The 72,089-nt window shown below is 33.7% G+C and overlaps 3 protein-coding genes and 1 non-coding gene across 13 annotated transcripts; all 4 read left to right on the top strand.

Annotated features, from left to right (window-relative positions):
* The first annotated feature begins 15,001 nt into the window (after positions 1-15,001).
* On the top strand, positions 15,002-18,858 carry LOC110815406 (basic helix-loop-helix (bHLH) DNA-binding superfamily protein). The gene is made up of 7 exons (XM_022043236.2): positions 15,002-15,469; positions 16,474-17,239; positions 17,652-17,783; positions 17,915-17,980; positions 18,096-18,161; positions 18,305-18,343; positions 18,453-18,858. Exons 1-7 carry the CDS (start codon positions 15,150-15,152, stop codon positions 18,615-18,617), a joined length of 1,554 nt encoding a protein of 517 aa, XP_021898928.2. The 5' UTR covers positions 15,002-15,149; the 3' UTR covers positions 18,618-18,858.
* Positions 18,859-20,128: 1,270 nt separating this feature from the next.
* ETL1 (SNF2 domain-containing protein / helicase domain-containing protein) lies at positions 20,129-38,809 on the top strand. 3 transcript variants are annotated; one of them, XM_088213983.1, is made up of 13 exons: positions 20,129-20,963; positions 22,259-22,376; positions 23,079-23,117; positions 24,047-24,087; positions 24,172-24,422; positions 24,498-24,678; positions 31,566-31,751; positions 31,847-32,020; positions 32,407-32,565; positions 36,727-36,804; positions 36,925-37,061; positions 37,616-37,753; positions 38,020-38,809. In XM_088213983.1, the coding sequence occupies exons 1-13, from the start codon at positions 20,427-20,429 to the stop codon at positions 38,180-38,182; spliced, it is 2,202 nt and encodes a 733-aa protein (XP_088070109.1). In that variant the 5' UTR covers positions 20,129-20,426; the 3' UTR covers positions 38,183-38,809. The 3 variants fall into 3 exon arrangements, with proteins under 3 accessions (XP_088070109.1, XP_088070107.1, XP_088070108.1); XM_088213981.1 differs by having other exon boundaries at positions 37,535-37,753; XM_088213982.1 differs by lacking the exon at positions 23,079-23,117 and having other exon boundaries at positions 20,130-20,963; positions 37,535-37,753.
* Positions 38,810-44,325: 5,516 nt separating this feature from the next.
* Positions 44,326-62,615, top strand: SAR3 (SUPPRESSOR OF AUXIN RESISTANCE 3). Of its 8 annotated transcripts, none has more exons than XR_015817222.1 (8): positions 44,328-44,689; positions 45,213-45,327; positions 45,411-48,196; positions 48,548-48,671; positions 52,463-52,611; positions 53,760-53,857; positions 62,132-62,404; positions 62,508-62,615. XR_015817222.1 is itself a non-coding variant. In XM_088213976.1 (8 exons), the coding sequence occupies exons 4-8, from the start codon at positions 45,659-45,661 to the stop codon at positions 62,325-62,327; spliced, it is 3,105 nt and encodes a 1,034-aa protein (XP_088070102.1). In that variant the 5' UTR covers positions 44,328-44,689; positions 45,213-45,327; positions 45,420-45,483; positions 45,617-45,658; the 3' UTR covers positions 62,328-62,615. The 8 variants fall into 8 exon arrangements, 7 of the variants coding, with proteins under 7 accessions (XP_088070106.1, XP_088070102.1, XP_088070101.1 ...); XM_088213976.1 differs by having other exon boundaries at positions 45,420-45,483; positions 45,617-48,196; positions 62,132-62,615; XM_088213975.1 differs by having other exon boundaries at positions 45,411-45,483; positions 45,617-48,196; positions 62,132-62,615.
* Positions 62,616-63,620: 1,005 nt separating this feature from the next.
* On the top strand, positions 63,621-63,693 carry TRNAF-GAA (transfer RNA phenylalanine (anticodon GAA)). Its single transcript has one exon. It is a non-coding gene; the product is annotated as a tRNA-Phe (tRNA).
* Positions 63,694-72,089: the final 8,396 nt, after the last annotated feature.

Raw genomic sequence — 72,089 nt, 5'->3', positions numbered from 1 at the left:
AAATAATTTATAGGAATATTTCGCGTAACAAATTTTAAAATAATAAAAAGTACATTATTTACACATTTAACTTAAAATATTCAATATTTATGAGATATATCTAAACTTTAAAATAAATATTAACTAAAAGTAAAATAATTAACATTAAGTACTGTTCGATTTAAAATAAAAATTAAAAGATCTCCTAACAAGTCTTTCACTGTTCAGAAGCAGGGTTTTGAATATCCTAATTTGGAAGAAAAAACTAATAAATAGGGTGAGTTTAATGTGCTTAGTAAATATGTAAATACCAACAAATAATAAGATAATCAGCCCAAGTTGGTAGAAAATATAAAATTATTGACAGAGATGGTTCAAAATATTTTTCTCTTTAATTCAGAAAACACGTGGTATTTACACCCAAATTCATTAACCAAACCCTATAAATCAAATTATTCAATAAATATTCAAAATTCATTATTTCAGTATCACAACACAAGGTATAAATAGTTCAACAAATAGTATAATTCAATATTTAGTATCACAATTTAGGCCGTAAACAGCTCAGTAGATACTAATTCAATGTTTCATTATCATAAACATTACACATGACTTGTTATTCATTCCTATCGGTTTACATCCTATTAAAATAGTTTTATCGCACGATGTCATTTCTGCCGGTATCAACGAGAGCAGTAAGGATTCCCTCTAACTCGTGAATATGTAACAATTCAGTTCATAGTTCATAATTTACAGTACACAGTATATAGTTCACAGTTTCTATCACTTTGTCACGTCTGACTAAAGCCATATCCACGGGTAGAATTTACCAAAGTCATATGCCAAAAGACTACACACACACTCACCCATCGGCAATACCGGTTAAATAGGTTTTTTAAATATTTTAATATCTATTTATTTATTTTAACTCACTAATAAATTTTTAATTTTTATTATTTAATATATTTTATACTTATAACACGCATACTGTAACCATTCATCACTCTAACTCTTTTTTATATCTTTAATATACTTCTAATTACATAGCAACCAATATATATATATGAATTCAATTACCAAAACATAACAAAATAATCCATTAGCAATTTCAGTAGTAAATATAAATAAGAACACAATAATCAGCAGTAAAATTCTGTCGGAATCATGCGTCTAATTACCAATTATTAAACGTCACAATTTTAATATATTAGAAATATTAAACTACATTTGTAAGCGTTTACACACTTACCTAATTTTTGTCTAAATATCATTCGTGAAATTATTTCTAATGTACAAGATCAACCTATGACAGTGATATCTATATCGGGTTGGTAATGACTTGATTATCCCCTAATTTCAAACACTCGTGTCTAGACTATTCTTAATTCTAAATTAGATAAATAATTTATTAAAATTAAATACGATTAATTAACTCTAAATCTAAAATGTTAAACCATCATAGTTTTTTTTTAACACCTACTCGAACTGGCCTCCTAGGACCCACTGTGCATAACCACTAGAATTTTGTGCGCCTCCACATGCATCGCCACTGGACTGCCACATGCCGTCGCCGCCGATCGTCGTTATTAACCATCGTAGATTGGCCAAAATTCACTGCAGAGCGCTTCGCCCCCAGAGATCCGACATAAATTTAATGGAATCACGCCGTAGTGAGCCGTAGAATAGCAAAACGTGCTTCAGGCTGTCGTCAAATCACCATATTCTCTTGCGCACTGCCACACGTAACACTGGCTTCTCCTCCTCCTTTTCCTTCTTCTTCCTTTCCTCTCTCGGTTGCTGATTAGTGGTAGCCGCAACACTTTTTTTCCTACCTTCCTCTCTCTCTCTCTCTCTCTTTTTCTCTCTCTATTCCTGCACCAATCTCTTTCCCTCTCTTCGTGTTTTATAGGGAGGAGTGAGAAAAGTCCTGTATGACCCCTCTTTCTCGGCATGCAGGTCTCCCCTTCATCCTTTTCGGACAGAGGCAGAGGCATACACGCCTCTTCATTTTTCCCGAACAGAGGCAAACATGCCTCTGGGTTTTTTTCTTCTTTATTTACCCAAAATGGCGCCATTTTAGAATTTTCGAAAACGAAGTTGTTTTTGTATGTTGAAATCTCTCCCCATTAAAAAAATTTGATCATCCAAATTTATTTTATTAATATAGAATATCCTTACATAAAGTTAATTTAAATTACAAAATATTAAATAGATAGAGATACTAGTCTCAAAATTTTGTTTCTAGCGCCTAAGTGGCTTCCTCTTGAGTGTGGTTCTGCCACAAGACCTTGACTAGGGGAATCACTTTGTTTCGAAGCACTTTTCCTTCCAGTCTAAGATAGTGACAGGAACTTCTTCATAGGATAAATCATTTTGAATTGAAAGAGTCCTTTAAGGTATCACATGAGATGGATCAGGATTGTACTTTTGTAGCATCGATGCATGGAATACATTGTGAACTTGAGATAGTTCTGGGGGCAATGGTAGTCGATAGGAAATTACTCCAATTCTCTTTACAACCTCAAATGGCCCAATAAATCGATGGCTTAACTTTCCCTTCTTCGCGAATCTACTGATGTCTTTGAGAGGCATGATCTTCAAAGAAACATGATCACCTACCTCGAACTCTAGGTCCCTTCTAAGGTTATCCGCATAGTTTTTTTGTCTACTCTATTCTACCTGAATGTTCTTCATGATCATAGTAATCTTTACAGTAGTTTTGCCTACTGACTCTAGGTCAATTAACTTCCTTTCCCCAACTTCTTTCCAGCAAATTGGTGACTTACAGGGTCGACCATACAATACTTTATAGGGGGTTATACCAATGCTTGTATGGTAGCTGTTGTTATAAGAAAATTCTATCAGTGTTAAATAGTCATCCCAAGATATGTCAAAGTCTAAAATATATGATCGTAGCATATCCTCCAATTTACGAATGGTTCTCTCTAAGTATCCACTTTTCTGAGAATGAAAAACAGTGCTGAAAGATATATCTAGGATCTCTTTCAAGTATCACTGAAATCGGAATCCCATGTAGTCTTACAATCTAGCAAATATAAGTTTTATCTAACTTATTTAAAGAGTCTATCATCTTTACTGCTAGAAAGTGGGAGGACTTGATTAACCTATCCACAATCACGCAGAGTCCTGACCATACGCACACCATATAATGATAAAATAATCTATAGAAATATTTCATGCAGCAAATTTTAAAATAATAAAAAGTACATCCATTGCATTCTTAGCGCAAAATATCTAATATCTATGAGACATGTCTAAACTCTAAAATAATTACTCACTAAAAATGAAATAATTAACATTAAATATTGTTTGAATTAAAAAAAATGAAACGATCTCCTAGTAAGTCATTCATTGTTCAGTAGCGAGATTCTAAATATCCTGATATGAAAGAATAAATAATAAAGAAGGTGAGTTTAATAAGCTCGATAAGCATATAAGTACTAACAAATAATAAGATAATTTGTTCAAGTTGGAAAAAAACATAAAACTACTGACGGAGATAGTTCAAAATATTTTTCTCCTTAATTCAGAAAATACGTGGTATCTACACCCTAAGTTATTAACCAAACCCTATAAATTAGTCTATTCAGTAAATATTTAGAATTCATTATTTTAGTATCATAATTCATGACATAAAAAGTTCAATAAATAATATAATTCAGTATCATAATTTAGATAGTAAGCAATTCAGTAGATACTAATTCAGTATCGTAAATATTACACATGACTTCCTATTCATTCATATCTGTTGATATCCTATTAAATAGTTTCACCTTGCAATGTCATTTCTACTGCTATCAACGAGAGCAGTAAAGATCCACTCTAACTCATAAATACGTCATAATTCAGTATATAATTTATAGCTTACAGTACATAGTATACAGTTTATAGTTCTTATCGTTTCGCCACGTCTGACTAAAGTTGTATCCACGGATAGGGTTCACCACAGTCAAATGCTAAAAATCTATACACATACCCACTAGTCGGTGATATCGGTTAAATGGGTTTTCTAAATATTTTAATATTTATTTATTTAGTTCAACTCACTAATAAATTTTTTAATTTTTATTATTTAAAATATTCTATATCTATAACATGCATACTATAACTATTATTCACCCTAGACTTTTCAACATATACTTAATATACTCCAAATTACATAGCAACCACTATACATACGAATTAAGTTACCAAAACGTAGCAAAATAATTTATCGGCAATTTCAGTAGCAAACATAGATAATAATACAAAAACCAGTAGTATAATCTCATCAGAATCATGCGTCTAGTTACCAATTATTAAACGTCACAGTTTTAACATATCAGAAAGATTAAACTCTATTTATACGCACTCTACGGTAAATTTTGGCCAATTCGCGACGGTGCACACCATAAGGAACTGCAGAATAGCAAAATGTGCATTGGGCTGTCGCAGAATCATCTTTTTTTCCTGCGCACCGTCTTGCGCAGCATCGGCTTCTCCTCCTCTTTTTCCTTCTTCTTCCTCTCCTCTCTCGGCTGCCGATTGGCAGTAACCGCAGCCCCTCTCTTACTATCTTTCTCTCTCTCTGTAAAAGGTTGAAACCTTAAGGAAAGAGATATACATTAAAATAATAAAAGTAAATAATAATTAGGGTTTACATTCCTTACAAAGTAATTCTAGATGTCCACTAGAGTTACAAATTTTTTTTTATAAGAATTAAAATAACAGAACATAAATGAAACTAAAATCCTATGGGATTAACCTCCACTAACAACTTTGATGGAGACCGAGAGGTAACTTTTACTCCCAGCTCTTCTACTGTTCAGGATTTGGATCTTTAAATTTTTTATCTAAATTGGTTAAATAAGGAGATGAACTATACTTCCCTAGTAAAAATATCACACCAATCACTAACACGAAAAACTAAAGGTTAGTAAAAATTATAAAACAACTAATGGAGCAATTTGTTTTCCCAAAAAAATTCATTTAATATAAAATCGTTTATTTCGCACTTACCATTACAAGTTTCCAGAATCGACCTATAAGGACAATAACTCAAATAACATTATGATTTCATATACAAGTGAGGAAGAACAACAAAATTTTCTTCTTACCTGCTTACGGTTACCTCTAGAGTTCGATGGGATGTCCCCTTATGCGTAAATCCTATATCCAATTTTGTCAATTAATTGGTCGTCCCCATATATCGTCTAGTAATGGACGCCAAATATACTATCGTCTTGATATCCCGTCTGATATGAGGGTGAATTATATCTCTCAAACTCTTTCGGTATGAAACTTCTCAACCCCATCCGGCAGAGATAATACCCACAGTAGGATTCTTTATGTATCGGGTCTGTTAACTCTTTTCTAGGGTACCCAATAAGCCTTCCATACATAAATTCACACTATTAACCAATTACCAGTTATGCACCAATATCTCATATATTACAGATCAACAGTGAGTCATGCAAATAGGCGATACGTACATAAAAAAAAAAAAAAACACGATTGGGATATTTATTGCAAAACGAATCAGCAAATAAGGGCTATAGAATTAGGTGTACTAAACAACCGAGAATGCAATTAAAACAAAAAATTTAATGCATAGAACGTAATAGTAAATATTTTAAGAAGTACAGTAGAAAATAAACAGTAAACTATGGCAAATATGAACTGACCAGTTTCGACTCCATTAGTGACTTATAATTATTTTTAGAATTTTTTAATTTTTATAAAACACAGTATTATCAATTGTTAAGCTTCAATTCTCCGTAATAAGAAAAAGAGTGATGAATTCTTACTCTGGATCGGTATTCGAAGCATTGTATTTTTCACTTCATCTCCTAGCAGTTTTCGGATTTCTTGGATTTTTTATGCGAAAATTAAAATACACGTCACGTACCCAAAAATTCTACAAAAGGCCAAAATAGAAAATGTAAAATCTTTCCAGTCAATTTTAAGGTCTTGGCACGGCAGCGCTGCCTTGCTCTAGCACTGGCTCTGTCGCCCACAGTGGCGGTTCACCTCAGTTTGGCTGGTTTAGAATGGTTAGGCTTTTTTTTACCTGTTTTATAGATAAACGTACGAAAAAGTGAGTTAGGAGGCCTTGGTTGGCCGAAAAAGGCAAAAAAACCAAACCTACGAGCGCGGGGGTCTCCAGGTGCGGCAGTTTTGCCGGTCCTCCTTCGCAGTTGGGGTTCCTCTTTGACTAACCTGCATCCGAAAAGGATGATGAACACAGTGGTAAAAAAATTGCGCGAAATAAAAAACAAAAAGGAGGTCATCAAAAAGGGTTTGGGCTTATGGCCGCGGTGCTTGGCCGAGCTTTACCTGTGGTTTCTAACTTATCTGTCGACCCTTTGGCTCCAATACTAGCATGGGGAGACTTGTGATCAAATTACGAGCGGGAAAGAGGTAAAATTACCTATTTTTGTGTCAGTGGTGGCTTCAGTGTGGCAACGACGGCGATTGATTTCTTTTCCAGTCGCCCTTATTCTTCTTCTTTGGTGAGGACTAGTGCTGTTAGGGTTAGGGTTCCTTAGAATGCGATGTTTAAATACCCTTCCCGAGTTGATCTGGGTCGTCCTTGCAGAGGCACGTGACCCTCTCTCATCTGTTCAATCCTTCTTATTTAGGGAATGAATCTAGGCCACATAATCAGATTGAATCAGACCGTTTGATCGCGCCTAAAGAAAAAATATATATGAGTCGTTGGTGCGCGCGGGATGCGATCTGGACCATCAGATCGTCCAAACACGCGGATTGCCCGTGTGGCTTCCCGCATGGAGTTAATGTTAGCGTCTCTACCACACAGCGTGTTTTGGTTCGCCATGACTACTGACATGGTCGTCCCATGTGATCATATTTTTTTTTACAATTTTACCCCATATTTTTAAATTTCTTTTCAAAAACACCCTCTATTCAAATTTCACATTTTTTCTACAGTATTATTTTCAATTTCATCCCTAATTTATTTTTCTCAAAAATTTAATAAAAACTAAATTAAAATAAAATTTAATTACATATATATTCTATAAATTGGACAAAATTATCCCAAACTAAATTCTATACTTGAGTGTTACACTCTCTCTCTCTCTCTCTCTTCCTGCACCAATCTCATTGCCTCTCTTCGTGTTTTGTAGGGAGGAACGAGAGAAGTTCTGCACGAACCCTCTTCCTCGGCATGTAGGTCTCTTCTTTATCCTTTTCGACCGGTGGCAAAGGCATACATGCCTCTACCTCTTCATCTTTCCTGACCAGAGGCAAACATGCCTCTGAATTTTTTTTTCTTTCTTTATCAAAAACGACGCCATTTTGAGATTTTTCAAAATAGCATCATTTTAGAATTTTCCAAAATGATGTCATTTTGGTCTGCTATAAGGATGGGGATTGTAATTATTTTTACTTCTTAGTGTATAATGACAGATTGAGAGACTCGACGAGAATAAATTGGTGGAGAAATTAGTGTTTTATGTAGTAATCTTTTTTATATTTGGATTGTATTCATACTTTCTATTTATATAAAAGAAGAAGAATTGTTTAGGCTGATTTTTGCCTGTTTTATAGGTAAACCTGCGAAAAAATGAGTTAAGAGGCATTGGTTGGCCGAAAAAGACAAAAAAAACCAAACCTACGAGTGGGGGGGGTCTTCAGGTGCGGCGATCCTGCTTCGTGGTTGGAGTTTCTTTTCGACTAACCTGCACCTGAAAAAGACGATGAACAAGTGGTCAAAAAATCATACGAAATGGAAAACGAAAAGGGGATCATCAGAAAGGGTTTTGGGTTGTGGCTGTGGTGGCTCGGCCGAGCTTTACCTGCGGTTTCTAGCTCACCTGTCGACCCTTTGGCTCTGATACTAGCATGCGGAGACTCATGATCGAATTACGAGCGGGAATGAGGTAAAATTACTTATTTTGGCATCAGTGGTGGCTTCAGTGTAGCAGCGATGACGATTGATTTCTTTTTCAGTCGTCCTTATTCTTCTTCTTTGGTGAGGACTGGTGCGGTTAGGGTTAGGGTTCCTTAGAATGCGATGTTTAAATACCATTCCTAAGTTGATCTGGGTCGTCCTTGTGAAGGCACGTGGCCCTCTCTCATCTGTTCAATCATTATTTTTCAGGGAATGAATCTGGACCACATGATTGGATTGAATCTGACCGTTCGATCGTGCCTAAAGAAAAAAATGTATATGAGCTGTTGGTGCGTGCGGAATGCGATCTGGACCGTCGGATCATCCAAACACGCGGATTACTCGTGTGGTCTCCCACGTGGAGTTGATGTTAGCGTCTCTACCACACGGCGTGTTCTGGTTCGTCGTGATTGCTAACATGGTCGTCCCATGTGGTCATTTTTTTTTTTTTACGATTTTAGCCCCTGTTTTTAAATTTCTTTTAAAAAACACCCTCTTATTCAAATTTCACACTTTTTTCTACGTAATTATTTTAAATTTTGTCCCTAATTTATTTTTCTCAAAAATTTAATAAAAACTAAATTAAAATAAAATTTAATTTTATATATATTCTATAAATTTGACAAAATTATCCCGGATCAAATTCCAGACCTGAGTGTTACACACACACACACTCTCTCTCTCTCTCTCTCTCTCTCTCTCTCTCTCTCTCTTCCTGCACCAATCTCATTGCCTCTCTTTGTGTTTTGTAGGGAGGAACGAGAGAAGTTCTGCATGGCCTCTCTTCCTCGGCATGTAGGTCTCTTCTTTATCCTTTTCAGCCGGTGGCAAATGCATGCATGCCTCTACCTCTTCATCTTTCCTGACCAGAGGCAAACATGCCTCTGATTTTTTTTTTTTGTTTCTTTCTTTATAAAAAACGACGCCATTTTGAGATTTTTCAAAACAGCACCATTTTAGAATTTTTCAAAACGACGTTATTTTGGTATGTTATAGGGATGTGGATTGTAATCATTTCTACTTCTTAGTGTATAATGATAGATCGAGAGACTCGACGAGAATAAAATGGTAGAAAAATTTTGTGTTTTATATAGTAATCTTTTTTATATCTGAATTGTATTCATACTTTCTATTTGTATAAAAGAAGAAGAATAGTCTAATATCACTCATCCGACGTTAATTGATACTTAAAGAAGTTTTACCTGGAATGAAAAAAAAAAAAAATTTCATGATGGTTTAATTATTGAACAATTTCAAAATGACATGATAAGCACCAAAATAAACGATATTAACTGGCTAAAAGCACTCATTCGAGTAAGAGCTTTTACAACCAGTTGACCCAAATGAGAATCCAAAATTGCATGAGCAATCGATCTTACATATAAAGGATCTTGTACCCATGCCTCAAAATTTCCTTGCCAAGCCATAGTTTTTCAGCTTATGTTGAGTTTACGAGGTTACACAACCTAAACTTGACCAAATCATTTGTCTATTCTAATATATATACAATTATATTTATATTAAGAGAAAATTTAAAATAAATTTATCAAAATATATAATAGTATATGTTAATTTTATTTATCAATATAGATATAATTATATTTATTAAATAATATATTATATTTATAAATATAATGTATTTTATATTATATTAAAATATAAATCTAATGTATTATTTATAAATAATATTTTTTGCATAGTAATTTGATTTTAAGAAGGATTATTTTGATTTTTGAATACCCTTTAAAGAGCAATTAGTGTTTGAATTTGTTGTAGTAAATAAAATTTTGCTAGTAATTAGAAGACAAAACCGACAATTCCAATACTTTAAAACCAACACTTTTCGGAGTCATGATTATTTTTAAGTACCCGTACTATACTCCCCGTAGACCAAAGTAAAAGCCGCCTAGCCTATCACATGAATTTGTCCTCCCACCTAATCCATCATTTTCCAAAATTAATCATTAAATAATATGAATTTAAATATTCTAATCACCCATTTACTCGTTATTGCTTAAAATAAAAATAAAAATAAAAATAATTAGAGATGGGTGTTTTTAGAATCAAATTTATTAATTCGTATTAATAATATGTGGGTGGAAATTAAAAAAGTAAAAATTAAATAACATATTTTAGAAAAAAGAGGAAAGTAAAAACACAAACTTAACAAAAAATAAATGAAAATTATTAGGTGTGTTTTCTCATAAGTAATCAAATGTTTTATGGTATTGAAGATAATTGTAGTTTGTGTTGTGAATTTTATAAATATTATTAAAATAATTGATTATTAAAAATATTTGATAAAATATTTTAAAAATTATCTATTTAATTACAACCTACAAATCAAAGCCAACATACCAACCGAAGGTATTATTATTTTATATATATATATATAAAGTTATTATTATATATATAAAGTTAGATATCATTTTCATCACGTTAAGACATATTATTAAATAAAATTAATTAATTTAATATATATCTTACAAGTTTATCAATCAATAAAAGTATACCATACTTTTTTTTTTTCGTTAAAAATATTAATATATGCATGTAGTAATAAAGCAAATTATGAAGCAAAATTAATTTATCTTACAATCAATTAATTTAACGTTAGTTGAATATATGTTTATATAATTTATTATATTGTTACTTATTGTTAATCAATTTGCACAATTTAAAAATATTTCAATAACATTCTTTACAGTAAAAGTTAATATAAATAGTATAATTTTTTTTTTGGCTATATTATGTAAATTACCAAAATAACTATTCGATGAAGATAATGACAAATTATTGTATTATATAAATTAATTATCATTTGAATATAAATATCATTAAATGACGTGTATATATATTGTTTGCTAAAACTAAATTAAATTAAAAATTAAGTAAAACTTTGGTAAATGGTTTTGCAACATGTGAGGTTGACATAAAAGTAACAAAAGAATTAGAAAGCAAAAGGAAACTTACTTCTCCATGTAGAGTAAGTAGCTAATTATGATATGAAAGTGGGGAAAAGAAACAAAAGAAGTGCCATTAATAAAAATTCAAAGTGGAACTTGATGCAGAAATGTATTGATGTTGAGAGCCACCATTTTATAACACCTACCAACTGGACCATCCTTCACCTTGACTTATTTTATATAACCATATATATATATATATATATAGAGAGAGAGAGAGAGAGAGAGGGAGACCATGGCAGCCATATCTTTTTATATTATTATTTACCAAGTATGATTAATTAATAATTTCCCACAAAGAAAGAAATATGATTGAATAATAATAATAATAATAATACATTTATTTAGAGGCCAAAGTGAGAAATATTATATTATTTCTGATGTGTCTTGAAGAAAAATGAGAGTAATGTACGACCAATTTTTTAATGCAAAGGTAACCTTTATTTTTCTTAGATTATTTAGAAAAAACCGATCATTAATTCAACAATTAATCTCAAAATTAGTAGTAAATAGAACTAATTAATATTTGTATAGGATAAGATTAATAATACGTATTGTTGTACACATGTACATAGAATGGACCTTCCCCCACTTTTCTTCTATTCCTACTTTATCTTCTTTTTCTTTTTGAAGAAGAGTTGGAGTTGTTATTAGCTTTTTGCGGGTAACAGTCTCTAAATCTAGTGTTTTTAAGATCTAACGATTTGTATTTAATTATATTATTTGTTTTAGCAATCAAATTATGTATATCTGTTTATTTTCATGAAAGATCTTGAGTTTGTATTATCCAATTATGTAATTTTACATTTCAAGTCAAATAATCGTTGTTCAACAATCCACACACTCTTAATTTAAAATTAATGAAATTACAGCAGGTCAAATCTCATCTTGTAATTTCATGTCTTCAACTTTTTTGATTTCTTACACTTCGTATGGCTGAGCAAATCCCGGTCTGATATATTTCAGTCTGTCTGGATTGTAAAATCATTATATATATAAAACTGTAAAGTGGAAAAAAACTTAAAATGAGACTTGTGCATTTCCTACTCTTCCATGGTGCATCTCTTCTCTCGCTTGTGTCCTTCGTGGTTGGTGCTGCCGTGCGTCTCCTCTGCTTCCCCCGACCGTCGTGACTGGTTGACTCTGTCGGTGTCTGCCGTCTCCTCTCTCCTCTCACTTCTCGGTTTCGGCGCTGCATGGTTATTTCCTTCTCTCTTTCCTATGCATGCGTCTCCTCTCTCTCATTCCTATTGATTTTCCTTACGTATATACATATATGTATATAGAAATCACGGGCGTACGATGTGATGATACCCATATTTAATGCAATAATTATTATTATTATTATTTTTCTTTTTGAATTTCGGTCGTGCGTCTCATTTCTTCTTCTCACACACACACACACACACATATATATAATATGGAAAAAGTCAAGGTCATGCGATGTGATGTTACCGACATTTAATGCAGTAATTAATTTCTTTTTTATCTAGTCCGGACCAATCCCATCTTTTATCTGAAAATTTGTCATAATTTAGTTTTTACTCATCTACGAACCCATCTGGTTTGATTTCAAACCTATGCTTATGCTGAATGTAGATACCATATGGCATTGTTTTTTTTTTTTAATGGAATCATATGTTGTTTAATAAAATTCCTTTTAAAAAGTATCTAAATATATTTTGGAATAAAGTTTTGAATTAAAAAGTTGAACAAATTCTTTGATTGGATAAGGTTTTATCACCCACACACATGTATATATATTAATACTTCCATTTAACAGTAGAGTTAATTATTGCTTAAACTCATGATTTAATTAGCGACGTAGGCTTTTTGAATTTTGTAGAAAAGCTTCTGGGCCCTTTGGCAATGCATAATAATTGGTGCCAAATTCACACTAATTAATTGATTATATAGTTTCCTTCATCGTGCTTTAATAACTAAAATCTAAATCATCCGAACAAATTAACAATTATATCTGTGGCTTGTAGTATCCCACACACACACACACATATATTCTTCCAAGCTTTAGTTTATATTTCAAAATCTAATGCTTTTCAATTATATATGGATTTGACAATAGAAGAACAAGTTTTATTAAATTTCTTCTTTTAAATCAATTCAGAAAAGACTGTTAGTTGGAGATATAAATCAAAATTTGATGAGAAAGAATGTCATGGTTTATGACCCAAAATAAACTTTGAAGATCAATTTAATTAATTAAGTCTAAAAATTATTAAATAATTATTTTTGTATTTTTTTTTAATTAAGTTTTGATTTTATATGTAACATTTTTTTGACAAATGCTCACTACTGAAATTTAATTTGCTAGGGTTTGTAACATATTCACGTTGAAATTTTTGAGGGGCGAGAGAGAATGAATGTATTTAGATTTTATAGCGCACGCTTGAAGCGACGGAAGTCAACTGTTTTTCCACAGACTGAATGAATAAGTTTATTGACCACAGAAATTGACATCCTGCATATTTTCATTCTTTTTTTTTTTTTTTTTTGTTTTTGTTTTTGTTTTTGTTTTTGCTGAGTGGACATCCTACCATGCAAGGGAATATATATATATATATATATATATATATATCTATATTATGTATATGGTAATTATATAATTTCAAACGAATATTATAATTTCTTTTATATACAAATTCGACCCAACAAGTGAATTCAAAAACAAATTATTGTACAAGGAAATTAGATAACATATAATCATTCTCTTTCTTGAACGTCTTTGCACATTCAAACAGTGGTAATTAAATATGTAAATACATATATATATATATATATTGTCTGATATACATATATCATGTGTTAATTGAATATCTAAGGAGGAGAAATTGACCACAAATTACTATAGTGGTTTCCATCACAACGTCACTTTAGTCAAAAGAATACGTATAAACTCTTATAACCACTATATATTTACATAAATTTCATAAAAATATTATTTGATTTTGACAGATTTAATTCTATAAGAAACCAAACACAGCAGAATGATATTGTACGAAGAGAGACGTGCACGGCGCAGTAGAAGACATGAAAGGAATTTAAAATGTGTCACGGCATGCCTGCCAGTTAAAATCCATTTTGTTTAACCAAGCTAATGCTCCTGCATTAACCTATTCCTGGTTAAGTGACAAGCTTAAAAATTCTAATTTTAATTAGTAATAATTAAAGATGTTGTTCAATAATCAAAAGCAAGAATATCATTCAATATATATATATATATACACACACACACACACACACACAGAGACACACATTTTTTCCCTCTTACGATATAATATTCGAGATTTCTTTCTTTTTTTTTTTTAAAAAATAATAATATAAGGAGATTGAGAATAAAAAATTGAATAGCTAAAGTCATTTTATTTGTTTAGATTAAAGTTATTAGCATCTCTTTTTAATCTTCAAAATTAATTAATTTGTTCTTCTAAATTGGGAGAAAATAAAATGTATCAGCAATACTTTATTTATTTAATTATAAAAATAAATTGGACAATATTATGACAATATAAATTGGACTTGTTTTTTTTTTTTTATTTCTCTAAAAATTATATATAAAATTAAAAATTCATTAAAATCAATTAGTACAGCAGTATCAAAACACTTCCATGCTATTGAAGAAATAAGCTAAGATACACTATCAAGAAATGCTCTTAGTTTCCGTTTAATTAAACCACGTAGATTTACACCTAGAAACTCAGTGTATCTCCTTTCTTTCTTTTGCTTACGACGGAGTAGTGTCACGATTATATATATATATATATATATAAAACTTTTATCCACATATATTAAAATTAGCATAATTAACGCCGAGACCCAGAGAAAGACTGTAATGTATAAAGACGATCAAATTTTACATCAGATTGGCAGTCCTGGCTAGGAGAGAGAGAGAGAGAGAGAGAGAGAGAGAGAGAGAGAGAGAGAGCTGTATATTTATATATGAATATATGTGTGTGTGTGTGTGTGTGTGGATGTCTATGTATATGTGTAAGTATAGATGTGAAATAATTGGGGCATGAAGCATATATGTAGTGGGAAAACTGAGGTTGCATATTTTATTGTCTCCCCTTATAATTGATGTAACCTACAAAGTTACGTCACCAGCAATGGATATATACCCCTCCTTAAATTCCATCCTCCACCACCACCCCCTTCATATCTAAACAAAACACCTTTACATCTTCTTCTTCTTCTTCTTCTTCTTCTTCTTCTTCTTCTTCTTCCTATTCTCGTCCAGTCCTGTACTATTATATATACATATACATATACATATGGCTGAAGAATGCACAGAGAGCTCCGTTGCTACCTCCTCCTCTACGCCGCAAAACTGGCCTTGGGATCTTCATCATCATCACAATCATGCCGCCTCCTGGACTACCGCCTGCTGGCACCAACAACAAAACCCTAATTCTAATAACTCTTCTTGTGAGGATGATGTCTCCATTTCCACCTCGTTTACTAATGCCTCCAATCACTCTGGACTCACCGTCGACTCCTCTCGCCCACTCCTTGAGTCTGCTTCTTCTAACGACTTCATGCCTGAACACCAACATGCAGCTTCTGATAATCATCTCTGGACCCATCTTTTATTGTAAGTCTTTCTTCTTCTTCTTATCTAATTATTCTGAGCGACTAGATGAGATAAGATTTAATAAAGATGGTACCTTCTTTAATGATATGCATGATTGCATGTAGTTTTTGATGCATGTTTAAGAATCTGCTTAGGAAGAAAGAAAAAAAAAAAAAGTATTCTAGAGCTGGCCAGCTACACATCATTATTTCCTATTCTTTGGATAATAGTTTTTTTTTTTGGTTGGTTTTTTCTAATTTTCATTTTCATTTCTTATCTTTCCAGCTATTCTTGGAAACAAAAATTAAAAGAAAACATTGAAGAAACGTACAAATTTATATATGAAAGACTAGGCAGCTGCAGATTTTTCTAACTTAATATATAGCCAATTTAATTATACCTAGAGATATGTTGGTGAGTATAAATAAACATATACGCACCTATAGAACACATAAATTAAATAAGAACTACACATACCCCTGGTGTTCTTTTGTTTCCAGGAGTTAATCTATTGTCTTCAGTTTTGTTTGCAGCTCGTTCTTGATCAGTGATCTTGTGATTTCATATTTATATGAGTCTTAGGAAAAGTAGGCCTTAAATACAATTTAGTTGTTCTTTGTTTTATTCATGAATATATGTATATATATATCACATATATGCTATACGTATATCTTATTTTATGTAAAAAGATATATGATCAATTTGAATAGAACGAAGAGAGATCAAAATAAAAGGATTTGCGTCCCCAAAATAATTTGTAGATCACAATCGCATACACACATCTGCAGGAGGCGAAGCTTTAATTAATCAGAAGGGCGCCTATATAGTTAGTTTAATCTATATGTGTATGCATGCATACACATGTACATACACACACGAAGGCGATCACTATGTTATATCTACTAATATAAAATATATCCACCATTAAATTGGTATCTAGGTAGGTCGGTAATTAGGATTTGATGATTAATCTGATAATAATATTTTATTTGGTTTTTTATTGAGTAACAATATTAAATCTGCAGACATGGTGGGAGTAATGGAGAATTGGGCAACAATCAAGATGTTGGGGAGAACCTGGTTGATCCATTATCATCCAAGAGCGTATCAACAGGGATTCTGGAAGCTCCATATGACTACTTAAAGAAAGTGGGAAGCAATTGGGAATTCTCAAACTTTGATCACCCAAATCAAACTGATCAAATTAGGTTTACCAAACTCTCCAACCTGGTTAGCAACTGGTCTATTGCACCACCAGACCCAGAAGAAATCAACACCACCACCCACTTTGATCCTCACACGACCTCCTGCAACATTTCTCTGGCTACTAATAAATTCTCTAACTCTTCAAACAATCACTACTCTCAACTTAAACAATCACTAATCGGCCCGTCCACTGGTTCGAATCTTCTGTTGTCTTATGCTCCTCATCATTTGAAAGTGGAAAATAATCAAGATCATAATCACATCATAAATAATATTGATCAAGCACCCACAACTGCTTATTTAAACAGAAGATCTTCGTCTTCGATTGGCGGGTATGGAAATATTGGATATCATATTGGTGTGAACAGTAATAATAATTCAGTGGTGGTAGAAGGTGTAGACAACTATGTTATGTCTCAATATGCACTGCCGTGTCTAAGTACTACAAGTACAATTGCAGATTCACCCCTACATTTTCCTCGTCGTTTAACCAAGCCATTAATTGATGCTCATGCATCCAGACCATGCACTAAGCCTCTCCATTTATCCGATTCTAAGAAGCAAGCCCTGCCTACTACTACTCCGGTAAGCTCGACTAAATTTATGTAGTTAATTTCATCAATCTCCGATTCTTTTCTTTCACAGAGAGTCTGGATTTAGAATTCGAACTCAAGTCTTCGACTCCATTAAAAGAATTAGTAACTCTTTAATTTGAACCTTGTAAATTATTAACTTTTAGTTCTTATCATAGACTAGATATTTTAATTTCTTCTTTGGAAGTAAAGTTAATTAGATGCTAAAGCTTATTTATGATGAGCTTTTTGCTCATTTAAGAAGTATAAATAGTTAGAGTGAGTATTAGTCATATAATTAAACACAAAAAAGTTTTAGTATAATATATGTATATACAGATATTTAGTTTGTTGTGAAACCATTATGTTTAGATTATTGAATTCTAAGGTGACACTAGTCTAAATAACAATCATAATATATGCAGACAAAAGCTAATGGGAGAATGCAAGGTGGAGTTCTCACAAATGAAGGGAAAAAGAAAAGATCTGAAGAAACTTCTGATGCAGCATTGAAAAAACCCAAGCATGAAAACTCTACAGTTAATTCATCCGTCAAGGTAAATATGTGTTTATAGATATATACATATATATATATATATTAAAAAAAGTTAAAAAGGTAAAAACAGAATATTCATGCTTATATATGCCTTTGTGGAGAGCATTTACCCATGAACTTAAAAAATTTCAGGCCCCAAAAGTGAAGCTCGGTGATAGAATCACTGCCCTTCAGCAAATAGTTTCACCTTTCGGAAAGGTAACTATAAATGAACCTACCAAGAATAGCCTCTAAATTTCTCACTCTTATACACATATATATATATATATATTCAGTTATTTCTAATAAAATTTCTGGGTTCAATTAATTCCAGACCGATACTGCTTCAGTACTGCTAGAAGCCATTGGATATATCAAGTTTCTACAAGAGCAAGTTCAGGTGTGTGCACATACATATATACACACACACACACACACATATATGTACATGTCTCTGCCTTCAGAAATACCAGAGCTACAGCTGGCTTATTCTCAAGGATTGTCACAACTACTGAACTTTTCTATTCCTTTGTTCTTTTGCAGCTTTTAAGCAACCCTTACATGAAGTCTAGTTCACACAAGGTATTAATTATATAATTAACGAGTAATTATAAGATGCTCCAAAACACGCATAATTAATAAATCGTAATGAATATTTAATTTATTGGTTATTTTAATGAAATATTTGCAGGATCCATGGGGCGCGTTGGATAGAAAAGATAAGGGAGAGATGAAGCTTGATCTGAGAAGCAGAGGTCTTTGTTTGGTTCCTCTATCATGTACACCTCAAATTTACCGTGAGAACGCAGGATCAGACTACTGGAGTCCAACTTATAAAGGCTTTTTGTACCGCTGAAAATTTTCCTTGTATAATTAACTTCTTAGTCTCCTACATGCATTTTCTATCTGTTAAGCCAAATTCTGCTCGAAGTTTAACCTGCTTGAGATGGGTGCAGCTTAATTACCAATATCATTATACCTATATATATGTATATGTATATGTATATATATGTACGTATGTCTATATATATGTAAAAACTTTTCAAAGATTCTGTTACTCACGGCCTCATGATTACTGGGGCAAATTCCCAAAAGTATATTTTACCTCTTTTCTGTAAGATCATCTATAGGGTAGAGGTGGCTAATGAGTCGATTTCAATTTTGAACTAGCTAGTGGATTGAATCTAAAACTCAATTATTGTCATTGAAAAGTATTGTTTGATTTGAGATTTGAACTAAATTGAGCTCTAATTTTGTCTTTTTACGAACATGCTATTCATAATTATCACATATGCATGTACATTTCAGAATAAATGAACATTAAAAAAACACTATTCATATTTCTCATCTACAACATACAACCGCTAACATTTTGAAAAGTTGGACTTAGTGGTGAGCAAGACATGGAAATTTAAGTCATCATTGTTGGTATTGAAATTGAGTTTAGACATTTAATTATTACACCGATCCTTTTATCACAAAGTTAAGAAGCATATGGCCTTGTAGGACTTCGACTCTCCATATCTTCGGGCAAATCTTCAAAAAAAAAAAAGAATATTAATTTTAATGAAATTTGTGATTGGTAACTTTACAATTAAAAAATAATCATATAATAATAATCAACGTAAAATACAGTGTCTTTCAAAATTATCAAGCAAATGATCATCGCACTATTGTCAACATTATAATTCCTCATTCACAATCTAGTTTACAAAAAATTTATTTGTCGGTCTAACTAAATGTTAGATTATTTCCAAATATCATTCAATTGACTAAGATTCAACATTTTTTAATAAGTTAAATTAGTTTTTGAAGAACAATCTTTCCTTAAAACACAGTCCTAAAATCAATTTATTTGATGTCCATATTACTTTAAATCAAAGAGTGAAACTTTAAAGACTAACAAAACTTCATCAAAGCATATTCAAATCATAGGATAAGTTAAACCAAAAAAAAAAAGAAAAAAAGAAAATACATCGCAACGTATTCTTACAATGGAATTAAATCAGTCAAAATAACTATTAGTCTCAGTTTAGCACAGAGAATTAAATGGAGGGAGCTCCTTCTCTTCGTTTGGTTTAATTTTGGGCTCAGCTGAAACTTTGGTTTGGTGCAATTGGATTTTAAAGTTTGGACTTTTTTTTTTGACAAGACACTTGGGCTGAGAATCAGACTAACGTTAGAATTTAATTTTGGGCTCACTCTTGTTTTTTGGCTTAAAGCAAAATATAAGCTTTATTTAAATTAATTAATAAAGAACAAAAATATTTGAATTCAATTTTGATTTAAAAAAACAAAAATGTATGTTTGATTTTGGTAATGAAAATTAAAATAACACTCAAAGACTAATATATATTTTCCAGAAACTACATTCAAGACACAAAAAAAAAGGATCTCCGTGCGCGCCTGGCATTTGGTTGTACCGCCTTTTTCTCAGTTAGCTCCCCGCTCACGCAGTCTCCGACTTTCGATTCCTCAAGTAGTGAAATGGCGCCTTTTCGCTTCTCTGCTTTGTAAAACTGAGACTACACCTCCTTCATCCTTTCTCTTCTCCTTAAGTCGTCCATACGGATTTTCTCCTCTCTCTCTGTCTTTCTGGTATTGTTTTCGCAAATAAACCCCAACGCTGAGAAATTCAGGCAAACCCATAAATTGATGTAGTGTAATGAAAAAAAGCCTAATAATGAAGCGAGATTTCGACGAAATCTCCGAGGAAGAGTGGTCACGTTACTCCTTCAATACTTCTCGCGTCTTCAAGAGAACGCAGCAAGCGGAGACACCTAAACCTCCTCCAATCGAAACGTTCGCTTTCACGAAATCACAGAAACGAGAAGAAAGCAGCAGCGACGATTGCTTTGAAATTCAAAATTTGGAAAATACCGACTTGGAGGACGATGATGCGGTGCTGGAAGATGAAGGGGTGGAGGAGGTGAGAGCTAATCGTGGCCGTCGATTTGTGGTGGAAGACGAAGATGACAATGAGGATGCCAGCGGCGGGGCGTTTGGTGGTGATGCCCAGGTGTATGAGGTTAAATCCAGCGAAGACGAGGAAGAACTTGACGACGAAGACGTGGTCGGAAAGGCCCTTCAGAAGTGCGCGAAGATCTCGGCTGACCTTCGGAGGGAGCTTTATGGTTCTTCTGTGGCTTCATGCGAGAGATACGCGGAAGTAGACTCTTCTTCAGTGAGGATTGTCACTCAGGTTACTAAAGTTTATTTTCTTTTTTTGACTCTTTCTTTTTGCATTATGATTTTGTTTCTTTATGTTATTGAGAATGCTGCTTGATGTTGTAAGTGTGTGGAATTACTTTAAGTTAGCTAAATTATTGAAAGCTTTGGTACCTGGGATTGCAAATCAAACGATTGAAACGTTTCCAGAAATGTAACGAGATTCTTTTTCAGCTGAGATAAGTTTTTAAGACTTCAAACTTGAAGTTTTTGTAGTAACAGTTGATATTTCTGGATTTTTCTGTCTCCTCGGTAGCAATGGTTGGTTAAACTTTTAATGTTATGATTAATTCAAAGTTTAATTCCCATCTAATTCCTAGTTTTTGATTATTCGATATAGACATCAGTTGTAATTTACGTATTTGATATATAATTGAATTTAACTCTATTCACATGTTCAATTCCACAACCATGAAATTTTATTCTCAACTACTTAGGAAGTTGATCAGGAAAATCGACATAACTTGGACTTTTATTTGGATACTGGATTGACTTAGTATTAGAATATTATTTTTTTCAGTTTCAAATATCAACTTCATTTGTACTTTGTTTTCAGTTCCTATTTCATGTAAGTGGAATTTGAACAAAATTCTACGTACTTGTTTTTTTGGAATGTCTTCTGTTGGGAAGAAAACATGGCGACCTAACTTTTTAAATCTAATTTCACTATTTACCCTTTGGATTTTGGTGCTATTTAAGCTTATAATGAAAAAGCTAAAACTTTAAGATAGTAGCGTAAACTTTTGGATTTTTTTGTACTGTTGTGCTGTTTTAATTGGCCACTTTATGTAATAAGTGATGGATTGAAAATTTGCTATAAGGTGGCATCACATTTAGGATATATCATTTTTTGCTTCTCTATTCTTTGATAATTGGACCGAAATTCCATGATGATGTGGTCTTTCAATGAAGAGATTTCTGGGATAAAAAATGTCCATGAGTAAAGGTCTTTTCTTTCGCCCTTATTTTCTTTTAAATATTGGGAAAATAATGGCATTTGTGTTTTTTATTAAAAGGTTTTAGCTAATCATTCTGAAGAGTCAATATTTCGCAGAAATATGTGAAGAGGTTGGATTGGCCATGCTTCATGCACTTTTCCGTTTCCAGTCTCTTTCAAAATGTGTGTTTTGACTCCCATAGAATTGAAAATATATTGGATCTGTGGTTCAATCACTATCATTTCTTCACTTTGGCTAATTAATCAACAGCGAGACTAGCGAAGTTTTTATCTTCCTGATAGTTTGGCATAAATGACAAAAATGTCTGCAGGATGATATTAATTCAGCATGCAGGGAAGACGATTCTGATTTTCAACCCCTTCTCAAGCCATACCAGCTGGTTGGTGTCAATTTTCTTCTTCTGCTGTACAGGAAGGGCATTGGTGGAGGTAACTATTTATTCTCTGAGGTCATCATTTCATGCATTCCATTCTTGAATTCTGTTCTATTACTCTATGACTGATTACTTCTAAGATACCGAACAAGTGTAGTTCTTTGTGCTTGTTAGTTCAGAGATAAAAAATAAATTGGCTACAAAAGTTACCTGACTTTTCAAATAGCTATTGTTCTAGTTTCTCAATGCTTGCATCTGAGCTAGTTTTTGTTTGTTGTTCCTATAATCTTTTGTTAAAGTGAAAGCACTAGGCTACAGGTGTAAATAAGGGTAAATGCAATGGTACTTCCTCAGTCGTGAGAAGCAGTAGATTATTATTTGTCCGATACATGTAAGATCACATATTGTATGCTTGTTTAACATGGTAAAGGTGTAAAACCTAATATTGTTCTCCATTTCATTGTTGAAGCACAGAAAAAAACACGTTTTTTCTTTTTTTTTTTTTTTTTTCGGGGGGAGAGTGGGTTTTGGGGAGGGCTGGGCAGGCAGTTGGGATGTTGTTAGAAGTAATATGGAATTTGAGCAGCAGGATTGTGATCTATAACATGCATCCGCAAACATGATGACAAGGATACATTTAGACTAACAAAATGAAACCTTCTCCTTGAAATTATGTTTCATTCATTTGCTTTCTTGAAGGGGTGTTTTCTAACTTTCCTATTTGATTTCTCTATACTGTATACTATCTTTGGTTGAGGGATTGAGAAGATGGGAGGAATCTGGCACTGTGCTGTAGGTGAGTTGACTTTGACTACATAATGTGCTGGAATTGGCTTTGCACTTAAGTTCATATTTCTGGTTCATGTATGAGTTGTTATAGAGCTTAGTTGAAGAGTGGTAATGGCAGTCTGCTATGGATAGAGATTGTCTTTGGAGGACCGATGGTAGTAGATTGTGGTGGGAATTGATGGTTGATCATCATAAATGTCCTGCAGTGAACGAGGAGCAACTCTCAGATGTATTGTATCTTCTAAAAAGGTTATTTTCTTTGGGGATAAATACTATGCTGAGAATTATTGGGAGCTGAAACATTCAGATCCATTTCTCAAAGTTGCAATTATAGGTTCTGTAATTTCCTAGCTATTGTGGCCTAAATATGAAAGTAGAATTAGATAGAAGAGAGAAACCTTGGGAACAACCTTTAGTATGGATGAGAAAAATTCCACTGAATCAAGCTCCTCTGATCAATTGATTGGGTCACTTTCTAAATCTCGCATTTTTGAAAAGTTTGCCATCAGGACCGAGCTGAAAGGCAAACATTTGTTTCTAACTTAGCCTAAGAAACTCCTAAGTTTATTCAGATCCAATGCACTTGGCAATGCCTAACTGCATGTCGAAAATCTAAAACCACTTAAAAAGGGAAGGTAGAGACGCCTAGTAAATACTGCAATCTAAATCTGGAAGGTAGAGACGCCTAGTAAATACTGTGATCTAAATCTGGAAGGTAGAGACGCCTAGTAAATACTGCGATCTAAATCTATGTTGTGCTTGAGGATCTATGCCATTCATAAGGTTGTTGGGCATAATAATAATTTGTCCTGATTTTATGTGTCTCTGAGGTATATTCAGCTTAGGGTAACAGTTTTGGTCTTGGGTATTTGTTGTTATGATTTTGATATAAGAATGTATGATTTGTTTGCTTGCTAACATTTTTGTTTCATGCAGCCATTCTGGCAGATGAGATGGGCCTTGGGAAGACTATTCAGGTATTAGGCTTTATTTCTTTGTCATATTGTTATTGATCTGATTTTTGATGTTGTAGCCTTACTGATGCTGCTTTTATTTAACAGGCTATTACATACTTAACATTGTTGAAACATTTGAACAACGATCTTGGTCCTCATTTAATTGTATGCCCTGCCTCTCTATTGGAAAACTGGGAAAGAGAACTTAAAAAGTGGTGTCCATCATTTTCCATTCTCCAGTATCATGGGGCTGGTCGAGCGGCCTATGCAAAAGAGTTGAGTTCTCTGGCCAAAGCTGGATTGCCACCGCCATTTAACGTGCTTCTTGTTTGCTATTCACTTTTTGAAAGGCATAGGTATCAACATTTTTTATTGGATTGATCTGCTATGCTTGCCTTTTAAGCTTAGTATTCATCATTATTGCCCTTCAGTGTGCAGCAGAAAGATGATCGTAAAGTACTGAAACGCTGGCGTTGGAGCTGTGTCTTGATGGATGAGGCCCATGCTTTGAAGGATAAAAATAGCTATAGGTGGAAAAATCTAATGTCTGTTGCTAGGAATGCAAACCAGCGCCTAATGCTCACAGGAACACCGCTCCAAAATGATTTACATGTATTATTTGCCTGTTCTTTTCTTTCTGTCTTTTTCCTATTTAATGATTATTACGATCTTTGTTTCTATTGATGCTTTCTAGTTCAGCTAGTAATCTGGATGATCGTTGAATTGACACTGTTTGGAATTGCACTAATTGATACAGAATATGAATATCCTAAAATGAACATATTTTAATAATAGGAGATGTGAAGTAAAACCAATAAAGAAACATAAATGTTTTGGCAAGTTAACTGAAAAGAATAAGAAGATTTAATTTCTTTTCTAAGTTTTGGAAAGTTTTACAATAAAAGAAAAATATGAAGAATTGTCTTCTTATTTTCTAGATTCCCTATTTGTCCTATTTTTCTAGGTTTTGTAGACTTTCTATTTTTGTTGTACTTAAGTACTTATAGATGAGGTATCCTAGCTTATTTATTAAGTGAACTATTTATGATTATTAAGATCCGAGATCTCCTAGTTTGTTTCTTATTCAAAATTCATAAGGTTTGTTTTAATCTCTTTTTGTCCTTCATTAGATAGTATCAGAGCTTAAATTCGTCTAATTATGTTTTCCTAAGTGCTCAGCAGTTCAGTTCCCAAATAGACCCTTTGGTTCATCCATATACACCCTATCTTCTTTTTCTTCATAAAACAATAAAAAAAATCCTAAATCTGAAAAGCAGGTCAGCTTTTTCGCTGGCCACTGCCTCCAACACTAGCTCAGAAGACCCTAATTGGAGAAATCCCAAATCACTTCTGCGGAAACTCGTCAACTATCCTTCTGGCTGGCAAAAAGTAACTGTATTGCTGCGACACACTTGAAAACTCTTGCTGCCGTGACCTTTGGGAGTAACACTGACACCAAACTTGACACCACTACCTCAATACGAATCCTCCGCTAGCAGATCGTTGCTGGAGGCTCGTCGGAGGTCATGACAGCTACACGTTGAAATCGTTGCTGGAGGCTCGTCGGAGGTCGTGACAGCTACACGTTGAACAATGTGATTGGCATTTGGTTTTCTAACATTATTTACCGTTTCAAATTGGTTTGACCCGATACAGTTCACCTTATCTTGGGCAGCCACCTTCAAACCTGTTTTTAGTAACTTTCAAAATGATTCTTAAGGTTCTTAGACGCGCTCTTTCAGTTTTTGAGGTTAATTAGCCTAAGTTTTTGTTCTTTATTCACTTTTGCAAGTTGATATTGGACAAAGTATATTGGGTGTCAGAGGAACATTGGATGGGTTTAAAACATGAGCAAAATTCTTTTATTTACGTTCTATCAAGCATGTGGTTCAATTACAAGCAATGATTTACATATGCTTCATGCAGAACTTTTGGTTAATATGGATATATGGAGAAAATTAAAGTCAATTGACATTCTTCAAAGTTGCAAGCTCTTATTGACCTATGATCTTTATGAAGATGCTATTTATGCTCGAGACTCTCCAAGGATATTACTTATATGATAGATGTTATCAAATGGAAATGAGTTCTTTTAGTTACATTCTATCAAGCATGTGGTTCAATTACAAACAATGATTTACATGTGCTTCATGCAAAACTTTTGGTCAATATGGATATATGGAGAAAATTAAAGTCATTTGACATTCTTCAAAGTTGCAAGTTCTCATTGACATATGATCTTTATGAAGATGCTATTTACGCTCAAGATTCTATCCAAGGATATTACTTATAAGATAGATGTTATCAAATGGAAATCCAATATTATTTTCTTATACCTAAAATAGTGAAACAAGTGCTCCACTTACAAAAGAAGAGAAGTTGTATAGACGACTTCAAGCTGTGTCCGGCCTGAATATCAACTTTGTGAAGTCTAAGTTGGTTAGATTAAGAAGTGGGAGCAATACTAGAAGACTAGCAAGAACTTTGGGCTCCAGAATTGTGAATCTACCGATCAAATATTTGTGTATGTTGTTGGGTGTTAACTATAAAGATATGAGGACATGAGAGCTTGTTGTTGCCAAATTTGAGAGAAGACTTGCAGGTGAAAAAGAAATTTACTGTTTGAAGGTGGTTGTTTAACACTCATCAGAAATACAATGATCAATCTTCCTATATAATACCTGTTCCTTCTATCAATTTTGAATAGTGTTGCCAAGGAGTTGGAAATAATATAGAGCAAATTTCTATGGGGTGATTTGCAAGAAAAAATGAAATATCATTTGGTGGCTTGGGACACCTTAAAAGACCACTAATTGAGGCGAATTAGGAGTGAGATCCGTCGCTGAGATGAATCAGGCTCTTCAAGAAAAGTGGATTTGATGATTTTTAAAGGAAAGGTGAATCTTATGGAGGAGAATTATCGATGTGAAGTTTGACACTATGAATAGAGGGAGGTATTCCATATATCGAGAAGACCATATGGGACAAGGCTGTGGAAGAGAATTTGCATAGGGAAGGAGAAATTTCAAGAGTGTCTTTAGAGCAAAATGGGAGATGGGGAGAGAGTTAGCTTTTGGTTCGATATTTGGCTTGGTGGAAGGGCTATGAGAGCGAGGTTCCCACATATTTTCGTTATAGCATGATAGGACATTTTTGTCAAAGAGGGGTTTGTCAAAGGAGAGGGCAGGAGGGAGTCATATGTCGAAGTATTGTGAAATCTTAATGATTGGGAGATAGACGAATATGATTGTGAAATCTACTGAGCGTTTTGACTTCAATTTTGCTTAGTAGAGATCAGGACCAACCTCATTGGATTCAAGTTCAAAGGGACAATTCACCATGGGGTCTTTTTACAAATATTTGACCTGGAGAGAGCCAAATGAATGAAACTTCCCATTCAGACAAATTTGGAGACTAAACTCACCCCCAAGGATAACATTTTCGCTTGGGAAGTAGCTCGTGGAAGCATCTTGACTATTGATAAGCTAATAAGAAGAGGGAAGATTATGGTAGTTGTTGTCGTCTATGTAAGAGAGCAGAGGAAACTTGTGATCACATCCTTCTTTGTTATCTTATTGCATACAACTTATGGTCTATGGCTTTGGGATTCTGGGGTACAATTGGGTCATGGCAGACACCATCAAGGAAGAAATTTGCGCTTGGAAGGATATTACGAGTTGGACCAAGTATTCGGGGCTCATTACATTGGCTATCTTTTGGATTGTCCAGAGGGAAAAGAATAGAAGAGTTTTTGAGGGAGTGGAGTAGGTGTATTGATAAAATTAGAGAGAGATAGTTCCAATCTCTTGGAGTTTTGATAATGAAACAACATTTGTATTCTATAGAGAATCTAGGTGAACTAATTGATATTCTAACTGATATGTAAAATTCTTTTTGTGCATGAGTTTTGCCCCCCTTGATACATGTAATTAAAGATAAATGTTACACTTTTTTAAAAAAAAAAGTAGAGCAGAGAAGTCAGAGGGGCAATATAATAATTCTCATCCTTATACAATTGCTTTGGAAGATATCAAAATATTCTCCAGGATTTAAGTAATAAGATTGATATGTATGAAATGAAGGTAAAAAGGCGTAGAAAAAGTCTCATATCTCAAACTTCAATAAAACAAGAAGAACAAAAAAGGATGTAAAGGTGAATGATTTGGTGTCTAAGCAAAATCTTATGGAAGTGCCACAACCTAATGATCAAGAATTAACTAATGATACCGAATATAAGCACACAAATGAGATATTTGAGATAGTAGAAGAAATTATGAATGTGGTTGTTACTCTTGCTGATTAAGTTGAGTTTTCTAATGACGGATACCTCGATTTGGCTGTAAGCAATAATGTTGTTTGAGATTGAAAATGACGGTGTTCTTGTTAAGAAGAAAGAGGCTTCCCTTGAAGATATTAATTCTTTGGCTCCAAAGGTAATGGGGAAAGTTTGGTTATGTTTCCTTTTATGGATTTTGTTATGTCTAATTGGTTCCTTGCATCTTTAGGGTCCTTGATTTTAGAAGCATTCATGTTTTGTCATTAAAATTTCAAGTTATGGAAGCATCATTTATTGAAAAGACTAGTTCCAAATTTGATATTTTTCTACTCAGACATTTAAAAATCGAGGTCGAGTTTTCTCAAAGTGGGAGAGAATGATGCAGAACAGAAAGCTCCTAAAGTGGACGTATTTCTTAATAGGAGTATGGGGCAGAATAAACATTTTGGGAAGTTAACTACAAAGAATAGGAAAAATTAATTTCCTTTTTCAACTTTTGGAAAGTTCCACAATAAAGGAAAATACGAAGATTTTTTTTCCCAATTCCTATATTTCCTATTTTTTAATTTTTTCTATTTAACTTATTTTCCTTTTTTTTAAATATTTTCTAGATTTTCTATTTTTGTTGTATTTGGTACCTATAAATAAGATACCCTATCTTAGTTTTATGTAGATTATTTATAATTTTTCCAAGATATTGCTTTTATTATTGAGATGTGAGATCTCCTAGCTCGCTTCTTAGTAAAATTTCTTAAGTTTGTTTTAAGCTTTTTTTTTGTCCAACATCGCTAATATGCAAACATATATTGATTCATATAAGGTATGGCGATCCTTTATCCCCTTTATTATTCATTATGGTGATGGAGACTTTGAATAAAATGTTGATAAAAACCAGAGAATGTAATTTATTTAGAGGCTTAAAGGTGGGAATGAAGGATAGGTTTGAAGAGGTTATTCACTTATTTTTGCATATGATGTTATGCTTTTCTGTGAGCCAGACAAGAGAGCAATGCTCAACATTGGGTGTGTATTGATTGGTTTTCAAGTGGTTTCTGGGCTGAGTATCAATCTTGCTAAATCGAAGATGATTAGATTGGGCACAACAAGAGATTCAGATAGTTTGGGCGAGTGTTTTGGGTCATATACTTGTCAGTTTACCGATCAGATACTTGGGTTTGCCTTTGAGAGCTGAATATAAAGATACGAAGTAACAGGATCCAATGGTGGAATTTGAATAGAGACTTGCTGGATTGAAGCGAGCTTCCCTTTCTAAAGGAGGAAGGCTCATACTCATCAAAAGAATGCTCACTAATTTACCCATATGTTATTTGTCTCATTTAAATATTCCAGATAAGGTGGCTAAGAAGTTGGAAGCTATTCAATGCTGATTTCTTTTGGCAGAGATAGAACGTAAAGGAAAATATCGTTTAGTGGCTTGGAATAAGTTCAAAAAGCCATTACTTAATGGTGGATTGGGCCTGAGATCTTTGGTAGAAACGAACAAAGCTATGCAGGGCAAGTGGCTGTGGAGATTCATGCAAGAGGGATATAGCATTATGGAGAAGGGTATTAGCTGCTAAGTTTGGCATGGATGAGAGTGGATGGTGTACCAAAGGAGTAATGAGACCTCATGGGAAGAGCTATGGAAAAAATTGGTGAAGGTTGAGAAAGGTTTCAGGAGTGTATCAGCTGGAAGGTAGGAAGGGGAGACAGAGTGAGACTCTGGGAGGATCAATGGTTGGATGGTGGCAGCCTTAAGGATTAGTATTCCCAGATCTATGCTATAGCCCAGAAAAAAGATGTTAAGATATATGATTTTTTGTGAATGTGGAGGGAGGTGAGAGGGTTTGGCAGGTGTTTGTGGTGAGAAACTTGAATGATTGGGAGATTGGAAATTATGAGAGACTGTTAAGCACTCTATCCCATGTATACTTGGATGGAAGCAATGATATTCATCATTGGTGCCTTGCCAAAGATGGGTCTTTTAGAGTCAAGTTTTTCTACAAGCATCTGTTCAGATATGAAAATAATACCAGATTCCTGGTCCAGCAAATTTGAAAGGTTAAGGTTTGCTCCTGTGTTTCATTTTTTGCCTGAGAGGCTAGTAGGGTTGCATTTTGACTATTGATAATTTGAGAAAAAAGGTAATATTTTGGTTAATGCCTGTTTTTTTTGTGCAAGAGGGCGGAGGAGACTTGCAGCCATGTCTTGCTTTGGACTATGGTTTTTGGGCTTTTTGTCATAAGTTGAACGATGAAAAGCAATGGTGAGAGATGAAATTTGGGCCTTGGAAGGGTGTTAGGTTTAGAAAGAAGCATTTGGATTTAATTCCACTTACAATTTTTTGGGTTGTGTGGAATGAAAAGAATAGGAGGGCTTTTGAGAGGGTGCAAGATGTGGTTGGTTTTGACATACTTAAAAACAGATGGTTCTAAACTCTTGGTTTTTGTTAAATGGTCACTCTCCTCACTTGATGGGAGAGTTAGGGGGACCTTATCAATACTTTCATTGATATGTCAATGTTTTGTACATGGGTTTGGCACCCATTTGGTACCATTATTAATACTATACGTGACACTTGATATTTCAAAAAAAAGTTATTAATAAATGTATACATATAGATATTTTGCATGTTCTTAAAAGAAAGTACTGTTGCAGGTAGTTTGGCTTTTGGCAATTCATTATGTTTGAATTGATACTTTTTTTTGGATACAGTGTTTGAATTGATTGTTAAATAGATTTTTTTAATGCAGTTAGATGTCTGAGGGAAACAAAGAATAAGGAGGTAACACTTACCAGAAAATGAATTGGTAGGGTCAGCTGTGTGAAAAATTTGTAAAATAGACTTGTAATTTTCATCATTCGATCTATGGAGAATAAATTGTTTGCCAGATAGGTAATGACATTAACCACTCTATATGACAGTGCTATGTATTTTTGGTAAGACTAGCCTAGTAGACTTCCAATATTGCAGTCACCTTCCATGGGGAGAGATGGATAGCTTTTCTGTTAAGTTTTATTTGCTTGGAGCAGGTGGTTATAAATCTTTTTGGATTGCCAACTTTTAATCAATAATTCCCACTTTTTATTTTAAAGGAGGGGACTCATTGTTAAAAAATTCTGTACATAAGAAGTAACCAGCTATCCTAAGACCTGTCGGTATACATTTGTTATACATATTTATTTTCAAATAATTGGTGATTAAATTAGATTATCACTACAGGAACTGTGGTCATTGTTAGAGTTCATGATGCCCGATATTTTTGCAACTGAAGATGTGGACTTGAAGAAGTTATTAAATACGGAAGATGGAGGGCTGGTAGGTCGCATGAAGTCCATTCTGGGACCATTCATCTTAAGGCGCTTGAAATCTGATGTAATGCAACAGCTTGCTCCAAAAATACAACGGGTACGTTAGGTTCCTTTTTCCTGTTTATCTGCTGAAATTTTTTTGCACTTTCACAAGTTATTTACATAATGTTATAAGAGGTTACTAAAATGCAGGTTGAGTATGTATATATGGAAGAGCAACAGGAAAATGCTTATAAAGAGGCCATAGAGGAATATCGTGCTGCTTCACATGCTCGAATTGCAAAGCTTTCGGGGACTAGCTTAAATGATGTTTCTAGGGTGCTTCCAAGACGCCAGATTTCAAACTATTTTGTTCAGTTTCGAAAGGTGCTACTTTTCTTTCTAAAGTTTATACAATTTTTTTTAATACTACAACTTTGTGTTTAATTCAACTTTAATTTATTTTTACTCAATTCATAAACCTAAATTATATTGTATAGAACTTACTCATAATTACATATTTGATGCATAATTAAGCAAATTTTACTAATTTCTTTGATTATATAATGACGCAATAGTAGCCTACGCGTCAAAAAGGAATTACTAGAACACTTAACTTGAATTACAAATGAAATTGACTTGGAATTAGAATGATCTTTGCATTCAAATCTTTGTTTTATTTTTATTGTCTTTCCATTCCTATCATATGGAATTGCAATTTGAACGAAACTCAACCCAATTGTATTTTGCATTTTCTTTTGTGGTTACTCTAGATTGCAAATCATCCGTTATTAGTGAGGAGGATTTACAGTGATGATGATGTTATACGGTTTGCTAAAAAGCTACATCCAGTAGGGGCATTTGGCTACGAATGTACCACTACCAAAGTAATTGAGAAACTAAAGAGTTATAGTGACTTCTCCATTCACCAGGTAATCCTTTTCCTTAATTAGTTGTCTTCTTGTCAAAAGATATGATACTCCCAAGTGGTAAAATGTGATCATTATTGCGTTTATGATGCTTGGTTTTGTGCATAGTATCTATGCTGTTGGCTTATAGTCTACGTAATGCAAAATAAGATCTTAATTTCAAATAGATTGTCTACCAAAGAAGTTCTTTTATAATCAACATTATTTTTTTATTTTTTTATCTACTCAGCATATTTAGTTAAATTTTGACCAGTTAGTTGATTCTCTCTTTAATTATTTTGACATTTTCCTTATTAGTTCTTACTAATGGCTATGTATCAAAATAATAAGGTTTTAGTCCTAATGCCTACTAAGTTATAGAATAGATGATGATGGATCAAGATTTTGTTTGCTATTGTTTTATTGTCTACTATCTCGTACTCCTTTTTCTAGTTATTTTTTTGTCTAACTTATCCCATTCACTCTACTTCTTCATTTAATTATTTACCTTAACCTCTAATTTCCTCCAACCCCCTACTTTTATTCTTCTTTTTCCAAGTAAACTTCCTCTGTTTGTACACTATTGCCATAGGTAAGTGATGTAGAACCAATGAAGAGAAATAAATGTTTCAGAAAGTTTTACATTAAAGGGAATAATAATAACTTGGGAATCGGTAGTAGAGAGATATGAACAGAGATTGGCCAGGTGGAAGAGAGCCCTTCTTTCTAGGGGAGTGAGGGGGAGACTTATACTCATTAAGAGCACCTTGAGCAACCTACCAATTTACTTTATGTTGTTATAAACCATCCCAATAAACGTGGCCAAAAAGCAAGAGGTCATTCAGTGCAGGTTTCTCTGGGGTGATATGGACGATTGCAGGAAGAATCATTTGGTAGCACAGAGTGAAGTCAAAAAACCTCTAGCCTTGGTGGTTTGGGTTTGTGGTCCTTGGTGGAAATGAATTAGACACTGCAGGGGAAATGGTTTTGGAGATTCTTGATTGGAAACGATGCCCTTTAGAGAAGAGTGATTGCAGCAAAATATGGCATGGATGAGAGAGACCTAGCTTGAGATCACATGGGAAAGGCCTCTGGAAAAAGATTGGCCTTGGGAGGGGTGACTTCCAGATGAACATTAGGTCGAAGGTTGGGAAGGGGGATATGATTAGACTTTGGGGGGGACCTGTGGTTGAACGGAGGGAGAGCCTCTTAGAGAGTAATTTCCTCAGATTTATGCCATTGTTGAACAGAGAGAGGTTAAGATTTGTAATGTAGTAGTAGAGATAGGAGGAGCACCAGAATGGCAGGCTTTAGTGCAGAGAAATTTGAATGATTGGGAGATTGGTGAATACAAGAGTTTACTTAAGGACTCTTTCCCATGTTACGTTGGATGGTAGTAATGACATTCTTCTGTGGGGCCATACTAAGCATGGGTCTTTCACAGTTAAGTTTTTTATAGATAACTTTCAAGCATGATGACATTAACTATCCTCTCTTGTACAGGCAGATTTGGAAGGCTAGGGTTCCACCCCGAGTTTCTTTTCACGCATGGGAGGTTGGCAGGGAGTGTATTTTAATTATTGATAAGCTTAGAAGGGGTAAAATCTTGGTGAATGCCTGTTATTCTGCAAGAGAGTGTAGGAGACCTGTAATCGTGTTCTGCTTTGGTGTTCAATGATCTACAAATTATGGGCTATGATCTATATAGCCTTTTAGGAATCAGCTAGGTGATGTCAAGTTTAGTGGGAGATGAAATTTGGGCATGGAAGGGTTTTGGTGGTAGGAGGAAACAAGTGGAAATAATTCTAGGTTGCATGGAAGGGGAGGAACAAACAGGTGTTTGATGGGATTTATGATGTTGATATGTTTGAATTACTTAAGAATAGATGGTTCCAGACTCTTTGGTTTTTTGCTATTGGGTTATTCTCTTCATTCTTTAGTGGAGTCTGGGAACCTTCTTGATACTCTGATTATTTTGTAAATCTGTTATAAATGGGTAGACACCCTCTTGGTGCTAATATTAATACATATACACACTTTTTATTTTTTTTAAAAATAGAGGGAATAATAAGATTTGATTTTCTTTTCTAGGAAAGTTCTAGTTCTACCATAACATTTGATGAATTAGTTATTTTCTATTTAGTAGAATTCCTAAATAGACATGTTTCTATTTTGTTTGTATTTTGATGCTTCCATTTTCTATTTTCTATTTTTTTATTTTTTATTTTCTATTTAGTAGAATTTCTATAAAAATAAATTTCTATTTTAGTTATGTTTTGGTGCCTATAGATAGGCTACCTTAAGTTTAGTTATTAGGCATATTATTCATATGATTATTTTTCAAATATTAAGTATTGATTTTATTATAAAGGTATAAGATGTCTAGCTTGCTTCCTAATAAATTTTCTTGAAGTTTTATGCGCAAGTTCTCTTTGTCACATATTAGAAAGCTTAGTCGAACTGGCTATTTAGTTGGCTGAGACAGAGGAGGAAACTGGCGATTGTTGTGGTCTTTGGTAAGAAGAGATGAAGATGTGATAGTCGTTTTATGCTTAATTCATTAGTTATATCAAGTGATTAAATTTGGACTGATTATGATTTAAATTTAAATTAATAATATATTTAGTTAAATTTCGATTAATGTGATTAGAAGAATTGTTTGTTGAAATAAAGATGATAAAATATTAGGATATTCAATAATGACAAGGACCAAAGGTGTAGCACTTTTTAGGAAAACAAAAAAAAAATATGGACCAAAGGGTTAACTGTTTTGATAATATCATTTCTCTCTTGTATCTCAAAAAAAAGGGTTAACTGTTTTGAGTTTAAGGTGTATTTTTGCAATTTTACCAGGCCCTAGATGCCAAAATTAAATAAAATATGTATGTTTGTGAGATCTTATTGTGGCAAAAATGGAAAAGACGTTGGCTAGGTAGAAGAGAAGTCCTCTTTACTTAACATCCAGTTCTTCTAAGTTTTCAGGCAATCTCCAGTATCAATATATTGTTCCAAGAATACAATCCATATACCAGAGATTGAGAAAATGATGAAGGGTGAACGATTTGGCAATCTCCAGAATGGATACGAATAGATCTCCTTATCGTAGGTCGTGGAAGCTAGATTGAACTGCAAAAATTTCTAATATGTTTTCTGTACTCGAGTAGGATTCCTTGACTACTTCGCAAATTCATATGTTGTCCCATACAATAAGAAAGTCTCACCGATTTGATTTGTCATAGAGTTAATCAGCCATGATATAACTAGATTATTCTTGGCCTTCCAAGTTTATAACTTTGATCTTTAATGCTCGGTTGGGTAACTTCTTCAGTGAAGTATTCGTTTCTCCTTCCATAGATAAACATTTTCATCGATTGAGACCACTGAATGTAATTGCTTCTGTTTAGTTTGTGGCTGGTAATTGGAATTTGGGTGGCTTCCGATTCGGGTTATTTGATGGAAATAATTCCATCAGACCGAAATGTGAATTCATAGAGGTCAGTGGTTCTTTCCGTGACAATTCTGTATTTGGTCATCTATGAGGGAGAAAAATATTTTTCTCTGATACCATGAAAATCTGTAATTAAATTTTCAGTTTTAAAAATTTTATTCATGATATTTAATTTACAACAACTAAATATATATAAGAAAAGATTAGAGAGAGTTTTAATAGAAAAATAAATTCAAATCAGTCTCGTAAAAAAAAAAAATTGCAGCTATAGAAGTTAATTATGATTCTGCTTTATAGGGAGATTTCTCCGAAGACATCAATTTTTATAGGAATTGTACTTTTACAATAAGGTGGATTCCAACATATAATAATTTTACATTTAACGTAATTATAATTTCTAATTTATATAGGAAACTAGCTAGTGTGTGCTGCATCATCTCTTCTCTCCAAAAGGCTTTACTGTAGAACCATAATTCGACCAACAAGCAATGAGTGAAAGTAACTAAGGAATCAAGTGCATAGTAAATGTCACAGATACCTCATAAGGGTATTTATCTTGACGTCTCTTTGGTGTATTATGTTAGTTCAAAAAACAGTCATCATTTGTTTCTCCTTTGTTTCAATTTAACAAAAGTTGGAATTATTCTTGCATTAATTTGCTTGATCTTGATGTTATTTTAGCAGCTGCAAAATATTATTTGTTGATACTGACATATTTTCCAACAACCTTACTCCAGCTTTTACTTTATTATGGCGTTACTGATACAAAAGGAATTCTCTCGGATAAACATGTTATGCTTTCAGCTAAGTGCCGGGTATATTTTCAATTAGTTTCCAGGTTTTCACTGTTTAAGTTGACTTTAATATTTTGATTGGCCAGACTATGGCACAGAAAAATAGTTCACTTTGTTCTTCGTTTTATTTTATTGCTTTAGGCATTAGGTGAAATTCTTCCTTCACTAAAAGATGCTGGGCATCGGGTTCTAATTTTTAGCCAGTGGACATCAATGCTTGATATCCTGGAGTGGACTCTGGATGTAATTGGGGTTACATATCGGCGACTTGATGGCAGGTACTGTTTTTTCTTCTAAGATCTAACAACTTATTTGATGGTTATAGCAATTTCAGTTTTGTTTCAAGATTAGTAACGAAAAACACCCTAACAAACATTGGTGTTGCTAGATTAAGGGTTTCAAATGTGCAGACTAAGGGATGGTTTCTAAGGTTTCATATGTACCTTTTACTTGCACTGTTTATAAGCATTGAAAATGAATAAATTTCTTCAGTTGAGTACCATTGTTCCTTTAGTTGATCATTCTGCATATTTGGATCTCTTCATTAATCTTTCTTTTAAGGAAAAAATATTAATGAAAATGGCTCTGTTTATTCATCTTCAAAGTATCCTGGATGCAGTTTTGTCTGCAGTGGATCTGGAGCAGTAGTCTTTTTTTCTCCTTTTGCCCTCATTTCCTCTTTATTTTAGGATAGTTTTTTTCAACAAAAAACTACTACCTCCTCATACTACTTTGTTGCTTCAATTGCCAGTACTCAGGTTACAGATAGACAGGCTATAGTTGATGCTTTCAATAATGACACTTCTATATTTGCATGCTTGCTGTCCACAAGAGCTGGAGGCCAAGGTTTGAACTTGACTGGAGCTGATACAGTTATTATCCATGACATGGACTTCAATCCACAGATTGACCGTCAAGCTGAAGATCGTTGTCATCGAATTGGCCAAACAAAGCCCGTGACAATATATAGGTCCTTAAAATAGCTCCCCTCCTCCCTCTATTGTCTCTCCTTACCATCATAACATTTTACATTCTTAACTGTGAACTGAACTTAAAAACTATCATCAATTTGGCATGAAGAATGTTGTAATAATTAACAAAGAAATAGGTCTGGAATTTATTATAATAAGTTAAAAATAAGGTAACTATTTATCGTAATAATTAAGTTATTGAAATGGGGTACGCGTTTATCCAAGTATAGCCTTGACCTAACTGGTTTAAGAACTGTCTTTGCAGGCTGGTGACCAAGGGTACAGTTGATGAAAATGTTTATGAGATTGCAAAAAGGAAATTAGTTTTGGATGCTGCAGTGCTCCAGTCTGACATGGATTTTGATAATGAAGATGATAAGTCTGAGAAGACTATGGGAGAGATACTATCCTCACTTCTAATGGGTTAGAATGCTGAACTAAATAATAGGAAATACAAAATCTCTTTCCCTATTGTTTTGACTTGATCTCCCTTATTCTTTATTTATTGGTCCATTGTTGTATCTGGTCGTTTATCACTTAAACGATTATTTTGGGGACCGAGGGGAGGAGGGGAATAGAAGCATGTTACCGATGAGAACTACATCTGCTAATACAGATGTAATTCAGCCCTTAAATCACTGTAGCAGTGGAAGTTGATAGCAATAGAAATATATATGATTAAACAGTAATAATTTAGCATGACTCGGAAATTTACTTCTGGGTCTAATCTTACTCTCAAGTCCCCATTTCAACATGCCTCTTTTTAGATGGAAACTTGAGGTTGGTTCAAAGTTCTGATTCTGGTGCCTATGTTTTTTGCTTCTGGAGTATGATGTTGATTGAACTCCAGATTTCAAGTTTCTCTGCAATTGCAAGACCCTATGCGATTTAGCTCGAGAGGCTTGGCTTTTAATGCCAATTTTATGCCAGTTGGAGCATGATGTGACATGCAAAGCTATTTGTTACCTAGTACTCAACGACTAGTAAGCTGATATTCATTTGCTATCTAAGGTTAGATAATGCCTTTGTTACAAGTAATGTCGGCTTTTCAATTTTCTTGATTCTTGATTTATGCTTTCTTTTGAAGGATAGCCTTTTTGTCAGTTTCTCTGGTTCTGTTTTAAAGTTGCTTCAGACTTGTTTCCAGTAAAAGAAAATAAAAAATTTCACGCAGGCTTTGAGCCTTTTGTTTTTTTGGTAATAAGGAAATCCCAAGCGGATAAACACCGTCCTGTCTTGACTCCTAACGCAAGTAGAAGCAGAAGAGAAACTCACAAATTAACTTGCTAACTGGGTTTGTGAGGAATTACTATTTGACTAATGTTTGGTCCCATAGGTGGTAGAATAAGATCTCCATTGAGGTTGTCTTTGGTTCTACTTTGCGTTTTTAAAGTAATTTTGCAACTAAATGAATAAAATAAAAATATTTTTGTTAAAAATGAAAGTTAAATTTTGTTTTTGATATGTTTAAATAAAAAAAGTTATAATTTATACTTTTTTAAAAATAATTTTAATTTTTAACAAAAATCTGCATTTGAAATTTAAATCTTTTTTTTTTTTTTACTAATATATAATTTCTATTTTATTGAAGTAACAATATTTTTTATATCTATTTTTATTAAACATTAAATAATTGTTTTAATAATATTATAAAAATTTACGGCACAAGTTTTAATTGCTTTAAATGTACGTTATGGTTGTAATAAAACTACTATGTGGTGATTCATTAGTTGAAAAAATTTTAATTCGAAGATGTAAATAGGATAAAATATAATATCATGTCGGCATGTATGTATGATATTCTTAAAGTTTATTTATATAGTTTATTTTTCACAATTTTATTATTTGTTGTAACATTACATAGAAAATGTAGCACCAATAGTCTAAAAAACAATTTAGGTTTTTAAAAACTAAAAAAAACTTTCTATAATTAAACAATTAAAAAAGTTAAAACTAAAAAATAAGGCTGTGTAAAATTAAATTAAAAAAAAAATTCTAAATTTGGAAATCTTTGAGAAAGTTTGTGTGTATTAAACCTAATTTCTTTTGAGTTTTTTTTTTTGGAAGATTTGCATAATCTAATCTGAGTCTTTTAACAAGTGAAATTTTTTTAAAATTTGTTCAAATTATTAGTATTATATTGTCTACTTAGTGGCCAAATGAGTAGTAAAATTATTAAAAATAAACATTTATTAATTTTTTTTATAAAAAAAGTCACATACACAAAGTATCACATTATAATTTTACATAAAAAAGATAAAAAGAAATTATCTAGAGTAATTATTAATTTACAATTGAAAATCAATGATTAAGCTAAAATTTATCTTCAATACATAATCTTACATAATAAATATATTTTAAAAAGACCAAATAAAAATAATTATTTGTAACAAATAATGTTTGATTTATAAGATAACAATCAAGCACCAACTAAAAACTAAAACCCAAATTACCTATATTTCAGTAATGTATCTAATTCTAATTCTACAACAAAGAGTTATGATATTACAAAAATTCATGCCCAATAATAAAATATGAAATAAGTTCATTCTTTTACCTTTTGGAATAAATAAAGTTATAGATAAATAGAAAATTAAACAAATAAAACACCCAAACTTATATGTGAAATGGAAAGGCAATACTTATTATGAAAACAAACATAACGATTAACAAAATATATTTAACATCTATCGAATAGATATGAAAAATTTTAAATTATAAAGAATCTCACTCAATAACATTTGACTAAAATATTAAATTTTGTAAATATCGTATACGAATAATTTCTAAAATTTTATATAATCAAGCATCCATGTACATTAATGAGTACAACATGGAATAAATGGATGACTATTGTAACACTCATCAAAAAAAAAAAATTATTAATAAATATAATTTTTTTATTTTATTTATTTTATTTTAATTTAATTAAAAAAATGGAGTAAAATTGATGAAAGATTAAATTGAAAATAATTTTAGAAAAAATAGGTGACAAATTGGGTTCTTTGGTATTTTTGAAAGAAAAATCAGAAATTGAGGGGTCAAAACATAATTTAAAAAAATTTTACCACGTCATACGCCCGGTCAGCAGCCCCGACCAACCAGGACGCGCCAAGTGGCAGAGGCGCTGACGCGGGAGGCCACACAGGAGGCCACGTGAGCGATCCGCGTGCACGCGATCGAACGGTTGAGGTCCATTCCTGCGCGCACGGACGACCTAGATGCACTCCCTCCCAAACGCAATCGAACGGCCAGATTAAAAGCGATCGAACGGTCCAGAGTGAATCGTAATAGACGATCAAGATTTGATCGCGATGAACGGTACAGATTCATTCCCTATTTAATCGCGATCGGAAGGTCCAGATCAAATGTGATAGACGGCCTATATCAAAAGTGGATGAGTATAAATAACTCTCATCCACACCAAATCCTAATTCTAGCCGCCAGAACCCATCGCCGGAGAAGATGACCCAAACGCCAGGGAGCCGACCGCCGAGGAGCCGACCCCGCCACCTGCTGCCGCATCGAAACCCTTTCCGACCGCCAAAAAAAGTAAAAACTTTCATTTTTACACGAAATTCAATTTTAAGCTCACCAATGGTTAAATTGGAGTGAAAGAACCGGTTAATTGGCCGAAAACACTGATAAAGCTCGGTAGCGCCGCCGTAGAGAATTTCACAAACTAGATCCGATGAGACCCTTTTCGATTCCCGTTTCGCGTAATTTTTTCATCGTTGTGGTTACCTTTTTCTTCTCTACAGGTTGACCGAAGCGAAACACCCAACCGCAACGTGAATCAAAGGAGCCGCTGCACCGGAGAGCCCTGCTGCCGGTGAGTTTCAGTTTTTCATATTTTTTCGACCCACCGAAGTCCTTTAGCGTGTGTGCTCGTAGGAATCGATGTAAAATCGGACGAAACAGCTGACCCAAGGCAGATCGCCGCCGGTCGTCGTAAGAGCACGGTGGAGCCACCGTGCCGGATTTTCAAAATTTATTGAGTGTGCCTTGGGATTGATTTTGGGTTTATTTGGAACAATTGTATATACTATAAGCGTGTTTCAGTTCCGGAAGAAAAATTCAGGGAACTTAGGGACCGCCCGTAGACGCAGTAAATTATTTAATTTTTCGACTTCAGATCGAGTAAGGACCTCTCACCCTATTTCTTATCATAGAATTTAAGTTTAAATCAATAATAATACGATATTTTGTACAAATTAAATAGATGTGCATAACTAATTACGGACTGCTAATGGAGCCGAACCGGACATTATTCTCTGTTGATTTATTTTATAGTCTAAAAGCATAATAATATCTTATTTATCTATTTTATGGTTTAAATGCATGTATTACTGTTTTACCTGACTACTGTTTGATTTGGAATTTGAGACATGATTGCATTAGCAGATGCATGTTTATTTGTTTTTGTGATTATGTTTGATTTGGTAATGGAGACTAAAGAAAAATAGGAAATAGGTGTGATCAAATAAACAGATGGAATGACAGGCTTACTAGATATCTTGAGAGATGGTGGACGGACCGGGTACATAGGGAACCCTACTGTGAATGTTGTCTCATACCAGATGGGGTATAGAGACTTGGTAATTTAACGCTCATATCGGACGAGGTATGAAGACGACCCACTTTACCCTTATACCGGACGGGGTATTAAGGTTTAATGTCTTGGCGCTCATACCGGACGGGGGTATGTGGACGGCCCTATAATTGAGATTGTTAAGAAAAATGGTTTATGTGTAGCGGGGATACCCCTATAAACCCCCACGGATATTAGTAGACTGGTGAAATAAGAAACGGTTATGATTTGGTTTATTGTTAATGGATAATAAATTATGATATGTTCTATGTTGTTAATTGTTCATGAAGTTATGATCTATACGGTATTATTGTCTCTATAGGTTGTTTTCATAAATTCCACTACGGTAAGTGAACGATAAATGATTTTATTATTGATAAACGAATTTGCTAAATTTAGTGTCCCGTTAATTATTTTGATTTTATACCAACATTTACTTATGTGCCGGTAATATAGTGTGATATCCTTACTGAGTTAGTGTAGCTCATCATTTATTTAATCATTTCAGATCAAGAGAACCTGGTTCTAGAGCCCGATCCGCAAGAAAATTATGAATAGATACTATATACTTTCTATTTGACATTACTTTTCTTATTTCTCGTGTTTCATTCAGATAATTCATTCTGTAATGTTGTTTAGTACTTTTAAGTTATTGTGTAAAGAATGTAAATATTAATATTTTATTTCGCATCCGTACTTAAATTATTATATATTTCTTTTTGGATTTTCGGGGTCGTTACAACTATTGCCACAAATACCTAAGTTGGCTTTGCATGTTAACATGGTAGACAATGACTTTCAAATTTTTTCTTCCAAGTACTTAAATATAACCAAGAAAATGATATTATTAAAGTTTTATTGTCAATGAAAGACAAAAATATAAAATCATTTAATTATAAAAAAAATATAAGTAACAAGTAAACTTGTTAACAAGCTTTTATTCAATACATGGGTAGTAAAGTAAGAAGATCAAATTGATTCATTGATATCAAAATGGTATCATAAGCAAATCTTCTACGCCAATAACCCATAAATACTATTTACAAGAGTGCGAAATTAATAACAAAGAAGATCAATAATGTGTGTCATTATCATTTACCAATTGTGCTTACTATAAGATGACTTTGTACTTGTAGAAAATGAGATTAACAAGTATGTCTATATGTATACATTCATAGAATGTAATTGGATATATTCAAATATTAACTGCACAAACTATCAAGAGAAAATTTTTAGAAAGTTTAAAAGATATTCATAACTTCATATTCTTCATTTTTACATATTTTATTAATAAATGTATAATTTTTTAGACTGAAAAGGAGGACAAACATTAATACCTTAGCAAAAGAGAAAACAATATTAATTATATAACAACAAATATATAAATCATAATAATAACAAAAAATTAATATCTCTTTATTTAATAATAATAATAATAACTGAAAAAAATTATTAATCACAAGTTTAGTTTAAAGGCAAACTGTTTAGATAGTAAAATTTGACTTAAATTTGATTTATTATAAAATAAGATTGTAAACTCTGTTAGACTAGTTAATTACGTATATATTTAATATTTTAACATATTTTATCTTAACATATTTATTAACAAAGTTGATACAATTAAATTAAATAATTTTTTAAAGATTTAATTTGATTTGAGGAAATATGTTTATGTTAATGTTGATTGAAATATTAATTTTATAGAATATGAATAGACTACAATATAATCATTATTTAAGTTTGAATAAAAATAATATTGTAATATTAACTAATTGTAATTTTATAGGCAAAATTAAATTGTGCATTTAATATATAGTTTTATGGAAAAATTTTATATATTAAATAATTAAAATATAAAAACAAAATAAATTTAAAACATTCACACAAACATTTAAAAAAATGCGCAGTTCATTTTTCGGCTGGGCTTTGATATTTCTTAAGGCCCGTTTTAATTTATTTTCATTAATTTCTTCCTCCAAATTTCAGGTCCTACTACTGGCCGCGCTTCTCTTGGCGGCTCTCAGTCTCAGCTCCCCTCTCTTTTGTTTTCGTTTTGCAGGAGAGAGTTTTAAATTCTGTCTAAATTTGCTGGTTTCATAGATTTGTAAACCAGAAACCCAAAATCATCATATTGCTTCCCTTTTCTCTTATGTCGGAACTAAACCCATCTTGCATCTGTCAATCCCCATCCTTCCTATCCGCCTCCAGTCGCTATCGGCGCCGGGTCGTGGTCTTCCCCACGCCAAGTGGCCCAGAGTCTTTCCAGCAATAGCCTTCACACGAAGTACCGAACCGCACCTCACTGCCTTCAGTCACCAGCATTTGTCGTTCCAGCTCAAAGTTGGTAAGGTTCCATTCAGCACCATTGCATCTGTTCATTTTCCTTGCTCCTTTTGTTTGCTGTGATTGTGGCTTTTGATTTCAATTGATTCTCCAAAATGTTACTGCTTTTTTTTTTTGCCGGGGTTTTGGGGGGTGGGAGGGGGGGGTGGGGTGTTCCTTCTTGCCCCTGTTAGCTGTCGATTCTTTTTCTTTGCTTAGGTTTACTTCACTAGATGATTTTGGGACTTATTTCATGGTTTCGTTGAGCATTCTGTTACGAGCCTTTGAGTTTGCAAGGGAATTTTTAGTCATTCAGCTTCAATATGCTCTATTTACGTTCTTGCTCCCTGTCTCTGTGATGCGCCGGGTAGGCCGTGTATGGTTAGGGCGGGCTGGGTGGAGGGCGCAGAAATTTCCATTTTTTTGGCGGTCTTGTTTAAAGAGCTCGAATAATCGGGTTGGGTATGGCCTCGCCGTCAGCATTAGGCAAATTCATATATTTGTACATCTGTAACGGCACTTAGAATTTAACTTCGCTGTTATAGGGGCTGAAACCCTGTTCTTAAAGTTGCGTGGGGCTGGTGCTTCTCAGACAAGATGGTTTGCGAGTTGTTCAAACCTGGATTTGGTACTTCTCTATTGAAGCCTTTGTCTCTCAAGGTACAGTTTTAGTTTTAATTTTAGTTTCAGTTTTTAGCTAATGGTTGCCTCTACATCTTTATCATGAGTTATGAGGTGTCCAGTCCTTTCAGGATATATGATTTTGGCAGAGCTTGGGGTGGTGGGCTACTGGTGTTTATTCTCTTTTCTACCAAGGCAGTTCTTTTTCTTCTGATATCAAATGAAGTTGAAGAGAGCAGTTGTCAATTGTTTGGCTGCTTTTGTGATATTTCCATTTAAAATTTAGGGCCAACATTCATTTTTTTTTCTTTTTTTTTCCTGCTAGCAGGGATTCTTGGTATATTAAGTGACCCCTTGTCATTCTAGTGGAATGGACTTACCTGTTGTGACCTCTAATTCACAAAAAAAACAAAGGATCTGTATAGATATGGATGTGTTGAAGTTTGAGACGTTGAGAGAAATTAAAAGTTTTTTACCTACCTTGTGTTCATCTGATTATTATATGGAACCATCTTTAGAGGAGTTGGCAATGCGTGAACTCTTGGATCCTGGTTATTGCAGTCATGTTCCTAATTTCATGGTTGGAAGGATTGGTTATGGGTGTGTCAGGTTTCTCGGAAGAACAGATGTCAGACAGCTACAATTGGATCAAATTGTTAAGTTTTGTCGAAATGAAGTGGTTGTATATGGGGATGATGCTGTTAAGCCTCTGGTTGGCCATGGGCTTAACAAGGCTGCTGAGGTGACTTTGATAATACGATTAAGGCCTAATCTGGACACTAGGCAGGAAGCATTTATTGTTGACAACTTGAGGTTGGCAACAAAGAAACAGGGAGCAAATTTTATTTCATTTGACCCTCAAAATGGTGAATGGAAATTCTTGGTTCAACATTTTAGCAGATATGGATTGAGAGAAGATGATGAAGAAGACATTATGATGGATGATGTAACGGATGTCCAAGAGCCTGTGGAAATGAGTGGTGGCGAAATTTCTGATAATGGGGAAGATGCTCAAGCGCATTATATGGAGCAAGACCTTTCTCATTCTCTTCCTTCACATCTAGGACTTGATCCTGTAAAGATGAAAGAAATGAGAATGTTGATGTTCCCTGCTAATAAAAAAGAGGACATTGGAGATACTAAAAGAGTATCTTCCCTCGAGCAATCATCCTTCAATACAGAACATATAAAACCTCCTTTACAGAACTTTACCCAGAGGATGAACCATAGGCCTAGTCCTCATGTTGCACGCAAAACCCCACTAGCATTGCTTGAGTACAACCCTAATAACTTTGATTCAAACTCCTCTCAAGATATCTTGATGGCCCAACAAAATGGTAGGCCTCTAAAAGTGATAAAACGTGAAGGCTTTATGTTGGATCTAAACCGTGGGACACTAGTAACTGGGAGCATTTCTCATAACATTGTAGATGCAGCATTGTTCATGGGAAGGTCATTTCGAGTAGGGTGGGGACCAGGTGGCATCCTTGTTCATACTGGTTTGGTGGTAGGTGGAAATGATTCCTCAAGGGTGTTATCTTCTGTAATCAAATTAGAGAAAGTAGCAATTGACAAAGTGGTTAGAGATGAAAATAACAAAGTGAAGAAGGAACTTGTGGACTTTGCTTTTGATGCTCCCCTGAATCTACACAAGACATTAAATCATGAAATAAAAGAAGTTGAAGTTGGTTCCTTCCAGCTTAAGCTTCAAAAAGTTGTCTTTGACCGCTTAACGCTTTCGGAGATTTGTCGAAGCTATATAGATATTATTGAGAGACAATTAGAGGTTCCTGGGCTATCTTCATCTGCTAGTTTGGTTTTGATGCACCAAGTAATGGTGTGGGAATTGATAAAAGTTCTTTTTGCTGATAGGGAATGTACTTTACAGTTGAAATCTATGGGCGATGACAATGAGGGGGACATGATGCAGGATTCCAAGGAAGGGTCTTTAGAGGTTGATCCAGAAGCACTTCCTCTTATTCGAAGAGCAGAGTTCAGTTGCTGGCTTCAAGAGAGTGTATGCCACCGTGTACAGGAGGATATTGGCTCCTTGAATGAATCAGACTACCTAGAGCATATATTTGTACACTTGACTGGACGACAGTTGAATGCTGCTGTGCAGTTGGCCACAGCTAAAGGTGATGTGAGGCTGGCTTGTTTGCTAAGCCAGGCTGGTGGGTCCATAGTGAACCGTTCTGACATTGCACAACAGCTTGATCTTTGGAAAATTAATGGGCTGGATTTCAATTTCATTGAGAAGCATAGGATTAGGCTTTATGAGTTGCTTGCTGGTAATATCCATGGTGCTTTGCAAGAGGTTGAAATTGACTGGAAGAGATTTTTAGGTTTATTAATGTGGTATCATCTACCTCCCGACACTTCATTGTCTGATGTTTTCCGTACTTACCAGCATCTTCTTGATGATGGAAAGGCTCCATTTCCTGTTCCAATTTATATTGATGAAGGACCACTAAGGGATACTAAAAAATGGACTTCAGTGGATCATTTTGATCTCTCATATTATCTTATGCTTCTGCATTCCAGTGAAGGGAGTGAATTTCGCTTTTTAAAGACCATGTTCAGTGCTTTCTCTTCGACAGATGATCCACTTGACTATCACATGATTTGGCATCAACGTGTTGTGCTAGAAGCAGTTGGCGCTATAAATTCTAATGATCTTCAAGTTCTTGATATGGGCCTTGTTTCCCAGTTGCTCTGCCAAGGGAAATGTCATTGGGCCATCTATGTGGCCCTTCACATGCCCTATTGTGTAGATTATCCATATCTACAGGCTAATCTAATTCGGGAAATCTTATGCCAATACTGTGAATATTGGAATTCAGATGAATCACAACGCAAATTCATTGAGAACTTAGGTGTACCGTTGACCTGGATGCATGAGGCTCTGGTACGTTATTCTTTCATGTTGTTCCCTGTTACCTTGTGTGTGTATATGTTCACATATCATTTTATTTTTCCCCCATCTTGATCTAATATAGAATTGTTTAACCCTAACTAAATTATTTCACCTTTATCTTTTAGTTAATGTTCCTGCCTTAAATACTCTGTGATTACACATAATAATGACTACATATATGTAATAATGTGTTTTTCATTTATTTAAATGGTATTTGTTTATCTGTAAGTTTTGATGTATATATAGTCATATGGAAATCTTTGTGTATGTATTATTGCTCTCTTTCGTCTAATGTGGTATTTGTTTCTACTAGTTAAAAACATTTCCTTCCATGAAATGCAGGCAGTTTATTACAATTACCAGGGGGATCTTTCAAGGGCTCTTGAACACTTTCTTGATTGTGCAAATTGGCAGAAGGCTCATTCTATTTTCATGACTTCAGTTGCTCATATATTGTTCTTATCGGGTAAATTATTTGTATGTACATATATATATACATCTAGATATATCGCACTCAAGATGTTGAATCTTAATAACTCAACATACATATTTATGTTGTTTATGATGTGTTGCTCGGTGTTCTTGAGGAGAAATAAGTTGTAAATTAAGGAACCACCAAATGAGTGCAAACCCAATACAAAAGAAGAGTTAAAAGAGAAAAAAAGGATCAGCATATTCTTAAGAGACATAAAGTGAAAAAGGTTCAAAATACAGGCCTATCAAGGATAACATATGAGCAAAATATGAAGGATCCTTGGCCAATGGTCCCTAATAACAGCAAATGAAGGGGGGTGTCCGAAGCTTCTTATATTCCTCTTTCCAAGTGACTCAAAATATGTAGAGAGAGACAATGGAGATGGCCCTTTTCTCGACTTAGGGGCGATACTACCACTCCAAACCCAAATGTGATTGTTGACACACTTGCACACAAAATATGTAAGGAGTATATGAAAGGGGGATTCTCTCTTTCGTGCAAAGGAAACAATCATTTACCATGTTTTTGCCTCTTCTAATCCAGTTGTCTAAACTCCAAAGTAGGGATGTTGTCTAGGGTCGCAACTAGCTTTCTTTAGCCGAATAATTTAGTTAATGGAGTATGATTTTTTGAATATTGTCAAGCTTGACTATTGCTTGGACTCAACTAAACTTTTTTAGACTCAAATCAATTTGTTTGAAAAATCATAGAGTTCTAATATGGTTTGGGAAAAGCTTGGTGAAAACTTGGGCCTGGAATAAACTGGACCTCAAGCTCAAATTATATAAAATCAAGCGAGATAAGCTTGATGCTGAGCTTGGTTAACATCATATTTGCTTGAATTTGTTTAAACTTGATGCAAGTATATTTAATAAAATTTATTTGTTTTAGGAAAAATTGTAGTTTAATACTTTGTGGTTTGAAGTTTTTCATATTCAATATATGTGGTTTATCTTTTGCAGTTTCAGTGCTTATGTTTTGAACGTTCGTTAGACAATATAATACTATCAGTTTGAACTCATGTACAGTCTGAATGTCAAGATGTTGACGCATAGATGACTTAAATTAAACTTTCTACAGTTAAAAAAATTAAAAATTCAAAGATCTAAAAATTTATAACGAAAATAGAATTGAATAATAAAACTTAAAGATTAAAAAAAATTTAAAATATCCAGACTGGAGAAATTTTTGTGTATATTAAAACTGATAAAACTTCTATATTTTTTTTTATTTGTTAGAAAAGGTTAAGTGTATATACGTAATTTAATGTGTAAGGTAATAAGAGTAAGATAACCATATTTATTTCAAAAAAGATGTAAGATATATGTAATTAGTGTTAAGGTTTCCTTTTCTATGCTAAGAGTTGTGTATATATAGAATTCTTTTATTCAATAATAATTCATTTTATTCTCTCACATGGTATCAGAGTTAGGGAAAGATACCCTAGCTCTTTCCAATCCTAATCAGTTGCTTCACGGCAGAAATAAGGAGATAGAAAAAAACCTATTAGTGCCAGCCTTCATAGCTGGCCACCACCATGGCAGCTGTTGGCCTTCATAACCATGAAAAAGCAACTACAAACCAGCTATGTGTTTGTTCTGCTCAGCCCTACTTTGCTTTGCCATACACCACCTCTGCCACACACCACCTTTAACTCAGCCATTATAACAATGCACAGCAGCTACTGCAGCCCTTATGCGGCCGTTCTGCCCCTGCCATTGCAACCCTTCTATAGTCGCACAACAACGAGCAGCAACCTACTCAACTGCCACACAGACAACCAACTCAGCTGTACTACACTATTCACTTGCTGTAGCCGCGTAGGTACTTAGTTGCAACTGCCTAGCCGCATCTGCTATGCAGAATCCAATGTGCACAACCCTATTTCCACTGAATTGATACACACTATTACTATACTTCAGCCAGCCTCCATCGCCAGCTAACTAAAACAACCAGTCTTCATTGCCTGGATGTCTTTCCACTATATTTTTCAGTTACGTCTGAAGTTACGTCACAAGCCACTGGCACTACCATGATGTAGTAACTCTACAAAATTCAAATGGAGAATTACAACACATTCAGGCAATCTATCGTTTGAATAAAAAAATACCTGAGGTGGTCGCAATTGATCATGCTATCTTAAGAGGTAAAGGAAAAATCAACTACCTTTTAGGAACAAAGTCACAACCAGGAGATCCTCGATTTGATCCATGGATGGAAGAAGATTCTATAATCATGACCTGACTTTTAAATTCTATGATCCGGAAATTAGTGACACCTGTATGTTCCTGCCAAATACCAGAGAGATTTGAGGGGCTGTGAAACAAACCTACTCAAAGGTCCACGAGGCAACTCAAATGTATGACCTGAAAATCAAGACAACCTCCATAAAACAAGTAGAGCGATTATAGAGTATGCGACTGCAGGTGGGAATTGGCTAGCCAGAATAAGCAGGTCAAGCACACAGCCTTTCTTGCCGGAATAGGCTGGTCGTGCAGCTATTTCCAGTTGGTAGTGGCAGGATGCGCAGCGGATGGCAGAGGAGGCTGCAGCTGGTGGCGTGCTGGTGAGTAGTTGGGTGCAGTTTCTCGCAGGAGAAGGAGCTGCACTTGCAGCTCTGTTTTTGGTTGCTGGCAAGCAACAAAGGTTGGCTTGGCTGTTGACGGCTGGCGACTGTGGTGGCCAGCTATGAAGCCTAGTCTTCCCTCTTTAGAATTTTTCTTATTTTGAGAACAAAGGTCTAATAAGGTTTGTACAAAAATTTACTATTTCTTAATTTTGGATTCTAATACCATGTTAAAAATAGTTAAATGCGTATTTTATTAAATATCACAGCCGTATATATACAGATTTTCTAGAATAGAAGAGAAAATAATCTATTAATTTCATTAATTATATAAGGCATATTTTACTCTGATGCTCGTTGACCTAATTACATATAACACACTCTCTTTACGACAAATATTCTTCAATAAGATTGTGAAGGTGTGCTATATCAAAGGGGAAAAAGGAAAAAGAATGGGAAAGGGTGAATACCTTCATTGGTTGATTTTAGATGGGCATATTGGACCATACAATGAACTGAATGTTTCAGCAGATTGAGATTTACTATATATTTTGAGATGGTTTTTTCTGGCAGTTGGGAGTGCGCTGCTCTAAGTATCAGAATCATATATTTTCGGGTTTAAGTTAATGTTAGAATGTACAAACTGCTGGGATATATGTTGGGCGAATCTATGTTAATGGTGATGCATGTCTTTCTTACCATTTCCTTGATAAAAATGCTGTATAAGGGGCTGTCTCTATCCAAGGTTCACGTGACCAGAGGTTTCTTTATTTAGTTTCAGAGCTTCCTGGTGTCAAGCTTTATTAATATTTACAGACTGATCCTTCGAAGGATTGAACTGATTTAAAATTTGGAATTTTCAATTCCTGTAACAGAGGCCAAACTTCCATTTCTACTTATTTATTTTTCTTCTTTATCACAGTTGTTTCTGTGGTTGGTAAAACATTGATTTGTTAGAAATTGAAGATGCTCTGCTTTGGGTCATCAAAGTCAAAGAAATTTGGAACAAGTATGAAAATTATGGTTGTCTATAACATTCACCTATCCAAGAAATAGTACCTCAACTATCTGCTTGTTAAACCGCCAGAAATATGCTGAGGTTACGTGTTATTTTTCTTCAACTTAGAGAATTAATGAATGAAACTTTGATGATTATGGACTTTGCTTCACTTGCTTGTTTATTGATTCATCTATTATTGGTCTTCACATAATGCAGCTAATCACTCAGAGATCTGGAGAATTGCAACTATCATGGAGGGTAATAAGTCAGAAATTGAGAATTGGGACTTGGGTGCTGGGATCTATATATCCTTTTATTTACTAAGAAGTTCATTGCAAGAAGATAATGACCCTATGGGGACACTGGTACGTGATTGCCTTGTGTTCATGAGTGCAAAAGCTATTGTATGTGATATGTTGCCTTCTGCATCATAACTAATATTAAAAAAGCAACTGACGTAATAATTAGGGTTTGTGGCAAGAAGATATGGTTCCTTGTTCTTCGACAGAAATGAAGTTTATTATAAATAAAGCATAAGAAGTAATTTTAAGTCATGATTGGGTTATACTCCTTATTCCTTTGTCAATCATGTGGGTTATTTGGAGATAAAGAAATAGCAGGGCCTTTGACGTTAAGGAAAAATCGCTTGTTAAAATTAGAGATAGATGGTTTCATCTTTTTTGTTCTATGGTCTTGGGACACGATTCATATAGTTGTGAGGGTTTTGGGGTCATTGTAGATATACTTACTGACCATTTGTAAATTTTTTGTACTTGGGTGGTACCCTCTTAGCACCTCACATTAATCTACTCACTTTTTATTTTTATTTTTTTTTTAAAAAGAAGGCATTTTGATGCATGTTGTCTAGTTACATTTCAATTATCAACTACATCTATAAACTCCTATTTTTTTAAATACATTTCCTAACCATTAACCTAAAGATATGATTCCTTGTTAGCATAGTGATAGTTGTAATCTAATTTAACAGTTGAAATGGGCTTGACAATAGTGATACCATTTCTTTTTGATGGATGTTGTATCTTGTTAGTCATACATAAAACATAACTTGAAACTTGAAACCTTAGATCTAATTCAGCTGACAAGGAAGTCTGATCCCGACCTTTGACCTTTCATGATTTGGGTTCAACACTCGTAGAAGTAAAATCTTGAATAGACAAATCTGATGTGGAGCCCTCTAATTTGTCCCAAAGGAGATTTTAATCTCAAGTAAAGCTCGGAGATACTCCATCCAATCTAAAGAAGAAAAAAAATGAAAATGCCGAAGTTGAACATCCTTAGAAATCATTTTAGTTATTGTTTTGTGTTCCCTGTGTATTCATTCTTTTTATTCTTAGAAAATGTATTCATTATTTTTTTTTTCTTCTCTTGGTGAGTAGTTATTATGGGAGGCCTTAAACCCTGAATAGGGAGGTCTGGAAGTAACTAGTGAGGGCGACCTTGCTGGTTTAAATATCATTGAAGGCTGATGATTGTCTATTTTTTTTTCCTGCAGGAGTCTCTGGAGAACAAAAATGCTGCTTGTGACGACTTCTTCGGTTGTTTGAAAGAGTCTCTGGCAGTTTGGGGCAGCAGGTTTCCAGTTGATGCAAGGTACTTATATCAATCCCTTGCCTTGTTGCTAAATTTTAGCTATCGTTGGTAGTTAGAGGAACTGTGGAAGTTTACCCATTTATTTGTTTTGAATTAGAAGCGTGGAAAGTAATATTTTCATTTTAGATGGTTGGTAGCGAGAAAGATTAATTCTTGCAGTCCTGTACAGCCAAGCAAGGAAAGGGAAATAAAATAAATTTTCACTTTGATTCAAGGGTTCAAAAATACTTGGAGCAATGTTTGATCGGTATTGTTGCCTTGCATTATAATTAAGTTTGTAGTCAGTTTAGACTACATTTTTTTAAGAGGAAACTGAGAGAAACGGTACTCCACCAAGGGGATGCCACCCAAGTATAAAAGAAGCTTCACAGATTGTGATATGGAACAACTACAAGGTTCCCTAGGTACTTGTCAAGTTAAGAGGCTAACCATTAACTTAAAAATGCATGATCTAGAACTCGTGATCTCTAATGCTAGCAAAAGGAGGCATAGTTCCATAAAGAACCATCTTCTTCCTTTCTTTCCATATAACATAAGTAACAGCCATAAGTGAAAAATTCTTTTTTCCTGTCTTGTACCATTTCGAGCCCATAATATATCACCATTTGAACCACTGGATGCCCATGATAGGATTTGGAAGGACAAAGATGAATCTCATAGCCTTCTATCTTCAACACATCTAAGAAGAAGATGGTTAGGGGATTCATTTTCTTGCAAACATGTCAGGCATCCATGCCATGAGTGTTCCATGCTTCCTCAAGTTATGCGTCGTAGGAATTTTCCCCAAACCACTTCATAAGGAAAGAAGCCACTTGAGGGAGGAGGCTTTCTTCTAAAATTGCTTCCATGAGAATCTCGAGACAACTACACTCTGAGAAAGAAGGTTATAAAGGGATTTCACGGTGAATAAACCATTCTTTGAGTAGGCCACACAGGACAATCACAAGCATTAGGCTCAAAATGGCAGGAATCAAGAAGAGTTAAGAGAGAGAGCATTTCTTCGATTTCCTAATCATTAAGATCCATTTTCTTGAGTGCCCAGAATGAGGGGGTGAGGGTTGTGACTGCTTTGTGAGGGAGCCTGGTGGTGGTGGAGTTTGGCAGGTGTTGGTGTTTAGGAATTTAAACAATTGGGAATTAAATGAGTACGAGAAGCTGATGAGAGCTATCTCACATGCATCCCTTGTCAACAATGTTGATACACCTCCTTGGACACTCATGAAAAATGGATCTTTCATGGTAAAATCGTGGTACAAAGGGCTCTCACAAAATGCTAATAACGTTGGTACACTCCCACATAAACAAATTTGGAAGGTCAAAGTTCCACCAAGGAGGAGGGGCTTGGCTCTGGTTAATGTGCGCTATATCTGGAAGCAGGTGGAGGAGAGTTGTAATCACTTATTGCTGTGGTGCCCTATGGTGTATCTGTTGTGGACCATGGTGTATAATTCGCTTTGGATAAGCTGAGTGATGGCTGGTTCTGTTAGGAAAGAGTTATGGGCTTGGGAATATCTAAGAGACAGATGTATTTTTGCTGGTCTGATCCCGCTGACTCTTTTATGGTCTATATGGTCTGTTTGCAAGGAAAGGAACGGAAGGACGTTTGATGGCATAGATGATATAAAGGGTTTTGATGTTCTTAAAAATAGATGGCTTAGGATCCTAGAATTTTTGTTGTTGGGGTCTATGTTTTTTAGGCTCTTAGAGTCTTTTTTTTGTGCTGAGGACTAAGCTACAAATAATTGCACATGGTTTGCTCCTATTGGTGTTTATAGTAATACATATTTACATTTTTTATTTAAAAAAAGAGGTTTTGCGACCGATTGATATCCTACAGAGGAAGATAGATGCATTGCTGAGCACCATGTCCTTAACCAAAGAATCCTTATCCTAGAAATAACAGACATGTCGCTAAATCTATCTTTCAGAGGTCTTTACCCACACCATTTATTCAAAGAATCCTTATTTTAGAGGATGATAGTAAAGCTTAAGTATAACTCTAATCCTTACTAACCCACTTACAAAGGCTAGTACGATAACTATAACTAGTCCTAGTTGTCCTCCAGCCCCTGCTGTCTAGCCAATATTTTACAATAATCACCTCTGTTGACAAGCCATTGCTATTAGAGATGAACTTCTCAGTTGGTCAATAAGGGCTTTTAATGGCATTCAGGGATCTTTTACCAAGGCCTCTCAAAGTAAAATGTCTTTTTGCTGCATCTCAGGCGCCACAAGATGGCACTCTTTCCTAATGTCCTCTGGATGAATGCCCAACCCTTCAATTTAGATTAGATTGTTTGGTTAGACAAAAAGTTTAGCAAATAAGATTGTAATGTAATCATGATTAAGTTCTTTAACCTATTTAACACAATGATTACATTTAACTTTTGAAACCATGACGTTCTAATGTGCTTAGATACTTGGAAAGCCATTCCATAATGAATCATGATTAAATTCTTTAACCTACATAATAATAATTACATTTAAATTTTATAAGGAGACTACAATGTGCCTTGAGACTCAAAAAAGTATTTGATACCCAAAATATTTAGAAATGGCCCTGATTACTTAATAATGTCTCCAATTGCCAAAAATGTCTAGAAACAACTCAATATACTTGGAACATCGAGAAATGCTCTCGCGTATCTGAAATGGCTAGAAACTTAGGTACTCAAAACTCACATGCTCAGAAATGCTTTGCCCATAAAAGCTTGACCCGGAATGCCTATAAATGCCTCCAAATATTGAAAATGCCCTGGAATGCTCAGAACATACAAAAATGACGTTCAAACCCCCAAGATGCCCAAAAATGTCATGGCTTCCTAGAATAATCAGAAACGTGTTTGGCTACCAAATTACCCAAAATTCTCTGAAGTAATAGATAAGTGCTCTGAGGTACTCTAAATATCCAAAACTACTTGCATATCCCCTGGGTACTCAAACATATTAAAAAATGACTCTGATTATCCAAAATACCAAAAATTTCTCCGGGGTACTCAAAATACTGGTAGATTCTCTCTAATATGTGGAATGCCCAAAGACACGCTTGGGTACCAAAAAACCCAAAAACTTCTCTGTTTATCCAGAATACCTAGAAATGTACATGAATTACATAGAAATGTTGCCGAGTACTTGACATATTCAGAAATGTGTTTCAACAATTGAAAATCCAAAAATCACCCAAGTGCTTGGAACCCTAAAATGCCGCTGAAGAACTGAGATACCCAGAACACTCCCGAGTTTCCAGAATATCTAAAAACGCATTGGGCTTTTGAAAGATACAAAAACACCCACAAGAACTGAAATATCCAAAATTTCCTTGAATGCTTGAAATGTCCCTGAATATCCTCAAGTACTCGAAGTATCCAAAAACTAGGTACTGAATACCCCAAAAAATGCCCCTTGATGCTCAAAATATTCAAAAAAATGCTTGCGAGTATGAGGATACTAAAAAATGCCTCTGACCACCTAAAATACCCGGAAATACTCCGGATTATCCAGAAATACTTGCTAACACCCTCAGATTCCCAAATTATTTAAAAGTGCCTTTAAATATCGACAATATCTAGAAATATCTTAGGACAATAAAAATTCCAAAGCACCCTGGTCCTCGGAAGTCTCAGAATTCCAAAAATGGGCTGTGTGATGCAATCAAAATTCTTAAATATAATACTTAAAGAATTATTAGGTATGATATTAAAAAAGCGCTAGGTATAATATCTAGGTTTTGTTCCAAAATTTTTTGAGACATTGTTCCGAAATTCTTAAGTAGACAATTTAACCATAAATGAAAATAGTAAAAGATCATTTTCCTGTATTAGATATTGTCTCTATCTGAAGATTATTATGATGCTCGGAAATGATAAGGTAATATTTGTTAAGAATAAATTGTTGGACCGAGCGACATAATAGAGTGCATTGTAGTTTTATTGAACAGTACAAAAAATATTAAGAATTAGAAACAATTTGTTTTTATAAAATGTTGGACTAAAGTTGTTCTGACCAAAATAAATATTTCTCTAAACTACCATTTCTCTTGTTTTAATCATCCTTCTATCTTATCTTCTTATGTGGCATCAAATTATTATTTTTTTAATATTATTTTTTAATTAGTGGTGGTGCCACAAATTGGTGGCTGGTGATCTAGCATTGGAAGGTTGACTTGTGTTTCAAGTGTGCTTGACATTATGAACAAACCTTATCTGCAGAGGTTTTTCTTAGGGGTGACTGTCTAATGCTTAAGTTATCTCAGATTTTTAGAGAATAAAGAAAATTTAAAGAGCTCTTTTAGAGAAATGAGAAGTTATAAAGTTATGAGTTTGAAACCTTGTACCGTGAGAAGCTGGTAGTACTTATAGAGGTCTAGTGAAGGGCAGTGTTATAGACTCATTTGTGGGTCATTCTTATTGCAAAAAAGGCAAATAAGGAGGTGACATGGTTTAGATTTATCCTATTTTGGAAACCTATCTATTAGTTAGGAAAGATTATGATAGGTCCCAATCAGAGTGCACACTCTTGGCTTGGTTATTTCTGCTTGAGGTGAGAAACAAACCTAGAACTTCAGAATAAATTTTGATTTGCTTTTTCATTCATGGTGGTTTCTTTAAATAAACAAGAGTTTAACTAAAATCTCATACTTCTACATAATGGATAAAAAGGAAATTACATGTAATTGTAAATGCTGCTAATGGATAGAGTAATGGAGCAGATCATGATGGGTAGTTGCAGTGAAACATATCGTGATAGTTGACTGGTTCCCGTTGCTTCCCGTAGCTGTAGTTATTGGAGAAAATCTCAGAGAAGCTGGTCACGTTCATGGAGGACTGAGTCCGCAGTTCCCATATCTTGGGTTGGGGATAGGGATCCGTTGAGATCTTCGGGGGATCCATCATCATCTCTCTCTTTCAAAAGAATCTTGTCCTCAAGGTTCAAGTTGGGAAATCTCTCCTGTAAGGTTTGCGAGTTCTCCCAGGTGGCATCCGCGAAGGTCATGTGTTGCCATTTTACCAAGCTCTCTTCAATGAACCATGACCCTTTTTTTACCCAACGGCGATCGAGGATTGCTGCTAGTTGGAGAATTACAGCACCGTCTTCGGCGATGGCAGGGAGGTCTTGAGTGGGCAAGAGGGAATCACCCACTTGCTTCTTGTGGAGTGAAATGTGGAAAACCGGTTGAATACGAGAGCCTTCCGGGAGTTTGAGCTTGTAGGCTACCGGGCTGATTTTCTTTTCCACTTGATAAGGCCCGAAATACTTGCAGGCTAATTTCTGTAAGGCACGTTAGAAGACTGTGTGCTGGCGATAGGGATGGAGTTACAGGAAGACCCAATCTCCTTCGTGGAGTTCCATATGGTGACGTCCAGCATTGGTGGTTTGTTGCATGTGTTGGTTGGCGGCGTGTAGGTTGGCCTTTAATTGTGCCAAGATCTCATTGCGAGCTGTGAGCTGTTGATCAACCTCATGGATGGCGGTAGTCCCAGTGGTATAGTGAAGGATGGCAGGGGGCGGTCGCCTTTATAGAGCCTGGAATGGTGTCATGTCGATGGAGTGGTAGGTGGTGTTATACTAGTATTCGACCAACGGAAGCAGAGAGTGCTACTTGTTGGGCCTTTGGTGGGCTAGGCATCAGAGATACTGCTCGACACAACGATTAACTATTTCGAATTGGCCATCAGTTTGCGAATGGCATGAGGAGTTCATCTTTAGCTCTGTATCTGAGAGTTTGAAAAATTCATTCAAAAAGTTACTGATAAAAATGGGATTTCGATCACTTACAATGGAACATGGCATGCCATGTAGCTTGATGACTCTGTCTACAAACTTCTCATCCACCTTTTTGGCTGTGTATGGGTGGGCGAGTCCCAAGAAATGTGCTAAGACGGTCAACTACTACCAGTATAGTGTTTTGCCCTTTGAATATGGGGAGACCTTCAATAAAGTCCATAGTGATATCATTCCATACCTGACAAGGAATCGGGAGGGGCTGAAGGAGCCTTGCTGGGGATAAGGTCTCGGATTTGGTTCGTTGACAGACTTCACAGGCAGTTACGTATGACTGTACTACTTTCTTCATGGAGGGCTAGTAAAACTATTGGGCGAGCCGCTTATAAGTGCGGAGAACTCCTGAATGTCCTCCCAGCTAGGAGTCATGGTAGGCTTGGAGCAACTGTAGGATTATTCCTGAATTCGGAGGAAGTACCATCGGTTTTTGTAAAAGAGTAACCCATTTCGGGAATGATATGGCCCATTTGGTTGGTCCTTGGCTAACTGAGCCCAGCCTCCAGATTTTCGATTCTTTCTTTGTTAGATGCCATGATGTTCAGGTTCTGATACCACTGATAGGTCCCAATTAGAGGGCACACTCTTGACTTGATTATTTCTGCTTGAGGTGAGAAACAAACCCAGAATTTTAGAATAAATTTTGATTTGCTTTTTCATTCATGGTGATTTCTTTAAATAAATAAGAATTTAACTGAAATCACCTACTTCTACGTATCGGATAAAAAGGAAATTACATGTATGTAAATGCTGCTAATGGATAGAGTAGTGAGCAGATCATGGTGGGTAGTTGCAATGGAACAGATCGTGGTAGTTGACTGGTTCCCATTGCTTCCCATAGCTATAGTTGTTGGAGGAAATCTCGGATAAGCTGGTCACGTTCATGGAGGACCGAGTCCTAAGTTCCCATATATTGGGTTGGGGATAGGGATCTGAGATCTTCGGGGGATCCTATCATATTATCTCTCATTTAAGAATTAATTTTTATTATATGGTTAAGGTTTATCATATTCTAAAAATATATCTCTCAGTTAGGAAATTTTTCTCTTATTTAGAAATTTAATTTTTATTTTGGAGACTTATTTCTAAATTAGAAATCTCCTTGATTTTTGTTATAAGAAACCTAAATAATAAAAGTTTCCTATAATGTGATGCATCTAATCCTATTTAAAAGATTTTAAAATTAATAAAGATGTAAACAAGATTATAATTACAATATAGAGATGGGAGCTCTCTCTAACGAGATCCAATGTGCCAAGTTCCCTTTGATGAGTTTGGAAATAATTCACAATAGGTTGCTCAAGAAATCATAACAAGTGAAAGAAGCAAGATCCGAAATCAGATTATTCGGTGAACTGCTTGGTGATAAGATCCAGGTCTCAAGATCATAACAGGGAGTTACTCAAGCCTAATTATTCACATCTATATAGAATTTGAATGTGGGGAACATGAATGGTTTACTCCGTAAATGTAGGAATCGTGTTTCATGTTGATGATAGTATTTCCAGGTGCTTAAGATGCTGACTTGAGCAAACCAAGTAGACTTAGGTATTCGTGTACTAAGTTAGTATTAGGTGCCTATCCGGGTATCTAGGTATGATAAGTTGCTCTTGATAAGTTGTTTAGTAGTTAGGAAGTATTATGCACTATTTGATAGAGCTGCTTGCTAGTTAAGTAACATTAGTTACTACGTGATCGGGTGCTCAGTGGCAAGTAACATTGGGAACTACTTAAGAAGGTAATTGATAGTTAGTAGCAGTAAGTACTGTCTACTAGGGTGCTTGTGAGCAGGATTGAAAGTCGGTATGCTAGAAACAAAATAACTGAAATTTGAGTGTAAAACCAAATTACAGAGCTAATTAATTAGGTTTGGTTTTAGTATTTACAAATAATTTTATTTTTTTCTCCAAAATTTGAAAATCAATTAGAAAAAGAACAAGAAAAAAAATTATGTAATTATTTCAATTTGTTTAAGAAAGCACAACCTTTAATTTCTCAACTATTACTCATAAATATGGAGAACGCTAATACTAGAATTCCTCTATTTCATGCACTTTAATTTATAATCTCTTTTGTGATTCTTCGATTTTTAAATTGATTGTACACTTTTGTGAAAATACTTATAAAATTATTCTTCAAGTAGTAGACTTCCAGCCACGTTGATTTTAGTTTTGTTAAATTTTTATAATTTCAATTTAAGTTTGATAACTTTTATGTTTACTGTGACTCCAGTGATTAATAATAATTAATTAATTAATATATTAGTTGACAAATCATAAAGCAATTTTATAAATAAAATTTTAATATACTAAAACAGAATATAAAATTTAAGTGAGACAAGTAATTGTACATTGTGTTGTTATGTCCAGAAAAAAATGTTAAAATTTGTATTTACCAAGACTATTTTGGGTTAGTCCTATAAATTTGCACAGAATTACTTGTTCTATTGGCAATACCTTATTTGATTAAATCAACATGGTACACAATTTGTTGCAGAGTGGCTTATTCAAGAATGGCTGAGGAGATCTCTGATTTACTGCTCTCTGGTATCAGTGAGGGCCCGGCTTATGCAACTCAATTAGACTGCTTCAATACTGTCTTCGGTGCTCCCACTCCTGAAGATCTTGGGTCAAACCGTTTGCAGGATGCAGTGACATTATTTACGTGTTATCTATCGGAGATGGCAGCTTAGTTTCACCATATATCTAGTATTTTTTTGTATCCCCGGCTCCTTGACCTGTATTTTTGCGTGAATATGCGATACAAAAGGTGAGCAGTTTTCTTTCAAGCACAACGTGTAATCCTTTGTAAAGTTTTCAAGTCTCCTTCAGCCTGTGTGGTGAGTTGAACAAGTTTCATTTTCATCTTATAGAATCTATCACAATCCTTCCCTCAAAGATGCAGAGTCCTCAGAGGAAGAAAATTACATTTATGTAGGTTTGTATTGTGGTTTCCTGTTTGGGTCTCTATTTCTTTCTCAGTTGCCTTTCTCCAAGCTTTTCCCCCCTCTTTCTTTCTATATTCATTTGCTTTTTGCTTCACGAGTGCTTAAACAGTTTTATTGATTTGTCGTGTATATATATATTTTTTGCCTATTTAAACTCTTTTGTGAAAAGAAAATACACATTAATAAAAATTGATGATAGTTGACTGTGAAGAAGAAATGGAAAGGTGGCTGTGAAGTTGAGTCAAATGTGTGGGTTAGATAGGTTTTAGGGTTTATTATTTACTTTATATATATTTAAAATTTTTATTTTATTTTTTAATTAAAATATTTAAACGTATAATGTTATATGTGTATATATATATATATACACACGCGCCTATATAGAGTAACTGTATAAGAAATTTGTGGTCTACACACTGCAAATATTTTTCTCTCATTACGCACCTAAGTTAGCTATTGTTTAAGTATTAATGGAAGCCTGCTTTGGATCATTCAAATGAGCTATAGTTTGTTAATATATTTTTCTACCCAAATGGTAATAATATTGAGAAAATTTTGAAATCTTAAAATAAATTATCATACAATTTACCATCATTTGTTCTAATTAATAAAAAATATGAGAATTTTGCACTGTAATCATGTTTTTCAACTTTTTTTTTTTTTTTTTAATTTTCTGTGTAAATCTTTTTAAATTTGATTTCTTATGAACATAACAAAGATTAGAGTTAATTTTATGGCATATTTACACTGACATCACATTTAAATTAAGAATTTATTTAAATTTTTTTATATTTAAACGTTATTTAAAAAAAATAAGAATATCACATTCTAATTATTACTTTCACATACATAATATATAGAATAGATTTTTCTAGGTGTTTTTTCTTAAAACAAGTTTTGAAAATCTTAATTTTTTCATTCGGTTTAATGGCTATTAGTTTAACATATTTCGTCAACGTCATTCCTAATAATTTAAATGGCTCACGCAACATAGAAATTACAAATAAATAACGAAAGTGTTGCTCTTTGTTGCATCTAGCGGGGATAGCTCAGTTGGGAGAGCGTCAGACTGAAGATCTGAAGGTCGCGTGTTCGATCCACGCTCACCGCAATTTTTTATCACTTTCTTTCTACATTTACGAACTTAGGTGCTAAACTTAAAGCTCTAATTTATGAAGTATTCGCTGTCCACTTTTTGCATAATCATGGAGTTTTTAAAACAGTTTTTTCCTTGTTGAATAAGAAGCCGTTGGTTTTAAGTTTTTTCTTTTTTTATTTTATTTAGCGGTCAGCTCAGGCCAGTTCTCTATTGGAAAGAACCGAAATAAAACCATCTCAACCTCAATTCTCTTTTTCGATTAGCCACACCACCAAACACACTGGCGAACTACTGGAACAAAAGGTGTCGACAACGCGTTTGGAGGCCCGAGTCGGCTGCTCTCAGCATTTATCACATTCTTTCTACATTTACGAACTTGGGCGCTAAACTTAAAACTCTAATTTATGAAGCATTCACTGTCCACTTTTTGCATAATCATGGAGTTTTTGAAACAATTTTTTCCTTGTTGAATAAGAAGCCATTGGTTTTAAGTTTTTTTTTTTTATTTAACGGTCGGCTCAAACCAGTTCTCCATCGGAAAGGGCTGGAATAAAATCATCTCAGCCTCAGTTCTCTTTTCTAACTAGCCACACCACCAGATACACTGGCGAACTACTAGAACAAAAGGTGTTGACAACGCGTTTAGAGGCCCGATTCGGCTGCTCTCAGCATTTGGTGGCACGTGGGTGGCCTATGGAGACTAATTTTATCAAGATCTTGCAGTGGCGGTCTTCGCGAAAGCTTCCACTGACGTGCAGTGGAGGCGCAGTGGTGGCAGTGGCTCCGTCAAGTTTACAAGGTATCTTGGCGGTCGCGGGCTCGTTTCATGTCCTGAATCAGTTTCTAAACTATGAAAGGCCGGGTAATTTGTAGGTAAGGTTTTATGCTTACTTGGATGAAAATCTTTCTATTGAGTTTGTGTTTTAGGTTGTTGATAATTTAGTTTTAAGTGCAAATTCTAAAGGAATGGTTTATGAGTAATTAATTGTATGGAAATCTAAACTTGGAATGAAAGTTAGATATGTTAAACTAAACTAATCTAAGAGTATGATCCGTGTCGTTAGTTTCAAGTTTTGTCAATTAGTGATGCTTAGTTGTTTCTAAGATTTGTAGTCTAAATATAATTTTATTGAGTAGTAATTAGAGGACTGATTATGACTTGAATGTTTCAATTGTTATAGATCCTTGAGTATATGAATATATACATTTTGAAATATTATATGTTATTGAAGATGAGTCCTTCATAAAATATGGGTTTTATACATTAAAAAAAAGAAGAAAAAGTAAGATGTGAGTTTTATATAGAGGAAATATATTCTTTTCTTAGTCCCTCTTGAAGAAGAACTAACCTTAAACTAAGACTAAAGACATTGCTTAGGACTTCATCCTTACAGCTACATTGCACTTGGGGATGTCAAATAGATCATCTTACATATACGTTTATATATATTTATATATTTATACATGCAAGTATTGGCTATTAAATAATAAAATGTATCTACAAAGATGAATGTTAGCTTGTTGCCTAAGTTAATATAAGTAGGTTACCAGTTACTATTTGAGTTTCTGATAGGTAGTTGTACACGTAAGCAAGGCTATTATAATTGTGTTTGAAATGTGTGGCACATATATATATATATTTATACATACACTCAGCATGTTCATATAAGTCAATCAATAATTTCTTCAGATAACTCTCATGACTGTCACATGATTAATGATTGAAGAACACACTCTTGGAAACCAAACTCATAAATGATGGTTTGTTTGTGGTTGTGGTTTATAATGAAGGATGTTGAATCTATTTCAAATTTTTACTAAAAAGTAAAGTTTATAGTGGGTCAAATTAAGAGATATCATGTGAGATGATGGAAGATGTTTGTATGATACAAAAAATTCCTCGATCTATGCCACTAAACTTTGATTATGTTGTGTGTGTCATTGAAGAGTTAAAACATCTAGACACTATGACTTTTGAGCAATTAGAAGGATTACAACAAGCTCATGAAGACAAAATAAAGAGAAGACAAGAAAATCTTTGGAGCAAATTCTCAAATAAAAGGTCTCTTTGAATTATAGTAGAAGAGAAATAGGATATGAAAAAGGTAGAAGACATGGTCATGATTGATTTCAAGTGTAAAAGAAATGACACTCAAGATAATGCCATCTTACTTGTAGGGATGACCTCCTGTTTTGGTTTGTTGGCATAATTTCGAGTGTCATTTCTTTTAGACACTTGACATTGATCATGACTATGTCCTTTATCTCTTCCTCATCCTTTTTGCCTTCCACCATCATTTAAAGAAACATTTCATTTGAAAATTTGCTTCAAAGGCTCTTCTTGTCTTATCTTTATTTTGCCTTCATGAGTTTGTAGTTGATTCCTCTAATTGCTAAAAAATCATAGTGTCTAAATTCTTTGACCCTTAAATGGTATACACCACATAATCAAATTTTAGTGACAAAGATCGAAGAATTTTCTGCACCACACGAACGTCTTTTATTGTCTCACCATATCTCCTTATTTGACCCATTATAAACTTTACCCTTGAACAAAAATCTGAAATAGATTCAACATTCTTCATTCGCAATGCTTCAAATTCACCTCGTAAAGTTTGAAGTTGTACCTTTTTCACATTGTCAACTCCTTGAAGGGAATTCTTCAAAATCTCCCAAGTTTGATTTGCGTTGGTAGCATTGACCACATTTGAAAACATAGATTCATCCAAACCTTGATGGATGGGAGCAAGGGCTTGTTGATCATTCTTCCTTGTTTTTGTCAAAGCATCATTTTCATTTTAAATCAAGGATGCTTCATCTTCGGGTGGAGTAAAACCTTTATCTACAATATTCTATACATCTTATGAGTCAAGTATGACTTTCATGCAAAAATACAAACTCAATTTTCTTCTGTAAGACAAAAATTGGAAAAAAAATAGATTATTACTAGTTGTCTCTCTAGAATTTTAGAATAAAAAAAATAAAAAACTAAACTCTGATATCACTTTGTTGGAAATGAGAGTAAGAAGTAAGAGAGACTAATAAAAAAACTCAAAATTTTAATTATAGTTGTTACTAAAAAAATCTTCAAGTATATGGATATATATAGACACTAATACAACTCTTAAAATTTCAATTATATTAATAACAATTAACTCTAATTTATGAATTACGACCATCAACAAATTAAAAGACACATAATAACTCTAATATATAAATCACAACCACCAACAAACCATTAGACACATAATAACTCTAATTTATGAATCACAATCATGAACAAACCAAACGACACATAATAACTTTAATTTATGAATCACAACTATCAACAAACCAAAAGACATAGTAATGTGAATATTTTAGAATTTGAGGAATAGGACACGTGCATGTGCATGACTGAGGCATTTTAAATCATATTATTATGTTGAATTGATGGAGATCTCGTGGGCTATTTTTATATATATATATATATATATACATGTTGGTTGGTTGATTTTACAGGAGGTAAATATCCAATTTTCACAGGTGCTGCCAGATTTTTTCATTAAAATGGTAATGCAGGTTAAGTTAAAATCAGCTGAAGATATTTTGTTTGTTGCCATTGTTTGTGATTTATAACTCTACCTTCCACTCGATATTGATTTAAATCTCCATTGCGATTTGATATATATTAAATATTTTCAATCTAGTGTAATTAACATTATATGTACTAATAACACGGTGATTTAATGGTTAAAATTCTTGTTTTCTACTTGAAGGTTATGAATTTGAATGTTGTTGAAAATGTGGAACTCGTTACTTTGTAAGTGTATTATGGGTTAGTAGATTTACTTATAATGTTTGATTTAGTAGAACTGAAATTTAATCATTAGTGTGTTTGTAGAACTGTAGTGATCAAGTTGGGTTAATAAACTAACCTATTATATTTCTAAACAGAAGAAATATTACGTAGCGATTAAATTCTCTTAGTTGGATTAGTCATAATTAGTTAAAAACTTGATCTATGCTTTCATTTATAAAAAAGTAATATTTTGTATATAGGTTGAAATTGAATCTTATTGAGTCAAAATGATAACTTATGATTTTTTGATCTCTCATCTCTATAGAAAGGAAGGAGATGAATAGTATGTTCTAAAGTTAAATAAAAATAACTACATGTTAGAACTCATTCTCTATAAAAGTCAATGTTTATGTGTATGGTTATGGTTTATCCTTCACGTTGTAAGGACATGAATAGTATGTTCTATATGTTACAACTCATTCTATATATAGAATTGTGTAAATAAAGTAGAGTAAGTGTGTGCCTGATTTTATAAATTGTGATGTACCAAAGAGATTGTTGCTGATTTTGTCTTTGGATATACTTGCGCATATAATTGATGTATTGAAGAGGCTAATGGTCTTGATAATTAATAAGGTTAGTTGTTGGTATGAATGCCTTTAAGGTTATTGGCTTCCTAACACCAATCAGGACCCAACTTGAGTCATGAAGTTTATGTTTATCAGAGGCCTGGGGGGTCGTATGTATCTTGTTTTATCTTTTTTGTACTACAGTAGGTAAGATCATGTTTTTAAGGGGAGTTTTGTCGGATTCTCTGCAAGATTTGCAGAGGGGATGGACTAAGGATAATCCGGAGTATCTAAGTCACCATTCTAATTTCTTAGGAACTAAAGTTTTAATGCACTCACATTTGTGAACAGTAGTATATCTTGTGTGTTAGTAATTGATAGTGAACCTTACTAAAGTGACATTCTCACTCTTTCCTTATTACTACTTTAGTTTTCAAGGGTGTAAAGACGTGTTAGCGTTGAGAGTTGATGAGGAAGTGCTCTCAACAAGGAAGTACGGGTACGCTTCTTAGGGACTTTTATTTGTCCCAGATAGATATGAATATACTGTGAATTTGCACGAAGTTGCATATGGTATGGCTGGGCAATTTCTAAATGATAAAAAAGAAATGAACTTAAATATGTTAGACATGCTATCAAAATGGTCCATAGTCACTATTGACATCTTATTTCGCTGTCACTCGGATGGATATAAACTGATCTGATCAGATGGGAGTAGTTAATCTAATATCCCTAAAGGCTTGTTATGCGTTTGGGTACACTTAAGCATACCCATTTTCTAACAGTGATCTTAATCTCGTTTTATGTTGTGACAACTGTTCTTTTGTCATCGTCTTCTAAGTACAGATATTTCCTGCAAAGCAGAACTGTGGGATGTATTCTGGGTAATACGTTTGGTAGCTTGGTTGCTATATATACATATTGTTTAACTGTATATATGCATGATTTTGAAAGGAGATATGTATAGTTAATAAATGTCTTTACTCGAGCTTAAGACAATTTTAAGTCTGTTGGCATATTCTATGTCCAGGCTCAATGCTCTTGGATTTTAGTTGAAAATATAATTGTTTCAATATGCATACTGACATGCTCTTTGGCAACATATTTTTAACAATGGAATAATTCGTCTTTTTAAAATCTGTTTTCTTCTTCTTTTTGTTGTCTTTATGTATATATATGTGTTATATTATATATATATATACATATAATTTATATTGATAAACTTCAAGTCACTCAAATCATTTTTTTTTGAACTTTCTCCAGTGTTTTTCTTATGAGTAACAAACATCTCACAAAACAATATATTATAAGGATGAATTAAATAACAATATACTATTTTATTTATTAAATTAGTTACAGTCGGATGTCCCCAGAATTTTCTTTAACAAGAAGGAGATTACTTAAAAAGAATAGTTAAAACATAACTTGTAAGATTGATTATAGAAAAAAGTGCATCCATGTTTTACTGATGATGAATCAAATGGTGTATCCCAATACTAGCAGTGCTTAAAGGGGGGTTATTAAATATTCTAGTTTTTTTTAAAGATATCAAATAATTTAGTTTTTGATAGTATGTGTCACCGTGACCATTTCATCTTACTACTTAATTTCTTTTGAACATTTTTCTATATGTTAATGTCAATCATGAAAAAATTGAATTTATTAGTCTCAAGCAAACATTGATGAGGTTAGCACTATCATAAATATATATGTACTTATTGGTATCAACTACATTGAATTGATTCAGTATAGTTTCTTAAGTGGTAATAATATTAAGTGTCAATTAAGTAACTGTCATGTCAGTTCGGCTTAATTAATCCTTAAACTTGGTATGTTATATTCTTTTACTCATGAACTGTTGCACATTGGTATTACAAGTGTGGGTTGATTTTCATGAACTTTAGATAGAGTAATTATTTGGTGTTACATGAACATATACGTACTTGGAGATAATATCATATGAGATTGTTGCAATGTCAGTTCAAAAAATTCTAGCCCAACAACATAAGAATGAATTAGAAATTGAATTTCTGAAGGATCAAAATTCAGATAAAAGAATTGGATAAGTATCATAGTTTTTGGTAAAAAAGGTTGGCTTAAATCATACACTTGCTCATTGTAAGATATAGTAAAATAGACGGATCACGATAATTGAACATGTTAAAAAACTTTTAAATTATGAATTGTGAAATCTATATCATGTTGATGCCATGACATATTGTACCAAGTGTCAATGATGTTTATATATCTCATGTAATTATATATCGAGATTAACTACATGAAGAAAAAACTAAAGTTCTTTGATTTTGTTGGATAACATCCAAGGATGTTTACTCTGAAATGTTGTTATTACCTTACTATTAACCTAATATATTATACATAATGCAGCTATACAATTATCCTAGTATTTGATTTATTTAAACTATTGAATTGAATAAATATAATTAGTAGATTAATATATATAATTAATTAATATGATATCTGACTGGTAATTTAAAGATAATAGAATATTTAATTATTTAATGTACTGAGTAAATTATTTTTTGTCAAAACCTATATATGTAATTAAACCTAACCAAAAGATAAGAGACATGGGGCAAATATACAAGATCTAAAAGATTTCTTTCTCAAGTGGCAAGGGATAAATCATTTTTATAGATCTTATTGAAATGAAAATTGTGGCTAGACTCCTTGGTAAAACCTCTGATCCATGGGTATACAAAGAGAAGGGAAGACAAAAAACAAAAAAAAAAGGTTTTTCTTTCTAGTTTTCTCTTTTCTTTTGATGTTGTAGAAATGAATTTTCAGCAGCCATTTTGTTCTTAAGTGCTAAATATCTTAAAAATATTTACTTGTATTATTTTGTGAGGTAAATCTATAGCTAACTAAAAAGACAACCTAGTTGGTGTTGATGTTTTAATCTATGGTAAAAAAAAAGATTATTTAATGTGCTATAGAGAAAGGAGAATAGCCACACACAGTTAGATCATCATAGAATTGTTTTTTTACTTTTTTCTTTGTATCAATCTCAGTATCTTCTTTATTATTTGAATGATTAGTATAGTTATGTGTTCTTATTATTGAATTGTGGTCATTGCAAGAAAAGCTATTGTATGACTTTGAAAAAAAAGTTGTTCTATACTTTGTTATCCACGAGGCATTTCTTACATTCTTTTGGAGGGTCATTTGAATAACTTATTATTCATTGTCCAATCCTTTAAAGCTAGTGAAAATAGGGAGGTAGTTATTGTCCTTTAACATATGCTTCATTAATGTCTGAAAGTTAAGATGTTCATATGATATGTCTTAAGGGTAGGGTTTTTGAGGTTTTTTAGTTGATTATTTATTATTTATAAGAAATCAAAGATGAGACTTAGAGATAATATATAACTGATATATTACTGATATGTATTTTTTTTTTTTATATTTAGGGGAATAAATGGAATAACAGTAACTATGTTATTATAATAAAGCTGAAACTCATTAGAATAGAAATTATTATGTATTTCTTTAAAATTAAAAAGGGATTTCTCGACTTTGACAATAATGATATTCTCTTTTATTCATTTCTAAGGTTATTAAGGGTATGAACGACCAAATCCTCTTCATCAATTAGAATAATAGTCATTACTAATTCATTAACCACAATCTTCTTCAATGGAAGGCGTTGCCAATTTTAATGTCTCTCTGGATATAAGTAAGGCAAGATTTAAGATCTATTGTCCTAAACTTAATTTATATATGATTAGTTGTATAATCGTGATTGCATAAATACTTTTCATTTAACTAGAGGTATAAGAGGATTAGCTGAACTAACTCATTTTTTTAATAGACGAATAATTGATGGAATTATAAATGGGGTAGCTAGTACTAATTTCATTATACGAGAAGACAAAAAATATGTTGGGGGAAGTTGCATTTCTTCTTATCTAATATTATATTTGATGTGTGTTAATTTTTTTTTATTAATTTACTATTTTTTAAATTTATTATAACATACTAATGTAAGAAGAATCTTTTGCTTTAGTTTTATTGAATTTTGAAGATAAATTCATCAT

The sequence above is a fragment of the Carica papaya genome, chromosome 2 (genome assembly GCF_054855325.1).
Source record: "Carica papaya isolate Zhongbai chromosome 2, ASM5485532v1, whole genome shotgun sequence".
NCBI lineage: Eukaryota > Viridiplantae > Streptophyta > Magnoliopsida > Brassicales > Caricaceae > Carica > Carica papaya.
The sequence above is the reverse complement of the archived record's forward strand: the minus strand, read 5'-3'. Positions and strand labels throughout refer to the sequence as shown.

Excerpts from the sequence above, each read along its gene's own strand:
- SAR3 (XM_088213974.1), top strand. The coding sequence starts at position 45,659 with ATGGACTTACCTGTTGTGACCTCTAATTCACAAAAAAAACAAAGGATC. Across the intron at positions 52,612-53,759 it reads ATGACCCTATGGGGACACTG|GAGTCTCTGGAGAACAAAAA; the intron begins GTACGTGATTGC and ends TTTTTCCTGCAG. Across the intron at positions 53,858-62,131 it reads AGGTTTCCAGTTGATGCAAG|AGTGGCTTATTCAAGAATGG; the intron begins GTACTTATATCA and ends AATTTGTTGCAG.
- LOC110815406 (XM_022043236.2), top strand. The coding sequence starts at position 15,150 with ATGGCTGAAGAATGCACAGAGAGCTCCGTTGCTACCTCCTCCTCTACG. Across the intron at positions 17,240-17,651 it reads CCCTGCCTACTACTACTCCG|ACAAAAGCTAATGGGAGAAT; the intron begins GTAAGCTCGACT and ends TAATATATGCAG. Across the intron at positions 18,162-18,304 it reads TTCTACAAGAGCAAGTTCAG|CTTTTAAGCAACCCTTACAT; the intron begins GTGTGTGCACAT and ends GTTCTTTTGCAG.
- ETL1 (XM_088213981.1), top strand. The coding sequence starts at position 20,427 with ATGAAAAAAAGCCTAATAATGAAGCGAGATTTCGACGAAATCTCCGAG. Across the intron at positions 20,964-22,258 it reads CAGTGAGGATTGTCACTCAG|GATGATATTAATTCAGCATG; the intron begins GTTACTAAAGTT and ends AAATGTCTGCAG. Across the intron at positions 32,566-36,726 it reads GTGACTTCTCCATTCACCAG|CTTTTACTTTATTATGGCGT; the intron begins GTAATCCTTTTC and ends ACCTTACTCCAG.